Raw genomic sequence first — 72089 nt, 5'->3', positions numbered from 1 at the left:
CCAAATACTTTTTTGACAGAGGATATACATTTGTGCCGTTAGCCTTCTGCAAATAATTTGCCTTCCTCACTAAAGCGAGAAGTTCATCCCTATGCTTGAGTTGAACTTGAGAAAGTGAGGAGCCCATACTTACGATGTGCGAGCCTATTCCAGGTGCGTAGTACAGGAGTGAAGGAAGCGCATTCCTAGACAAGAATCACGCTTTGTCGGGAACGTATCGTTGAGACGATCACGTCGGGGTCACCAGTTGATGCGTTGCGGGTCCCACTGCCGGGATGAATTAGTCAGCTGACGACCTGCACCCAGGCAGACTGTCCGGGCGGGCTCCTCTTAGTGGCAAAGATGACAGCGACACAAAGGTTTCTTTTGGTGAGAGGAAGCACAGATAGTACTACGCACCTCTCTTTTATTGTGCAGCAAGCGGGGGGGGGGTTTATGTTACACATGAGGAAGTTAGACAGGAATAGGGAATATTGCCATATATGGCTACACCTTATGCTATAGCCAACTCAGGTTTTACACGTTGCTGTTCCAATAGTGTTGCCCTATATGTTTATTGTATGTGTATTGGGTTTTCTGTGTACATGACTTCCTACTGATGTGTCATGATATTGCAACACCGGAGTGGCTTCGTGATGGTTTTCTGCTGCCTGCTCCTTTCTACCGAAGTCGTCTCCAGGTAAGTAGTTGTGGTTTCTTACTGGGGGTGTGGGTGATGTTGGTTGGCGGTTTATTGTTGGAGTTTGTTGTGTTGTTTCTTGTGTTAGTGGAGGGTCTCCCCCTCCCCTTTTATTTGTGTTGGAGGGGTCTCCCCCCTCTCTGGTTTGGTTTTTATTATTTAATGTTTGGTGAGGTTCTGGTGTGTGTGTGTGTTCTTCTCCTTCGCCCCTGGTTTTATTAGCATTTCTTTCGAGTGTTCGTGATCTCAGCTGATCTATGTGTCTCCTCCAGCTTCTTCTCTCCTCTGTTTCTAGTCTATATGATCGGGGGCCTGTTACCTGTGTTATTTTAGCGGGTATCCACAGTGGTTCTCCCGTGAGATTTTTTGCGTAGACTAGGTCCCCCGTGTTGAATGTGTGGTGTTTGCTGGAGGAGTCTGTTGGTTTTTCAGGGCTGTACGTGGGGTGTAGTCTATCAAGGTGTGATCTTAATTTCCTGCCCATTAACAGTTCGGCAGGGCTTTTATTTGTGGTGGTGTTGGATGTCCCCTGTGTCTAGTTTCTCCAGAGTCTCTTTCATGTACTGAACCATGCGTTCTGCCTGCCTGTTCGTCACCGGCCGACCCAGCGCTGTCAGGGCATGTCTTATGCCCTGTTCGGCTAGGAATTTTTCGAATGTCAATGCCATGAATTGTGGCCCGTTGTCTGAAACCAGTAACTCCGGCAACCCATGTGTTGCAAACAACTTCCTCAGTTGTCTGATGATGGCTTCTGTGGTTATGGTGTTCATGGTGCTTACCTCTAACCAATTTGAGTAAGTGTCTACTGTTATTAAAAATATGTGTCCCATTGCGAAATCAATATGTGGATTCTTGACCAGGGTCCCCTTGGTGTTTCCCAGTCGAGTACTGCTGCGGCAGGGGGTGTAGGCCTGGATTTCTGGCATTGGTTGCATGTTCCCACCCATGTCTTTATATCCTTGTCCATCCCTGTCCACCATACATAACTCCTGACCAGGGATTTCATCCTTACTATACCCAGGTGTCCGTCATGCAACATGTCCAGCACTTTTTCCTGTAGTTTTTCCGGTATGATAACCCAATCCCCCCATAGGACACATCCCTTCAAAATCGAGAGCTCAACTTGCCGGTTACGGAATGGTTTAAATGTCTCGCCATTATCCATTTCTGGCCACCCTTTTCCTACTCAGTTTAAAACCCGTGCCAGCTGTCTGTCTCTTGTGGTTTCTTTCGCAATGTCCGATGCGATGATGGGTAGGTTTGGTAGAATCTCAATTTGTAGTGTGGACGTGATTGGTGCCGGGTCATCTTCCAGTTCAGGTAGGGGGGAACAGCTCAGGGTGTCAGCGTGTGATATGCTCTTCCCTGGCCAGTGGATTAATTGGTAATTGTAAGCGGCAAGGAACTCGGACCACCTTGTCATCCATGGTGACAATATGTTTGGGGTGGCCTTGTTCCCTGCGAGTATCACCAAGAGTGGTTTGTGGTCAGTAATAAGTGTGAAAGTCCTACCGTAGAGATATTCATGGAATCATTTTATTCCGGTGATCGTTGCTAATGCCTCTCGGTCCAGCTGGCTGTAGTTCCTTTCTGCCTTGGACAGCGTCTTGGAGTAGAACGCGATCGGCGCTTCTCTCCCATCTGGTAGTGTGTGGCTGAGTATGGCCCCGACGCCGAATGGTGATGCGTCGCAGGTCACGGTCAGTGGTAGGGTTTCACTGAATTGGATGAGTACCGATTTGGATGTCAGCAAATCTTTTATTCCTTGGAACGTGGCTTCTTCCCGTCAGCTCCAGGTCCAGGTAGCTGTCTTATCTAGTAATCTGTGCAGTGGTTCCGCCGTTGTTGCCTTCTGTGGCAAAAAGACATTATAAAAGTTAATGAGTCCCAGAAATGCTTGTAGGTCTGTTTTGTTTTGTGGTCTGGGGGCTTCTTTAATAGCTTTTATTTTCTTTTCAGTGGGTGGATTCCTTCTTTGTCAATTAGGTACCCCAGGAATTCAACTTTCTCGGTGGCTAGCTGGCATTTTTCTTTTTTTACTTTGAGTTCCGCCTCCTGAAATCTTTGTAGGACTTTCCTGAGGCGGCTTTCCACTTGGTTCTTGTCCTTAGCGGATACCAGCACATCATCGGAGTAGGGCACCACCCCTTTAATTCCCTGTAATAGGCGCTCCATCAAGCTTTGGAACACCCCTGGGGCCACGCTGACTCCAAATTGCAATCTTTTGCATTTAAATGCCCCCTGTGAGTCACAATGGTTTGTGTCTCTGCTGTTTCAGCATCAACAGGCAATTGCTGGTATGCTTGAGCTAGGTCGAGCTTCACAAAGACTTTTCCTCCCCCCAACTAATGTAACAGATGTTGCACCACTGGAACGGGGTATACGCTTTGTTGCAGCGCGTGGTTGAGGGTGACCTTATAGTCTCTGCAGATGTGCATGGACCCATCTGGCTTAATCAGAGTCACAATTGGGGTTTCCCACCGTGCATGGTCTATATGTTCCAATACCCCTTGTGTGATGAGCTTATCCAATTGCTCATCGATCTTCGGTTTGAGTGCGAAGGGAACACGCCTTGCCTTTAACCAGATTGGGGCTATCTTTGGGTTCAAATTAAACGAAATAGGGGACCCTTGGTACTTGCCTAGCTTCCCGTCGAACACGTCTTGGAAGTCCCTCATCAGGCTCTCCTCCCAGTCTGTCTTGGTGATGCTGTTTATGCCAGTCACTCTGATCCCCAGAGGCACAAACCATTCTAGCCCCAGCAGGCTTGGGTGATCCTTGTCCACTATTGTCAATGGAAGGATTTCTGAGTGTTTTTTTAATGTTATTTGAAAATGTCCGACTCCAACTACGGGGATCCTGTTCCCCTGGTAGTCCTTCAAGGTCAGTCTTTGGCTCTCTAGTTCTCTTCTCCGTATGCTGGGTATTAGGCGCTTTATAGTGTCCCAGGATACCATAGACAGGTATGATCCACAGTCCACCTCCATGTTGCACTGTTGGCCTTCGATGTCGACCTGCACATGTACCTTTCAGGCATCGGTCACGCTCGAATGCCCAATGGTTATCGTTTGGTGGGTTTCTTCCTTCCGGTAGGGTTCGCTGAGCCGCTTACTTCTGCTTTCGTGGCGCCAACAGCTCCCTGTCTGTCTGTCAGTCTGTGCTCCATTCAAAATCCAAGAAAGAAATACTCAGACCCCAATGATTAGAGCAAAGTTTTTCCTTTACTGAAATTCAAAGTGGAAGCTACAGGTAAAATTCTGAATCTAAAGAATTTGGTGCGCAGATCACATATACAAAGGGATGGAATTGTTCCCACCCCCCAAGATCCAAAAGACTCTTCCAATTAAAAGTTCTGAATATGATCATGTGGGCATCTTCAGGTGGTGATGCGGCCTCTGTCTGTTGACCTTGACATATTTTGATAAAACTTCGCAACTGCGCAAAGGAAAGGAAAAGCTAGGCAAGGAAATAGAAACTTAAGAACAGGAGTTCATACTCCCCCTCCTCCTTCTCATTTACAGCACAGGAATGTAACACTTCCAGCTTTCTTCCCCTCCAATTCCCCCCTCCCCCTGTTACTAATGACAGCTGAAAGATGGAGAGCAGTAAGAAAGATGCAAAGCAGTAAAGATGTAGAAGAGATCATCTTGAAGGCTGACATTGTCTGTCTCTGGTCCTGGGAGGGATGCTGTCTTGTTGCCTAGGGCTGTAGCTCTTTTTATTTTGGCAGACCCTAATGATGTGTCCCCATTTCTCGCAGTGCCGGCAAACAGCGTCTAGGAAATGGCACTCGGAACGGGGGTGGTCTCCTCCATACCCGGCGTATCGGAACCCTGACTTACATTCTCTCCTCTCTCATCTGTACCGTTCCAACTGGAGTCTGTGTATTTCTTCCTCCTCCTCATCGGTCTCGGATAAGGACTCGATGTCCTCATGGTGTGCGGTAGTGGTGGCGGCCTTTTGGGTGCCCTCTGGCTTCTTCTCCTGAGGTTGGCTTGTTTCTGTCGGTGTTTGCTGGGTCGCTGCATTCATTTGTCGCATGGTGACTGCTGACTTTTTCGCGGCCTCGGCAGCGGTGGCCTCAGTGATGGCTTCGGTCACCCTGATGTCTGGTCGGGTCAACAGTTGGCTCTGCAAAGTGAGATCTCTCAGTCTGAGAACCACGCGGTCTCTCATGGCTTCGTCCATGTTAGAAAACCCACACGCACCTCTGATGTTCCTTAGAGTTGCTACGAAATCCCTGACGCTCTCACCTTCTTTCTGGTCTCGTTTATAAAATTCGTGTCTCTGGATAAGATTGGAGACGGCCGGTGCACAATGGGCTCTCAGTAGCCAGTTCAGATCTGGCCATGCCATCTGCTTAACGTCCTGAGGCTTGGCCAATGCCTTGGCCATTTTGAAAACTGTGGGCCCGCAGTGTGTCAGGAATACGGCTCTCTTCCTCTGATCGGTTATCTCCTGTAGATCATTGCTTTTGAGGAACATGAGGAATCAGTTGATGTACGATTCCCAGTCCTCTGCAGTTGGGTCGAACTGTGTGGGTGGCGAGTTGCTGCCGGCCATCTCGTTGGTTGGTCAGTCCTCATTGCCACATGCTTGACTGGTCTCCTTTGTCTCAGGATCCCACCTTCGTCACCAGTGTTAGATTGCGGGAAAAGAGACTCGAGACCAGTGTGACTTTCAGCTCTTTATTTAGTTCTTAAAATCTGATCTAACCGCGGAGTCGCGGCAGCCTCTTTTATGATGGCTGCTCATGGCTAGCGGCCAATGATGGCTCCTTGAATCTCCCGCCATCCAGAGGGACCAATTGTGAGGTAGTACCTATGGTCCAATCAGAATAGGGTAAACGGGCCAATCAGCAGGCTGTATTGGTGGACCAATCAGATTGCAGGATTACATGTATGTTAATATAGAACACCATGCTTCAAAACACTGCATTTTATCAGTTACAATGATGTTGGTGTCATCAACGTATGTATTTAAACAACATAGATGTTTGATCTTAGAAATCTATTTTTACAATATGAATTCCAGCTTGTTAAAAATATTTGCATTATGTTTTTGTTATTAAAAACCTCCATGTGCATTCACTATTGCAACTAAGAACTTCAAAAAATAGAAGTTTCCTTGAAAGTAAATATTTTTAACTGCAGTAGTTTGTGCAAACATTTGACAAGTAGATTAAGTCTTTAAAGTCATAACTATGTAAAGACATAACTTGATGACATGAATATGTCAGCCATGAAAGAGTCAATTACATCCAGGCATTTCTATGTAACTAACATTATAATAGGTATATATTTCAGTGTATATTTATCTCTTTTTTTGTTGTTTTAAAAAGCTGTTTTGGGGTCTATTAACTTACACTTTACAAATTAATGTGATTTCCCATTGCAATTTTGTTAATGTAATGCAAAAAAAGAAAGGGCACATATTTCATATTTCAAAATGACCTATTCTTATGCAATAAACAGGCATTAAGTATTTCAGAATAGGAACATTATCTTTTTTATTATTAAAGGAATGATCTTACCAGTCAATGAAATAATATGCACAATTTATGAGATACATGTCTATATATGTCTATTCTTACATTTGTTGACAGAAAAAAAGAGGGAGCCCTGGTGGCACAGTGGTTAGAATGTACTATTACAGGCAAACTCTACCCACAGCCTGGACTTCAATCCTGACAGAGCTCAAAGTTAATTCAGCCTTCCATCCTTCCAAGGTTGGTAAAATGAGGACCCAGATGAGGGCCAATATGCAAATAACGTTGCTGCATTGTAAACTGCTCAGAGAATGTTGTAAAGTGTTATGAAGTGATCTCTATGCCTACATGCTAAACGCTATTGCTAAAATTGATTTTCTTAAATTTATTTGGTTGCCATAAAAATTTCTAGCATTCAGAATTGCAATCTATATCACATTTGGAATTTGACAATAGGGAGGACATTAATGCTCATCATATTAAAAAGTTATAAATAAAAAATAAATAAAAAAGCACTCTGAGCCAAACTTTTAAGTTAAATATAATAAGTTACCTTATTTCCTGGCAAGTTAGTTTCTTAGCTTTGTTTTCTATTTTTAGTTTTTCTGTGTGGCTAATAGGCCCTTAAGCAGGGGTGGGATTCTACTGGTTCTGACCAGTTCTATAGAACCCCTTTCTAAGCAGTTCTGTGAACAGATAGTTAGAAGCAATCTCCTTTTGTTTTTTTCCACCCTTATTACATTCTTGCCAGTACGCCTAGACTTCCTGTCTCCGGAGCTTCTGGGGCTTGACTTTCTTAAAGGGGAAGGGTTTTAAGATTTTTACACTGCTGTTGGGAGGAAATAATTCCCTGTACAATCAGCACTTTGGAGAAATAATTGAATAATGAAACAGAGCTGTCAGAAAGAAGCTTTTAATAACAGGGAACCAAGATGAGTGACATTCAGCAAGGCTTCTTGGCTAGCTAGAAAGATTGGCATTCAAATGTGAGTTTACATACTCTTTCTGAGTTTTGGTCTAAAACTGTGTTTTTAATCCTGTGTTTATTGATGGGATAATTTTCCCTATTCAACTTCAACAAGCAACAGCTTCTGTTGTGATTTAACTATTTGTATTGTGTTTGAATTTTTTCCTGCCTCATGGTTTCTTTTTCTATCTGGGGAGGGGGTCTTCCTTCACTGCTTTAGTGGTATCTGGAACTGTCTTTTTGGGGTATACTTCCAAGAGGCAGGATGCAAGCCTGGCACTGATTTTTTAATTGCCTTTCTGGAGGGCATGTGGCTTTTCCTTAAATCTGGATGATTTCCTTAGGATATCTTGTGAGGTAAGTGAAACCAGCTGGTATATTTAAGTGGTGCAAATAGATCTAAGGATTGCTTTCCTGGGTGTGCTTTTTCTGGAGAGCTTAAATGACCTCTCTGCTAGAGGGTTTCACCTTGTGAGCAAGAGTTGGCTGCTGATAGTTATCTCTGCATTTTAACTATTTTAATTCCTCAAGGTGCTCTGGCATCCTGTCTGATTCGTACCTCCATCTTGCAGGTATTTTTAATCTAATGATTGGTATTTAGGACAGCTTTTTGCAAGCAAAGAAGCTTTTTATATTTTTGTACAGGTAATCCTTGACTTACAACAGTTCATTTAGTGACCATTCAAAGTTACCATGGCACTGAAAAAAGTGACATGACCATTTTTCACACTTATGACCATTGCAGCATCCCCACTGTCATGAGAGGCCAGGTGAGGAGAAGCGCCCCTTGACATGAGTGATGTTGAGTTGGCCATGCCCACAAGTCACATGGCCACCAAGCCACACCCACCAACTAAGCCATGCCCACAAAACCGGTTGTTTAAAAAATTGAATCCCCATCCCTGCCCTTAAGGTAGGATCTAGCTAAACCTAAAAGGGTGTGAAGTATGGATTTCCTCTTTCAACAAGTCACAACATCTGCATGCCATCTTCCTGAACTCTTGTGTCTGCTGGGCATCTAAAAATATCAAAGCCATTTGCTTTTCAGGATGCGCCTCATAATATTCCAAAGTATCCAGAATTACTCTCATGTTGTCTCTAATTTGTCGCTTTGGCAAAAACCCATTTTGGTCTGGATGAATAAAATTATTCAAATATTTTTTAAGTCTTTCTGCTAGTATTGAAGCAAAGATTTTATAATCTGCATTTAATAAAGAAATCGGTCTGTAATTCTTAATTTGAAGTGGATCCGCCTCCTCTTTTGGAATAAGTGTAATATAGGCCTCTGACCATGTTTTAGGTATCATCTTTTTTAACATAACTTCATTCATAACTTCTAACAATGGAATACACAGTGATTCTTGAAAGGTTTTATAAAATTCTACAGGAAGCCCGTCTGGACCTGGTGCTTTTCCGTTATTTTGTTTCTTAAGTGCTTGGCTTAACTCTATCATTGTTATATTACTTTCTAGCATTTCTTCAATCTCTTTAGGTATCTTAGGTAAATTTGCATTCTGCAGGTACTGTTTAACTTTCTCCTCATCAATGTCTTCTTTCTTATATAAATGTTTGTAAAAATCATGAATAATTTCTTTTTTCTCTTTGCTGCCATGACAAATTTGACCTTGGTCATCTATTAACTGCAATATTTTCCTCGACTCTTTCTCCTTTCTCAACTTATATGCTAGCCATCTACCTGGCTTATTTGCATCTTCAAAATAATTCTGTTTAGCATTCCTAATTTTCTGTGCCAGTTCTTCTTTCTCTATTAAGTCCATTTTATGTTTAGTTTAACGTCTTTTTTCTGTGGCATTTTCTGCAGTTCTTTTTCGAGTCTTTTATATTCATCCTCCAAGGCTTTGAAAGCTTGCCTTTTCCTAATATTCTTTTTTCTTGTATAGTCTATTATCAAGCCTCTGGTATAAGCCTTCATTGTATCCCAAACATTCTGTATTGAAGTGTCTTCTTTTCTATTTTCTTTAAAGAAAAAGGCCAGTTCTTTCTCCATCCATTGTGTAAATTCTTTCTCCTTTAAAATAGTATTATTTAACGTCCATCTCAATCTTTTTTTTTGTCCCTTCCATTTAATTGTCAATGGGTTATGATCAGCCCAAGTACTTGTTTCAATATTTACTTCTTGAACGCTAGATATTAAGTCTGTTGACATCCAAATCATATCAAGTCTGGACCATGATAAATGTCTATTTGAATAGAAAGTATATTGCTTAAGTTTAACATTTCTTTCTCTCCATAAGTCTTTTAGGGTTAATTCATCTATCATTTTAAAAAAAGATTTAGGAAGAGTTTTTCTATTATACTTTGCTGTTGTTGCAATATAATCAAGTTTATTGTCCACGATTCCATTGAAGTCTCCCATCATAATTATATTAACATAGTCCAGTCCAGCCATCTTGGTATGTAATTTTTTATAAAATTCTTCCTGTTTATCATTCGGGGCATAAATTGCAGTCAAAAGTATCTTTCTATTATTGTCCATTATTTCCACCATTAATATTCTCCCATCTTCATCTGCATAAATCAGTTTTGCTGGAATAGCCTCTTTGATATATAAAACCACCCCTCTTTTCTTACATTGAGTCAAAGAGGTAAACAATTTCCCTAATTTTGGTTGTACTAACAATTGTTCATGTTGCTTTTTAATGTGTACTTCTTGTAAACAAATTATATCAAACTTTAATTTCCCTAATTTATGAAAAATCTTCCTTCTCTTAGCAGCTGAATTCAGTCCATTATATTCATTGTAATCAGTTTTTTCTCTTCCATGGTTATATTTTATATTTAGATTTAACCACTCTCGTAGGTCTTGATTCTCGCTGATCTTTAATATCCACCTGTCCCCCTACTGCACCTTCTTCTTTTCCAATCTCCATTTGTTCCTCTTGAGGTTCAATTAATAAAACCTCCTTTTCTGCCTCTCCTTCTCTCCCTCCAAAAAATTCTGCGTAGAACAGTTCTGCTTTCTCAGTTGAATCAATTCTATGTCTCTGTTCCTGCCACGTGAACATCAGTCCTTCTGGGATCAGCCATCTGTAAGTCACCTCCTTTTTCAATAACATTTTGGTCAAGAATCGATATTCTCTTCTCATCTCTGTCACTCTTCTAGGTATTTGTTTTAAGACCAAAATTTCTTTACCTTTATATTTCAATGTCTTCTCTCTTGCCACTTGTAAAATTTGTGTCTTCATGGATTTTTTGGTAAATCTAATATGGACTTCTCTGGGCAGATTATTTCTCATCGCATATCTTGTAAAGACTCGATATATCTCATCTACTCCATCCATCATCTTCTCTTCTGTTATTTCCAAGGCATCCGCCAAAATTCCTATCATTATCGCAGCCAAATCTTGTCCTTTTTCTTCTTCTATATTTTGAAATCTAAGGTAAAATTCTGACCTATCCATCTCCCACTTCAACATCCCACTTTTTTCTTGTTCAATCACTGTTAGTCTATTGTCAATATTTCCAATCTTCTCCTCTCTTCGTTTACCCCCTTCTTCGACTTTTTGAAGTCTCTCCTCATACTTTGCCATCATCTGTTGAATATTTTCCACTTTTTCCTCCGTCCTCCCTGTTCTTTGTTCAATGGTATCTGTTTTTATCTTAAGATCTTGAATTCCTTGCATAATCATCTGTAAGGTTACTCTTTCTTGTTCTTTTTCTTTATCTTGCTTTAACATTGCCTGGATTGAACGCTGTCCAGATGGTGGGGAGGCAGAGGTAGACACAGAGGCACCCGAAGGTATAAGTTTCTTACTCATTTTAGATGATTCCAGCTCTTCAAGTTCTTTCAAATTTTAATCCAATTAAAAAAAAGAGTAGCCAATTATAATCCAAAGTGAAAAAAGCCAATAATAAAAAACCCAATAATAAGGGAAAAAGAAGAAAAAAGAGAAAGAAAAAAAAGATGAAATAAAAAAATTCTTCAAGTTCTTCCTGACCTTAATCCAATTAAAAAGTAATCCACAAGAAAAAATAAAAATAAAAATAAAAACCCAGTAATAATAATAATAAACAAGACTAAGGCCAAAAAGAAGAAAAAGAAAAAAGAACAAAAGGAATAAGTTTCTTCAAATTCCACACCTTAATCCAACCAAAAAGATCTCAATTGAGAAAAGAAAAAAGATAATCCACTGATATACATTAAGAAGAAAAGCAAAAGTCCCAATGGAAAAGGAAAAAAAAGAAAAATCAAAATAAAATAAAAATAAAAAATTCAAAGGCTTCTCCTTGCAAATAAATAAGGGTTAAGAATAGAAACCTTACTAAAATAAAAATATCGGGTAATGCTGGTGGAGGGGGTGGTGGAACCAAAAAAAAAAATTAGAAAAAGAAAGTAGGAAACAATACACTGCCCTCTGCTTAGTTATCCAAGGCTCTAATTATGACTCCCTTCTCTTTCCCACAAGCTTCAAAGCTAAACCATAGATATTTAATTATAGACAAGAATCCAGAAAGGCACCTGTAATAATATTCTACAGGGCTCTTTCCTCTATCTTATCAGGAAATGTCCTTGAGAAGGAGGCTTTCACATCTCTCTCCAGTTCAAGTAAAATATCTCCAAGCCTCTAGTTGGCAGTGTTACAAAGTTTCTTAGTTCTCACTTTCCCCCCTCCTCTCAGGACAGCATAAATAAAATAAAAAAAAAACCCGCAGGAAATATATAAGCATATATAAAAGGCAAAAAAAAAGAAAAAGTAACCAAAGGGAGCCTCTAGCCTTAAAAAAAAAAATTAAAATATGAAAAATCCAAAGGGAGAATAAAATATATAAATGTAAAAAGAAACAGTCCAGTTATCCAGTAAGTAACAATGAAGTCCGGTAGCAAAGAAAAAAAAAAAGTAAATAAAGCCTCGCTTTGACGTCTCCCTTGGAAAAAACGCCGCTTAGTCAGTTTTGTCAAAAAAAATCACACAGGTTTCTTCTAGTAGTCAGAGTAAACTTTCAAAACTCAAAAAATTAGATAAAAAAAGGTTTCTCACCCAACCGACAGACTCTCTTTCAGACCCGTTCTTTCTGGAGCTGCCCCGACTTCAGCAGCATGGGGGCTGCCTCTCCGCTGCCAGCAAAAAGAGCTTCTCCCGGGTCATCCAGGGATTTTGCGATGTCCCCGGAGTCCACAGGATACGCTCTTCACAATAGCTGTCCCTACGGAACAACTTAGGTCCGTTTGGACCAGCCGGAAACGAAGATATCGGCTGCAATCGAGGAGCTCGATTGCAAGGCGTATCGTCATGGCGCCAGCTCCTCCCAACTCCCCCATATTGCTTTTTTTATTTTAAAAAAAAGAGCAACTTTTACCCAAAATCAGGCAAAGCAGGCAGTCACAGATCTATCTTTCTGCAATCTGCTGCCTGAGTCTGCACTGAAAAATAGAAGCTTCAGTCCTAAGGAAGGTTCAGCTCTGCTCTCAGGTCACTTCTCCACCCCACCCCACAACCCCTGAATACCACCCCTGACTGGGTCTCAGGGAAGCCTCCTGGGCAAAGGCAAAGCAGTACAAAGCAATTTAGATTAGCTAGAAATCAAGAAATCTGACAATGTTCTGCTTTCTCGCTAATCTAAATCATGTGGCACAGCTGATAGTCAGAACAGCTGATTGTCATAAAAAAGAAAGGAAAAATAGCAACTCACCAAAAATTAGGTGAAGGCACAACACAGGCAAGTTGGATGGCATGCATGTGAGATAAGAAGTGACTGGACAGGGAGGGGCAGGTGGGGAGGGAAGGGGCCCACCAGTGGCATGATTTTCCAGTTCTTTGAACTGCACAGAATTGTAACAACTGGTTCTATATGAAGAAGAACAAGTGGGAAGAGAAGAAATAAAAGAATAGCTATAAAAAGTAGAACTATCCAAACTACCAGAAGAAATTAAAACAATGCTAGAGGAAAGAATTACAATGGTAGAACTAACAGAAGTGATTAAAAGACAAAATAACAGGAAAGCACCAGGACCAGATGGTCTACCAGCGGAACTATACAAAAACCCTACAGGATTCTTTAAGTAATACACTATTAGAAGTAGTAAATGAAATATTGACAGAGGCAACAAATATCTAATTCATGGATGGAAGCTTACATCAAAATAGTACTGAAATATGGCAAGGGAAGAAAGCAAGAATTAATGTAAAAGTTTTACAGGATGCAAGAACTAGAGGAGGATTTGGGCTACTTAATTGGGAAATATATTATCAGGCTATGATATTAACCTGGATGAAAGAATGGATTACATTGAGAAATAGAAGGTTGTTGACATTAGAGGGGTATGATTTGCAATTGGGGTGGCATGCATTTCTATGGTACAGGAGAAGTAAAATACATGGGTATTTCCAATATATGGAAACATGACATATGGTCAGGAACGCATTGTTATTAGCATGGGAAAAAAACAGAGAACAACATTATATGAAGATCCCAGTCTGGCTGTCAACAATGGAATCACTTATACATCCAAATGTTTGTAAAATGGGAATTATTGCTAGATACAAAGATATTTTAAATGAAAAGGGTGAGCTCAAAACAAAACAAGAACTGAATGAAAAAGGGTTGGAAATGCATTGGTATTCATATATGCAAATACAATCAAGATATGAAAAAGATATTAAAGCTGACGGGTTTTATAAGGGTTTGACAGAATTGGATAACTAACGGGAACAGAAGATAAGTTAAACAAAAATTGTACTGCTATTTATTAGGTGTTAAATTAAAAAAAGAACAAGTTAAGGAATCAATGATAGCATGGGCAAAAAACTTTTGATATGCTATAGAATTAGATAAGTGGCAGAAGTTATGGAACAGGAATTATAAATTAACAATATCGACAGCATATAAAGAAAACTTGTACAAGATGTTTTATAGATGGCACTTTGCACCGGCAAAATTAGCTAAGATGTTCAAAGATAAATCAGCCAAATGCTGGAAGTGCCACCAGACACCTGGAACATATTACCATATGTGGTGGATTTGTACAGAGGTTAAAGGATACTGGACAAAAATACACACATGGTTGGAAAAAATGATAAAACAACACATAGATTTGAAACCTGAAATATTTTTATTAGGAATAGTACCTGAAGGCTACAATAAAGAAAAAACATATTTAATTATACATGTATTAACAGCAGCTAGAATTGTATTTGCTCAGAATTGGAAAAGCGATAAGATACCAATAGAGGGAAAAGTAATTGAGAAAATATTTCAATGTGCAGAGATTACTAGGTTAATATTGGTAATCATAGAAAAAGAAGAAACGGAATATTACATAGTATGGGATTTATTTTATCAATGGTTGGAAAATAGAACAAATTAAAATGGATTAGATAAATATATAGAGAAATAAGTTAAGATTATTAAATAATAATGGATATATCAAATAATAGCTATAAGAAAATGTGATCATTGTTATATTGGTAAGAAAAGTATTTATTATAATTGTAAGCACAAGATATATGTAGCCAGTTGACACACAGTTTGAAATGAAAGATGGAATTATTGTAAATACAAAATAAAAAACTTTTTTTTTAAAAAAAAGGACTGGTCCTAACTGGTAGAATCACATCCCTGTAGGCAGTGCTTGAAATAATAACTAATGAAACTGTTATTGCTTTCAATTTAATAGCTAAACAGCAGGATTGGAGTCCAGTGTTGTTAACCTTTGGGGGTCTCCGTCTCCTCCCCTGTTTCATCCCTTTAATCCAGTGCATTGTGTCTGCTACCCCTCCCAATACGCTGGCAAGTATCATGGTCCTCCAGACTGTCCCCATTAAATATACTGCCCTAGTCCACCATTGACAGGACACATCCTGTCCTAAAAGAAAAGGGAGGAATGAAGGGACATAATAGTAGAATAGGTAGAATTAGTGGGACATAAGAATAACTTGCTATTTTGCTTCTGTAAGAATAGATTTGTTTCTGTAAGAATTAGAACTGCCTCTGCCATTTGCTTCTACCAGTGATCTAATTCCTGCTAATTCTTGGTTGTTGTTGTTGTTGTTGTTTTGGGGGGGGGGGGTTGGTATAACTTGGTACCTGGAAAGGAATGCATTCTAGCTTGACAGGGTTACACTGGGCAAATACCTGTGTTGCTAAGCATCCAGCACCCCCCTTTCCTTGCTGCATGGCCAATGCAGAGCTACAAGGAAGGCATGGGTCAGGGGGGCAGAACTGAATACTAAGCTATAAAAGGACACCATACCTTCTCCAAGGTGTGGCCTTCCTTACATGTCTCTTTTGTATATGTTTGGAAAGGTTTACCCAACTCTTTGCTTTGATGAAATTAAACACTGATTTTTTTTCTCAAGCCTTCACTTAAGTCCTTCTTTGGCTTATTGTTGACTTAAGCGCATTGCCGAACCTTACACTTTTCTCTTTCCAAACTCTTAGAAACAGTTTGAAGGCAACCCATATTGTCTTCACCTCTGCTAATCTGAATGCTGAAAGAAGTAGGAAAACAATTACCCTGCAAAGAAATGCTGCAAATCAATCAGCAACAAAAATTTCATTTCCTTACTGCAGTTTTTTTCAAATTTAGCAACTTTAAGATGTGTGGACTTTCACTCTGAGGAGTCGCCAGCCAGCAGGCTGAGAGTTGAAGTCTCTACACATCTTAAAATTGGCAAGTTTGAAAAACATTGCCCTTTGGGAAAGGAATAGAGAAAATTCATTTGTCATGGAGAAAATCTAACTATGTGGTCAGAGGAATCAAAAACAACTTGATAGCACATAATCAATTCTAGGAAAGAAAGAAAATAAAGTTGGCTGGCATTTTCTTCAGCATTCCTCCTGTCACAAAACCACTGCCCTTATATCACCTGAAGCTCTAGAATGGTTTCATCTTCATCTCAGTGTAGCTGACACTAAGGGGCCCAGCTCATCAACATAGTCAAAATCTAGAGCTGCTTTCAATTCAAGAGAAAGTGACTAATCACATTCATTGTTGTTAATACATATTTTTCAAAAGCATTTCACTTTTCCCTATCTTTCCTGCACTAGCATGAAAGGAGGTAATCCTTAATATAGAACAGGGAAATTATTTTGAGGAGACCAAAAATATTTTATTGCTTAAAGTGAAAGATACATCTCATCCAAACACTCGCTGGCCACACAGTGCTGGCAATAGGAGAGGATACTCTGTGAATTTGATTGCCTTGGGCAGAAGCCAATTTACAGGAAGCAGGATATGTGTCAGTGTGGCACACACAATTCTGTCCTTCAACAATTAGGAATGGATGAGGGCATTGGGGAGAATAATTGAGGAACTACTGAATCGGCTACTCATCACCGCCTGTTCAATTTCTGCTTTCTGAGTTGGCCAACTCATCTGCCCAAAAGAGAACTTGCACCAGTGCCAAAGCCACTCCCCTTTCAATTTCTAGTTTGACAGAAGAAAACAATTACTAAATGCAGGGAGAGCAATCATTTATTAAAGCACTTCAATAACGTTTAAATCAATACCAAAGTTATGTTCTTAATGATTCTGCCCACTTCTTTAACCTGCTTGCTGCCTTCCTCTTCAAGTCCCAAAGGCAACTGGACTTTGTTTTTCCTTGAAGATGTTTTGCTTCTCATCCAAGAAGAACTAAAGAAGCTTCTTGAATGAAAAGTGAAATGCCTTCAATGAAAAAAAAACAAAGCCTGTTGCCTTTCGAAAAAGCACCTTTGGGACAACCATGACCTGGATGACTGAGAATCTCTATAGACATTCCTCTTCAAGTGCAATTCTAACACCTTTTTTAAAACACCAAGTGTATTTATTGATCTTCCCCAAATTGGACATCTTCAATGACAGAGCAGCACCTGGTAAAGTTTATTTATTTATTCATATTTCCTATCTCTAAACTGCCCATCTTACTTTCAGTAGCCAAAGAACATTTGCTATACTTTTATTTTATTTTTAACTTATTATAAATTAACCTAATAACAATTACTTCACAATAAAGTAAAATGTAAAGTAATTAAAATGAAGAAATTTAGTGAAATGCTACATATGGTTCAGGCATTGGAAGGCACCACATTCTTTTACCAGTGCTAGAAGATTCTAACTTCCTCTCTTTTTCTTTTTTTCTTTTTGTTAAAAAAAGTACTGATAAGTAAAAAAAAAGGGGGGCACTATATAAGAACAGTTGCAGTTCTTTTCTACAACTGTGATGTTTCCCCATGTTCACTTGGAGCAATGCTACTATTTTTCTTACCCTGTGAGAAGTAGTCAAAATATATCTTGGGGGAGTTGGATTAGAACTTCACTGCTTCCTTATCCATGAATTTAAGTTTAATAGCTGTGCATATTCTTCTTTCTCAGTTTCGGTGGTTGCCTAAAAGCAAAACCTTAAGTAGTCCAACCTATCCAGAGCAAGGTCTAAACATTTTGCCACCTTAGGCAAAATTGTACCTTATTGTTTGGCTCATCTTCCATTTTTGTTAGGAATTTAAAAAAGAAACTCTCTTTGGTCTTTGGGCTTTTGAGTTTTATACTTAACATTTTCAGCCCTGGAACAATATTTTTTATTTTCTTTGATATTTTCATCCTATTTACACATTAAGTATTTTTAATTATATCAGCACATATTATTGTCATTTGGCAACCATTCTGCAAACTTATATTTAATCAAATGTGTTGGCTCACAGACTGCCTGTTACTGCTTTTCACTTTTTTATTGGCTTTTGGGGAAGACTTTTCAATTTTGGCACTCCTAAAATTTGGCATCTCTAGATCCATGTCTATTCAGCCTTAGTCTAGAGCCAGACCTGAGCCTACTTTATGAAAAAGAGCTCTATGGACAGATCATATGTAAAACATCAAATATTTTAAATATGTGCTTAGAAATAAGAGAGTTTCTGATTTGAATTTGCATGTAGAATGAAAAGGTATTTTTGCCAAAAATCAAGCCAGTGAGATTTCAATATTAAATGTACCATTTAATCCCTATTTCTAATAATAAACCATAACATTAAGGTTCTACATTAATTGTGGATGTAATCCAATTCTTATTGACTGTTAAGTTGTGGGAAAGATGACTCGAGACCAGTTACTCTTTAGTTCCTTTAATTTTCTTCTCGGTAACTGAACTACAACAGAGCCACAGCAGCCTCTTTTATAGCGGCTGCTCACGGCTCTTGGCCAATGACAGCTATTCAATTTTCCCGCCGCCGGCCAAACCAATCAGAACGGAACATTCAAACATTCAAATATATAACACCCCTCCCTATGTGGTACAGTCCCACCAATCAGGCCACCCCTATGTTACGTAGTCACGTAAATAGGTTGGGCTTTTATGGTTCCAACTGGACCTGCGCAATTCAGTTGTGGTGTTGTCTTCGGACTGCTCGGAAGGGTTCACTGTTCCTCCCGTCCTCTTCTGTGGAACCTCCTGGAAGGTGGAGCCAGCCATGCCGCTCCCGCCTGGCCTTTCCAGGCTGGTTGAGTCAGCTTGGCTGCTCCTGCCAGGAGCGGCTTTGTGATGGTTTTCCGATGCCTGCTCCAGTCTTCCAAAGTTTTCTTCTTCTCCAGGTACATGATTTTGATTTCCCCTCTAAAGGGCTAATGGTGCTGTTAGTTGTTGTGTTGTTGTTAGGGTTTGTTTTGTTATTTCTTGTGTTTGTGGAGGGTCTCCCCCTCCCGTCTCATTTATATTTGAGGGGTCTCCCCCCTCTCTGGTTTGGTTATTATTTTGGTTTAAAGTTTTATTTGGTTCTTGTGTTTGTGTGGGCTCTTCCCCTTCTTCCCTTTGGTTGTTGGTGTTTCTTAATATGGCCCTTGATCTGAGTTGATCTATATGTCTCCTCCAGCTCTTTCCGTCGTCTGTGACCGGGGTCCTGTTACTTGGATTATTTTAGCTGGTATCCACAGTGGCTCCCCCGTTAGGTTTTTTGCATAGACCAGGTCCCCTGTTTTAAATGTACGCCACTTACTAGAGGAGTCTGTTGGTTTTTCTGTGCTATATGTGGGGTGTAGTCTATCTAAACTAGATCTTCCCATTTCTTCCCATCAATAGTTCTGCTGGGCTTTTGTTAGTCGTGGCATTTGACGTGGTGTGCTGTATCGTTAGCAATTTATATATTTTTTCCTGGATATCTCCAGGTTCTAGCCTGTGTAATGTTTCTTTGGTAAAACGGACCATGCGTTCTGCCTGTCCGTTTGTAGCCGGCCCAGTGCTGTTAAAGCATGTCTTATACCTAGTTCGGCTAGGAACCTCTCAAATGTTAGTGCAGTGAATTGTGGTCCATTGTCAGATACAACTAAATCCAGCAATCCATGCATTGCAAAAAGCTTTCTTAGTTGTCTAATAACAGCTTCTGTTGTGGTTGAATGCATGACGCTTACCTCTAGCCAATTTGAGTAAGCGTCTACTACTATTAAGAATGTATGCTCTTTTGTTCGTCCAGCAAAATCAATGGGGGGACCATGGGCCCCTAGGTTTTTCCCAGTCAAGTACAGGTGCAGAAGGGGATGCAGGTCTAGATTCCTGGCATCATTTGCACGTTGCTACCCATTTCCCTATATCCAAATCCATCCCTGGCCACCATACATAACTCCTAGCCGGGGATTTCATTCGGACAATACCTGGGTGACCTTCATGTAATAGTTTAAGTATTTGTTCCCTCAATCTGTCTGGTATGATCACTCTATCCCCCCACAGTACACATCCTTTTAAAATTGACAGCTCAGTTTGTCTGTGCCGAAATGGTTTAACGGTCTCGTCGCTTTCGGTCTCTGGCCACCCTTTACCTACCCAATTTAAAATCCGTGCCAGGATTCTGTCTCTCGCAATGTCTGTTGCTGTTATGGGTAGGTTTGCCAGCGTCTCGATGTGCAGTGTTTTTTTTTTATTAAACAAATTTTATTAATTTTCAAAGACAATACACAAACAAAACATAAAACGTAAGAACCTAAAATATCTTTTCTAAAAACTGCTTAACAAAACAAATAAGACATCTCATTTAAGTACAACATAGTTCTAAATTATCACGTTTCCACACACAATTTAATATGCAGCTTATGTATTCAACTTCATATCTTATTACTCTTTTTCCAACTTCTCACTGTTTCTTCCTTTACTTCTGTTCAATTTTATTCATTAGACTTATACTTTCATATATTTCATATTACTATATTTCATATTATTACTATTTCATATGTTCTTATCCAACATCATTACTCCTCAATAGACAAACATAGACTAACAAAACACATAACATAAAAACATAAAACTTCTTTTTAGAAAGCGGCTTAACCCCGGGTTACAACTTTTTGTACAGACATAAATCAAATTAATGCTCACCTTATATACTATTTCATATCTTACTTAGCATTCTATATTTTCCATATGTCTTCTCCCTTCTTTTCACTCTCTTAATTCTATTTTATTTATTTAATCTCAATTTAAATCATTATACTTGTATCTTTTGTCCGTTCTTTTTCAATTATCTATTTATCTTTTCTCTTTAATACAAACTTTTTCCTGTAATCACTGGTTGAAGTATGACACCTTTCTATATTTCCCCCAAATTTAACACTTAAAATAATACATAATTTCCATTCTGATTCTGCTTAGTACATTCTACATAACATTTTAAAATAAAAAACATAATGAGCTTATAGTATGGTAAGAACAATGTTCCATAACAAATTAATTAATTAAACTCTATTGGTTAAATCTTAAACATTTTACACATTCCCTACAATTCCCTATTAACACATATGTTGTTCCAATTTTCTAACTCTATTTCAAATACAAATACTACAATACAATCTTATGTACTTTTGCAGAATCTCTTTTTAGATTATATTTTACCCTTTGTCTCTGAAAAAAACCTGTTTTTTAACATCTTGTTTTAAGCCTTTATAACTTCTCTTCACTTTTTCCCTTCCTTCCTTGTCAAATCTAGCCTTTCTACCCCGCCTCTCAATCTCCAGCCTTTTAGTCTCTCCTCTGTTGTGTTCCTCTTTTCTGTTGCTTTCTGACATTATATCGATTTTTCACCTTATTTTTCCCTTTCTTGGTTGTTTTTTTAGGACTTAAATTCTCCATTTTTTTTCTTTTTACCCTTTTCTTCCTCAATTAAAATTATATGTCCATTAAAGATGGCCTCTTCTTCTTCATCCCAAACTTCTTGTTGTTGCATTTCCTGATAAGTAGAAATCGCGATTTCTAAGAAGCGAAAAATAGATCCAAAAGAGTCCTTGCCTTTTTCTTCCTCTTCTTTTAACTTTTCAAATTCCATTTTCAATTCTTCAACAGATACCATTGTGGAAAAAATTTTTTAAACAATCCAAATGTTTTTTTAGTCTTTCAAAATATAGTTTACAAAAGTCCCAAAGTCATCAAGCAATCAAAATCAGCACAAACTGATTCATTTAGCACTTTCTTCTTTTAATACTTTCTCTTCCTGGGGTAGAATTCAATTACACAATTCCAAGGTAATTTTTGGAAGTTTTATTGCAATTTAATTTCTAATCTTATAAAACTCCAAGCAGTCTCCTTCAACAAATCTTGGTATAAATCATTTGCCTCTCTTCCTTCCCACTTTTGGCAAAAAGATTTTAATTTTTAAATGCCAGTGTTTAGAAATCTAATGTCCCCTTGGCTTTAATTTTCAAAATTAGTACCTTCTGCTGCCAAAGCAGGTATTTCCGATTTCCATCTGCTGTCTCCGTGGGAAGGAGAGTGAGGAGAAGAAAAAAAACTTTCCCTTTACTTTCCACCGCAGCTTAACAATCTTCTGGGAAACAATATATCACTTAAAGAGCCAAAGTTCCAGGGTATTCAGATGTTAATTGTCGTCCCGGTTCAGCCAAAAGCCTTCTCTTTCTTCACTTCCTCCTGCACACAACTTGTCTGGCTGAGGGGTTCTTTGTGGCGGCCATTGCTGACCGCCGCTCCACCACCTTTGGAAAGGGAATTAAGCTGGCTGGGGAAGGGGGTTGCGATGCCCCCAGACCCCTGCCCGGATCTCCCCTCTCTTCAGTTATCCCTACAGGATAACTATAGCCTCCCAATCTGACTGGATCGAAGGCACTCCGGCAGCGAGCGCAGCTGGGATTGTGCACAAACGCGAATTCCTGCCGCCTCCGAAGCCTGACAAACCGGAACTCCCCTCAATGTGCAGTGTTGATGTGGTTGGTGCAGGATCATCCTCTAACTCAGGTAGGGGAGAATGGCTCAGGGCGTCAGCATGTGTTATGTTCTTTCCTGGCTGGTAGATTAATTCGTAGTTGTATGCAGCAAGGAATTTGGACCACCTCGTCATTCGTGGTGACAATATGTTGGGTGTGGGTTTGTTTCCTGCGAGTATTCCTAAAAGAGGTTTATGATCGGTGACCAGTGAAAATCTCCTGCCATAGATGTACTCGTGGAACTTTTTAACTCCTGTTATTGCGGCCAGCGCTTCTCTATCCAATTGGCTGTAGTTACGCTCTGCTTTTGATAGAGTTTTTGAATGGAATGCGATCGGTGCTTCTCTTCCATTGGGTAATATGTGGCTAAGTATGGCCCTGACGCTAAAGGGTGACGCATCGCAGGTTAACGTTAGCGGCAGTGTTTCGCTACATTGGATTAGTCTGATGTAATTAAGTCTTTGATTTCCTGGAATGAGGTTTCTTCTCGTTGTCCCCAGGTCCAGGTAGCTTTCTTATCCAGCAACCTGTGTAGCAGTTCTGCGATCATTGCCTTCTGCAGCAAAAATACATTGTAAAAATTAATAAGTCCCAAGAAGGCCTGTAAATCTGTTTTATTTTCGGGTCTGGGAGCTCCCTTGATTGCTCTGATTTTCTTTTCAGTGGGATGGATCCCTTCTTTATCTGTAAGGTATCCCACGAATTCAACCTTATCGGTGGCTAATTGGCATTTCTCTCTTTTAACTTTAAGTCCCGCTTCTTTAAATTTTTGTAAGACCTCCCTCAAACAGTCTTCGAGTTGTTTTTCGTCCTTGTCTGATACCAGCACGTCATCAAAATATGGCACTACCCCTTTAATTCCTTGAAGTAGGCACTCCATTTGACTCTGAAATACCCCTGGGGCCAAGGTAACTCCAAATTGTAGTCTTTTGCATTTGAATGCCCCTCTATGAGTCACTATTGTTTGTGCTTCCGCAGTTTCTGAGTCAACTGGCAACTGTTGATAAGCTTGTGCAAGGTCTAATTTCGCAAAAATTCTACCTCCCCACCAAAGAGTGTAACAGGTGTTGTACCACCAGAACTGGGTATGCGCTTTGTTGTAACGCATAGTTGAGGGTGGCCTTGTAGTCTCCGCAGATGCATATGGACCCATCTGATTTGATAGGAGTCATAATTGGGGTTTCCCACCTTGCGTGGTCTATTGGTTCTAATACACCTTGTGCAATAAGTTTATCTAATTGTTCATCAATTTTTGGTTTTAACGCAAAAGGGACTCGTCTCACCTTTAACCTTATTGGGGCTATCTTAGGATCCAAATTAAATGAGATAGGGGACCCTCGGTACTTGCCCAGTTCTCCATTGAAGACATCCTGGAATTCTCTCATCAGGTTCTCTTCCCAGTCTGTCTCAGTGATGTTGTTTATTCTGGTCACTCCGGTTCCTAGTGGTTCGAACCATTCAAGTCCCAGTAAGCTGGGCTGATCACAGTCGACTATGGTCAATGGAAGGACTTTTGTGTATTTTTTAAATTTGATCTGGAAGTGTCCGGTTCCAACTACGGGAATTCTGTTTCCCTGGTAGTCTTTAAGTGTGAGTTTTTGTTTTTCTAGTTCCTTTCTTTTCATGTCGGGTATCAGGCTTTTGAGATGTTCCATGATACCATTGACAGATATGAACCGGAATCCACCTCCATCTCACATGGTTGGTCTTCTATGGTGACTTGTACCAGTACCTTCTTCGCATTGACTGTGCTCGAGTGTTCAATAGTTATTGTCTGGTGTGTTTCTTCTTTTCTATTGGCTTCTTTCCACCGCTTGTTTCTGCTGTTTTGGCTCCAATGGCCCTCTGTCTGTCTTTCTCTTGTTCTGGGGGTGGGGGTATTTCCTCTTTGTCTAGGGCTATAATTATTTCTGTTTCGGCATGCCCTAGCTATGTGTCCCCGCCGTTCACAATGCCTGCAAATAGCATCGAAGAAATGACATTCGGAATGTGGGTGGTCCCCTCCACACCCAGCACAACGACACCCTGACTTTCTTTCCCTGCGCTACCATCTGCCTTTCTCCGACCGAAGTTGATTTACTTCTTTTTCTTCCCCATCAGTTTCAGATAGGGATTCAATGTCCTCATGGTGTGTCCTGGTGGTGATTTTTTGAGTCTCCTCTTGCTTCTTGTTTTGAGCTTGGTTAGTGTCTTTCGGGGTTTCCTGTGTTACTTTATTCATCTGTCGCATGATGGCTGCTGATCTTTGTGCTGCTTCTGCTGCGGTGGCTTCTTCTAGTGCCTCAGTCAATGTTATTTTGGGTCTGGTCAGTAGTCGGCTCTGTAGTGTAAGGTCTCTTAATCCAAGAACCACGTGGTCCCTCATAGCCTCGTCCATGTTTAGGAATTCGCACGCTCCTCCAATGTCTCTTAGGGCTGCGACAAAATCTCCGATGCTTTTGTCTTCCTTTTGGTCACGCTTGTAAAATTCGTGTCGCTTGATAAGGCATGGGACGGTTGGTGTATAATGGGCTCGTAGTAACTTGTCTAAATCTGGCCACGCCATTTTCTTTACATCGTGGGGTGACGCTAATGCCTTTGCCATTTTGAAGACTGTGGGTCCGCAGTGGGTGAGGAAAACAGCTCTCTTCCTATTGTCAGAGATTCCTTGGAGCTCGTTCCCTTCTAGGAACATGAGGAATTGGTCAAAGTACGATTCCCAGTCTTCCGTTGCTGGGTTGAACGGTGCGGGTGGCGAGTTGTTGCCGGTCATCTCATCTAGCTCGGTTCTCATTGCCACATGCTCAACTGGTCTCCTTGTCTCAGTATCCCACCTTCGTCGCCAGTGTTAAGTTGTGGGAAAGATGACTCGAGACCAGTTACTCTTTAGTTGCTTTTAATTTTCTTCTCAGTAACTGAATTACAACGGAACCGCGGCAGCCTCTTTTATAGCAGCTGCTCATGGCTCTTGGCCAATGACGGCTATTCAATTTTCCTGCCGTCAGCTGAACCAATCAGAACGGAACATTCAAATATATAACATTGACATTTATGAATGCTTTTCACTGATGCGAAACAAACTAGAATGCATTTCCTATTTTCAAGCTATAGCAAAGAAATGTTTTTTAAAAATTTTTTTACAACAAACATAAACAAACATAAACAACAAAACAACAAATAAAACCTTCTTTCAATTATACAGTGTGTCCGTTGGTACATATTTCTTGTGTATAATATCAATAGTCTTTTCCTCTTAGGTTTAGATTAAAATCCATATTGTAAAAATCCTATCCATATCATTTTATCTTGTTAAATCATCATTAGACTTTAATTACAAATTTACTTCATTCTTTTCAAGCAAATTTTAATTCTTTCCATAATAATAAATTATAATATGATTTCATTGTATTATCTTTACTTATATTTATATTATAATGTGTTCATTTCTTTATTTTCCTATCTAACCATTGATAAATTAAATCCCATATTTTATAATATTTTTATTCTTCTTGTTCTCTAATTGCCAATGTCAATCTACTCATTTCTGCACATATTATTTTCTTTATCATCTCCTCTTCTATCAGAATTTTTTCACTTTTCCAGTTTTTAGTAAATACAATTCTAGCTGCTATTAAAATATTCATAATCAAATATATCAATTCTCTACTGTATCCTTAAGGCAAGATACCAAATAAAAATATTTCTGTTTTCAAGTCTATATATTCTTTTGTCATTTTTTCCAACCATATATGAATTTTAGTCCAGTATCCTTTGGCTTCCACACATGTCCACCACATATGGTAGTATGATTCAGGTATCTGACGACATTTCCAACATTTTGCCGATTTGTCCTTGAACATCCTTGCTACTTTTGCTGGAGGTAAATGCCACCTGTAAAATATCTTATACAAATTCTCTTTGTATGCTGTTGATGAGGCAGGACATAAAGAAGAAACATATTAAATATTGACATGATTCTGCTAGATAGTGAAATGTGTGTATTAGTAAGAGGAAAGAACAGGAAAATGGAAAGTGTCAGACCACAGGTTTATCTGCTCGGTCACTCATATGTGTCAAGCAGGAAGTTTCAATATAGGTAACCGCATATGTCTCGCTTGCAACAAAACCATGAACGTACTGCCAGAAACTAGATGCTGTGGCAAGACACCTTTGACATAGATTAGTGAGAGAGGAAGGTATTTCGTTACCTTAGCCTAGCAACAGTGGGGCTGTAATTCAAAGTAACCAATGAATGATTGACAAATTATATTTCTATGGTTTGCTGCTTCTGAAGTGAGTGAGTGTCAATCCATAGGAAGTTGTTCAGATGTTGCTTTGGATATATTGCTCTGAACCTTTGTGCAAATAAAAGCAACTTTTGATTCCAAGGTCTGAGTCTTGTCATTTTCTGCAACATTGACATGGTTATTTTATAGTTTCAAGACCATAATTTCTGCCATTGTTCTAAATTGTCACTTTAAATTTAATAACCTAGAGAGCGAAAGAATGTGTGAGTGTGTACATGCATGCAACAGCTCCTCTGGCAACAGCTGGATCCTACTCCATGTTCTCTCTAGCCACCCCCCACCCCCCCAGCCTGCTGCTAGCTTTACCAAGCCTTGATTGGCAGGACCCAGGAAATCAAGGCAGGGGGACTGGAGCATGGGACCTTCTGCAAAAAAAAGAGAGGAAGCTGAGTGCGTAGAAAAAGGTAATAGCGTGAAAGGAAAAGGAATTCCTGGTTAAACTGCCATTAGCTAGACTCCATTTCAGGAGGTGCCCTTGCTCTGCAAAGGGGAAAGCAGAGTCCTCCCAGACCGAAGAGTCTGAAAACTGTAGGCCAAGAGAGGAGGTGTCCTTACTTTGCCAGGAAGGCAAAGTCCCCCTGGGATGGATTTGCCCAAAAATTGGTAGGTCAAGGCAGCAGCTGCTGCAGCAGGTAGAGCCCAGCTAGGTCAAAATGAGCTCCATATCAGAGAGGGTCATGGGAAACTGTAGCTTCAGTGACAAACCTGAATCCCCACTAGGTAATATGTTCATGGCATGGGACGAGAGGCTAGTGCCTGTCCTTGCCAGCATGAAAAACAATAAAGCAAAGGTAATTGGCAAGGAATGGGCTCAGATTAAGGACAGGACAGGGAGGCAAGTTTGGCCAAAAGATGGTACTTTTGATTTTGAAACACTGAAAGAAATCAGATTATATATCAATAGGAATATTGGGGGAGGGGTGTTTGGTTTGTTTGCCTCTTTCTCTGTCTTCTATCTAGGCAACCATGTGGTATGTTTGTTAAGATCAGTGCCTTCCCTAATTTAACTGATTTGTGGTGGGAATGACCAGGGTGTGTAAATTTGAGAGTTCTGTTTTTTCCTCTTACTTTCTCCTTGTCCTTGTATATATGTGTGTCTAAGTCATTGTGCACCCTCAAGGTAACTGTAACTGTAACTGTAAAATGTCTCCAATCCAAAAAGACAAGAATTTTAAATTGTTCAAAGAAAGAAAAAAGTAAACTGGAAAAAATTGCTTTCACTCCATTTTGTTAGGCCTACAAAACTGAGTGAAGAGGAAAGAGATAGAGAAGGAAAAAACCTCTGTTAAAATTCATCCTTCTCTGTACCTTAAAGTAACAAGCCAAGGTTATGAGGGGATGTTTTAAGTTCATTTACAGAAAAAAAATTTGGTCTTGCACTTACTGTATTTGTTTAAATGGTTTTACCTGTTCATCTCTTTCCTGAAGCATGTGAATCCAGCTCCCTTTTCTCATCTGTGATATTGCCATATTGTTATCAGTTTATCTGTTTAGTAACTGCAATACTGATGTTGTTATGATATGTACAGAATAACCCTTGAGTAACAAGGATATGCACATAGAAACGTTTATGAGATTAGTTATGAATAATTATTTAGCCACACACAGATACACTAAATTGAGTTAAAGTTTACTTTAAGAAATAGCACAGTCCAATAAACGGTCCAGGTCGTATATGTTTAACAGTCCAAAGAATTTCCAATTACAAAATCTTCTTACTGGTTGCCTTTGTCATTTACAGTAAACAAAAATATCAAAGTATAAGCACAGCATAAATACAACAGAGAACCTTAGACAGCAACAGAATGACAGAGAGACAGAATGTCAGAGAGAGCAAGCTATGATCTCTAGCTCCCTCTTATGGTAATTTGCAATATAATCAACCAATCGGAATATAGTATTAAATCAATACAGTGATTTTTTCTTAAAGCTACAAACATATATTTTTGGTTTATATATTGCCAACCCAACTAATTGGTGGACAGATTCCTAACATTCTCCCCTTTGGGTAGGTCAATATATAATACATTACATCTTTAAACCATAATTCTCACAACACTCTTTATGCTTAATTGCACCTTGAGCGTTCGTGAAATAATCTGCAATATTATGTTCAGTCATGCAGTATTCTAACTGAATTAATTTATTTTGAACACACTGTTAACGTTCAAATATCTCAAATCAGTATGTTTAGCTAAATTAGTAGCCATACTAATTGCAGATTGATTGTCTTCATACACAATAATCGGATCACGTACAGTAATTCCAATATCCTTCAACAATTGTTTATAATACATCCATTCTGTACACATTAATGATAAACATAAGAATTCCACTTCCATAGTGGATAAACTAGTATGTTGTTGCCTAATAGACTTCCATCCTATTAAAGCATTACCCAACATTACCACTATACCTGATGTTGACTTACGAGTCATTATATCAGTAGCAAAACTTGCATCAGCATATGCAGATTACACTAATTCATTACTTGGTTCTAAATATAATGAATAATGGATTGTGTGTTTTAAAAAACTAATTATTCACTTAGCTGCTTGCCAATGCCTTTCATTTGGTTCAGTGTTATATCTAGCCAATTGGTTTACACTGTAAGATATATCTGGTCTAGACCAATTACTCAGATATGATAGACTACCGATTAAGGATTGATATATTTCCTTATCAAACATAGGACTTTTAATATCACTATGTGTAAATTCCTTACTCGTTAGTGTCTTAGCAGATTTACAATGCTCCTTGTTATAACATTTTAATAATTGGCTAATCTTCTTGGCTTGCGAAATTTTAAAACCTTTATTCGTCTTCACTATATCAAGACTTAAATAATGCTTAATTTCCCCTAAATTTCTAATCCTGAGCTTTTTCTGTAATCTATAAACAATAACATTTGCTTCTTGTTCAGTTTTAGTGATAATTGCTATGTCATCTGTAAATAACAGTAATAGAGAAATTAAACCATTTTTTTCTCTTCAGAATAAACAAGGATCAGCTATACCAGCTTCAAAACCTATTGAAACTAATTCCTTTACAATACATTTATTCCATTCATAACTGGATTGCTTTAGACCATAAAGACTTTTCTTTAATTTCCAATAATCATTTTTTTCATCATCTTTTAAACCTAATGGCCTTTTCATATAGTATGTTGTAAAGGTGCATGTAGATATGCAGTTTCAATATCTACATGGTTTATTTTACATTTATTCTTAGCTTCCCAAACTAACACTGCTCTCAATGTATTTGCTCTGACTAGGTGCAAACACTTCATCATAGTCCTTATCTGACTGAGCAAATCCTTGAGCAACTAATCTTGCTTTATGGGTAATAGTCCCATCCACACCAGCCTTTATCTTATACACCTATTTGCAACCTATTGCACGCTCACCTGGTGGTAACTTTACATCCTCATACACCTCTAAATCCTTTAATTATTTTAACTGCCTATTCATAGCTTCCTGCCAAGCTACCTGATCCTTTGTAGGATACAGTTTTATTTCATTGAAGTTAGAAAGTTCTGTATTAACCTGACATACAACGCTTGCTTGAAATCTATCAGGTGGATGCCTCTCCCTAGTTGACCGCCTAGGCAACTCAGTACATGTTGTTGGCATGTCCTCTTCCTTTACCTCCCCTATCAAATCCTCGTCTTCTACAGTCATAGAATCATCATTCTATTGATGATTCCTCCATTGAGGATTCCTCCACTAGCTTATCATCAATATTATCATAAGAATTATTGGTAAACAATGGAGTCTCAACAATAACACTATCCTGTACCTTATTATATTCATGTTCAAGCTTTCTCCAGCCAACATGCTCCAGAAATTTAGCACTTGCACTGCAATATACACTAGTAGTACCTGGCTCCCAAAATCTAAATGATCTATGATAAGCTTCATAACCTACAAAATATAATTGTCTCGCTCTATGTTGTCCCTTTCGCCTTACTTGTGTGGGAATATGAACCCATGCTGGGGGTCCAAATGTATGTAAATAACTGAGATCTGGCTTTTTTCCATTCCAACAAGTAAATGGTAAATCACCAGTCGTTGAATTCACTACGTTATTCAAAACATGGTTAGCACACATTATTGCTTCACCCCAAAGTTTCTCTGATAAACCAGAATCCGAAATCATAGTCCTAGCCATAGCCTGTAATGTTTGTCCTCTACGTTCAACATATGAGTTATGTTGTGGTCTATAAGGAGCAGAACACTTATGTTCAATGACAGCTTTCTGTAACATGGCTTCAAATTTTCTATTGGTAAATTCAGTACCATTATCTGTTACTAAGCTAATAACTTTGTTTCTTTTTCCTTTCAGCAAATTTTAGCCAGTTTACAAAATGCTGGTATGTTTCTGTCTTTGTTTTCATTCAATAACAGAAACCATATCTGGAAAAATGATCAATTATACTTAATATGTAACAGGCTCCACCTAAACTAGGTTTCTTAGGTCCAATAATATCAGCAAAAACAACCTCTAATGGTTCACTGGTTTTGAATCCATTTACCCTATTTGCAGGAGTTACCTTGCTTTTTTCTTGATTGCAAACATTGCAGTTTAAATACTTTTTACAAGGTTTTAATTTGATACCATTAGATAACTCAACAGTTTTCTTTAGCATTTTAAAATTTATATGTCCCATACATCTATGGAGCAGATTCATCATGAGGCTTTTTATTCTCATAGACTGAGTTAGCATTAATTAATGGATTATCATGTATAATAAACCATTATCCAATCTTGCAGTAATGCTTTTACCCTGTTTTTCAATTAAACATTTATCTCCCTGAAAGGTTACAACAAATCCTGCTTTTACCATTGCTCTTACAGATAGCAAGTTAAATATCAGTCTAGGTACATATAACACCGGGAAATGTTCATTAATACATGAACAATATGCAGTACCTTCTCCAGATGCTCTCAATTTCCATTAGCTAATGATACATGCTATTTACTCTTTGTAATATTAACAAACCTCTCTTTACTTTTAATTATATACTGCGATGCTCCACTGTCAACTACCCATATATCATGGTTTACAGTTGTAGTTGTACTTGATATGGCTAAACTAATATCTTTATAAGCTCTCTGTATATTAATAGCATTCTGTTTCTTACCCTTTTTACAGTATCTGGCTATATGACCTTTAGCCCCACAAGAAAAACATTTCCTAACAATTTAGGCAGTTGAAGACAGTTTTTCTTCCTGTGGTTGTCTTTCTCTCAGTTGATTTCTATCTTGCCTTCTTCTTGACTCTTCTAAAAGTCTTCCAGTTATGCCAGTCAATGTAAGTTCATCTCTGTTTAAAACTTCCAGGGAAGACACATAATCATCATAAGTTTCATCCAAACAAGAAAGAATTATGTAAACTTGATGCAACTCTGAGAAAATCAGCTCCTTTTCTTGTAGCTCTTGTAAAGTCCTTTTCATAAACTCCAAACGAGCTAACATTATCGCCACCTTTTATAAGACGGGCTCTAAACAGTTTACATGTAAGGTGTATGTGTGCACCCACACTATCTCGAACATAAATCCTCTTCAAAATGTCTCAACACCTAGCAGCAGATTCTTCACCACGAATATGGACTAACTGCTGATCACTCAGTGTCAGTCCAATTATACTAAGAGCCTTTTCATTATCCTGGTTAAAGTCAGCTATTTTCTTTTTATTTTCTTTTTATCTTCATCATTCAATGGGTCCCAAGCTGTTACATCCGGTGGACTATTAACTACAGTCCATAATCCATCTTTACACAGAAGTAGGCTGCACTTCATAGACCAGGAAACATAGTTTGTTCCATCCAACTGGGTTATCTGGGATATACTGGTTGACTGTTCTTGTGCAGATTCTTCACCACGAATATGGACTAACTGCTGATCACTCAGTGTCAGTCCAATTATACTAAGAGCCTTTTAACAATACACCGCAATCAGCTGTCTGAAGATGAAATTGTATATTCACACTGATTCTCAATATCTCTCTGGGCCCATAACCAATGTTATGATATGTACAGAATAATCCTTGAGTAACAAGGATATGCACATGGAAACATTTATGAGAATAGTTATGAATAATTATCCAGCCACACACAGATACACTAAATTGAGTTAAAGTTTACTTCAAGAAATAGCACAGTCCAATAAACGGTCCAGGTCATATACGTTTTACAGTCCAAAGAATATCCAATTACAAAGTCTTCTTACCGGTTGCCTTTGTCATTTACAGTAAACAAAAATATCTAAGTATAAGCACAGCATAAATACAACCGAGAACCTTAGATAGCAACAGAATGTCAGAGAGATAGAATGTCAAAGAGAGCAAGCTATGATCTCTAGCTTTCTCTTATGGTAATTTGCAATATAATCAACCAATCGGAATATAGTATAAATCAATACAGTGATTTTGTCTTAAAGCTACAAACATACATTATTGCCAACCCAACTAATTGGTGGACAGATTCCTAACAGATGTGTTGTTGGGGTTTTTTTCTCAACCTTGCCTGCAAGCTATCTACTCCTCTCACTCCACCCCCATCTCTTATTTTCCTACAATGCCTTTCCTCACCCACAAAAGGGAGGATGGGACCAGTGATGGGATTCAAAAATTTTTACTACTGGTTCTGTGGGTTTGGCTTGGTGAGCATGGCTTTTATTTTGCTTTTTTGCAGCCACTCCCCACCTGTTTTGGGGCCTTCTGGGCCTCAGATGAGCCTCTGGGGGGGCAGTTTTGCTCCCATAAGGCTCCTCTTTAGCTCAGAAAGAAATAGAGCATGGGAGGGGCATGCAGCACCCCTCCATGCTCTATTTTGGGAGCTTCCTGGCCTCAGAAGAGCCTCTGGGGGAGCATTTTTGCTCCCATAAGGCTCCTCTGAGGCTCAGGAAAGCAAAAAATGGAAGGGGGGCTCAATCATTTTTTGCCTTCCTGTACCTCAGCAAGGGGAATCCTGGCACAGCCGATCATATGTATAGTTGATTGTCGGGGTGAGCGAGCATTGGGCAGGAGGGTGACTGGGTTGAGGGCATGGCCAGCCAGAACTTACTACCAATTCGGTGACCCATGCTAAATCCTTGCTACCGGTTTTCCCGATCCGGTGCGAACTGGCTGAATACCACCACTGGAGGGGACCTTGTTCTTATGTCTTTCTTTTTTTTTTTTTTTAATAAACTTTATTAGTTTAACTTTTTAAAAAACAACAACAACACAGCTACAAAGTATATACAACAAAAAGACGAACAGGTCTTGGCATGGGCCAAGAGGGAAAGAGAGGAAAGCTTGAGAGAGGAAAGAGGGAAAGGGAAGGGAAGGGTGGTGGGGGGGAAAGTGGGGATAACAGAAGTAGAGAAAACAATTATAATAAAATCATATTTTTGTGACTGTCTGTAAGGTCTTTTCTTCTTCCAGACTATCGTCGGCAGTGCTTTTCTTTATCTCTGCCTCGGAGGCCTCGGCCTTAATTTTCTTAGAGGTGATCTATCTTTGATTAAGCCAAATGTACAAAGGATTCCAATTGCTATAATAGGTTGAAGATTCTTTATTTTTTAATGCTTGGGTTAGTTTGTCCATTTCGGCGCATTGTAAGATTTTCTGAATAACCATAAGATCAGTGGGGATAGAGGGTAGTTTCCAGCACTGGGCAAATCCCAGTCTGGCCGCGGTTAAGATGTGGATTGTAATATACTTTGACTTTTTGGATATTTGTTTATCAAAAATTCCTAGAAGGAAGGACTCTGGTTTGTACTCAATTTGTTCCATGGTTATTTCCTCTAGCCAGTGCCTAATTTTTTGCCAGTACTTCTGGGTTTCCTTGCATGACCACCACATGTGAAAGAAGGTACCTTCTATGTATTGACATTTCCAACACTTGGGGCTCGTGTTGGGGTGCATCTTCGCCAATCTCGAAGGGGGCAGGTGCCATCTATAAAACATTTTATATGAGTTTTCTTTATAAGCTGCTGATTTCGTGATCTTAATGTTCCTGTTCCAGATCTTTTCCCATTCTGCTAGGGTAATGCTCCGACCCACATTTCTGCTCCACGCAATCATATTTCCCTTGACAATTTCTTGTTCTAGTTCTGTTTCTAATAAATATTTGTAAAATTTAGATATATTTTTTTACTTGGTCCTAGTAGAATTTTGTCTAGGGTCTGTAATTTATTGTAGATTCGAATTCCTTAATGTCTTGTTTGTATTTACTATGAATTTGAAGGTACACCCACTGATCAATTATAAATCCTCGCTCTTGCAGTTCTTGTCGTGTTTTCAATTTTCCTTGTGGGTCTAATAAATTTTCGTACTTAATCATTTTGGTTATATCCAGATTATTAGGGTGTACTATCGCTTCCATTGGGGATAGCCAAATCGGTATTTTTAAATAAAGCTTTTTACGTACTTTTTTCCAATTAGTTAATAAAGAGTCCCTGATAAGATGCCTATGGAAATATGATTGCCTGGGTTTCCCAGATTCCCACAGAAAGGCATGCCATCCTTTCTGCATATCGTGGCCTTCTAATACTAGTGTTCTTTTGTTGGTTAGGTTCACCCAATCCTTTATCCATAGTAGGGTGGCTGCCGTATGATATATTTCCCAGTTTGGCAAGGCTAACCCTCCTCTGCTTTTCAAATCTTGTAGGGCTTTTACGTTAATCCTAGCTTTTTTCCCCTGCCAAATAAAATTCAATGTTATCTTGTTTAGTTCCGTAAAAAAAAATTTATTTAGTTTAATTGGTATTGTCTGGAATAAATATAGAAATTTTGGCAGAATATTCATCTTAATCAAAGCAATCCTGCCCAATAAGGAAAGTTGTAAATTGCTCCAAAAATCTAAGTCTTTCTTAGTTTGTTGGAGAAGTTTATCATAATTGTTTTAACGATTTGCTTTGTGGAGTTAGCCAAATTCCTAAGTATTTAATTTTTTTTGTCACTTGTATTCCCATTGTTGTCTCTAGCTCTTTATTCTGGTCTCCTGTTAAATTTTTAGTCATTAATTTCGTTTTTCCCCTGTTTATTTTAAATCCCGCGACTTCTCCAAATCGTTCTAGTTCTTCTAATAAGTTGTGTCCTTTTTCTATGGGCTCCTCCAGAAAAAAAACCAAATCATCTGCGAAAGCCTGTACTTTATATTCTTCTGATTTGATCCTCAAACCTCTAATTCTCAAATTTTGCCTAATGTACGTCAGAAGAGATTCTACAGCGAATATGAAAAGCAGAGGGGAGAGAGGGCAACCCTGTCTTACCCCTTTTTCTATTTTTATCGGGCCAGTTTGTTCCCCATTTATTAGAATGTTTGCCTGTTGAGTGTGGTAAATTGTAGTGATGACATTTTCAAATCTGGTGCCAAGATTCATATTATATATTTTTTGAATTAAGAAATGCCAATTTAAATTGTCGAATGCTTTTTCAGCATCCAAGAACATAAATGCAAATTGTTTTTCGGTGGGCTTCATAGTATTCTGAAATGTCTATCACTGTTCTTAAATTATTCTTAATTTGTCGAAATGGGAGAAATCCATTTTGATCTTCATGGATATAAGTGTTTAAAACCTGTTTTAATCTATTGGCTATTATAGAAGAGAATAATTTATAATCTGCATTCAGAAGCGAAATTGGTCTATAATTATTAATAAGTCTGTGGTCAAGGTCCTCCTTCGGGATCAGCGAAATTAAGGCTCCTCCACGAGTCCGGCATCTTGGCTGCTAACAGTACCTCATTAAATACATCCAGCATCAGTGGTCCAATTTGTTCTATGATAATTTTGTAAAGTTCTACCGGTATCCCGTCTGGTCCTGGTGCTTTATTGTTACTTTGCTTCTCTATTGCTGACTTCAGTTCGACCATGTTATATTTTGGTTTAATAATTCTATCTCTTCCTCTCCAATTGCTTTGTCATTCGCTTCCTCCAGGTATTTCATTATTTTATCCTCAGAGACTTCTTCTTTTTGTATGATTTCCCAAAGTAATTAGAAGTGATCTCTTTTTTCTTCTCTATCTCCTCTTGCATATTGCCCCCTCATCCATTAATTGGTGTATCAATCTTTTTTCTTTCGTTTTCTTAAGTTTGTGAGCTAACCATCTCCCTGGCTTGTTTGCATGCTCAAAGTAGATTTGTTTAGTCATTTTCAGACTAATCTCCAATTTTTCTTGTTCCAGTAAATTTAGTTTGTGTTTAGTTGTTATTAACTGGTTCTGTATTCTTTGGTTTTTGGGGTTCTTTTGTAATTGGGTTTCTAAATCCTTAATTTCTTGTTGTAAGTTACTTTGTTGGGCATACTTTCTTTTATTTCTCATAGCATTGTAAGAGATTGTTATTCCTCTTATAAATGCCTTTAATGTGTCCCATATATTTTGTTTCGAAGTTAAATCATTATTATTTTCCTTTAAGAAGAAGTTCAGTTCTTCTTTCAATTTATTAGTATATTCTTCTTCTTTTATTAAATGAGTGTTAAGAGTCCATCTTTTCTTTGGTTTTCTTCTACCTCTCCAGGTTATTTGAATTGGGTTGTGGTCAGCCCAGTCATTTGGTAAGATTTCGCTATCTTTGATTTCATTAAATAATTCACCGTTTATCCAAGCCATATCTATTCTTGTCCAAATTTTGTGTGGGTTAGAATAATAAGTAAACTGTTCTTTTTGGGGATTTAATTTTCTCCAGATATCTACCAGATTCATTTCATTCAACATATCCTTACATGGCTTAGAGAATTCTCTATTTCCTTTTTTGTTCTTACTCCTATTACTATGATCCTTCCGATAGTCAGCAATAGAGTTAAAATCGCCAATCAGAATAATATTACCATTTTCAAATTCTGTTATTTTTTGATGGAGATGTTTAAAAAATTTACCTTGATCATCATTTGGGGCATAGATTACTACCAGTAAGAGTGTAATGCCATTAATCGAGATTTGTACCACCAGAGTTCTTCCTTCAGGGTCCGCCCAGATTAACTCCACTTTTAAGTCATCTCTCACATAGATTGCAATACCTTTCTTTTTGTGTTTATCAGCTGGTGCTGTAAATAATTTTCCCAGTTTCGGACAATCTAGGAATTTCTCCTCACTTTTCCTAATGTGTGTTTCTTGTATGCAAATTATATCAACATTTTGTTTTATTAGTTTGGTTAGAATCCTTTTCCTTTTAGCTCTTGAATTTAGGCCGTTTATATTAATGGAAAGAATTTTCCTTCCTTCGTCCATTTACTTAAGTCTGCCTCGCTTTTTGTCTCGTAACTCTACAGCTCTCTTCTTGTGATTGATATGGAGTTGTTTCTTCTCTTTCTCGTTGTAAGTTGTCTTTCCCTTGAATTTGGACAGATCTTTCTTCTTTGTTCCTGTGGCGGTTACGATCTTCCTGCATATTCCTTTGGATTTTCTCCCTAGTGAGTTGATCCTCCGTGGTTGTTAGCTGTTCTAGGAAGTTTTGTGCTTGTTCTATTGAATCTATTTTAATTTTTCTTCCCTTCCATGATATTAGCATCCCTTCTGGGATTAGCCATTTAAATGAGATTTCATTTTTATTTAAGTAATTGGCTAAAAATTTATATTCTTGCCTTATGGCCCTCACTTTTCTTGGAAACTGCTTGAGAATTATGATCTCTTTGCCCTTATATAATATTCTCTCATCTCTGGCCTTTCTATGTATTAGGTCTCTCATGCATCTTCTTGAAAAGCGGATATGGATCTCCCTTGGGCAATTGTGACGCCTTGCATAACTGGTGTTCACCCTATAGATTTCATCAAATTCCTTGAGTAAGTCATCTTTCTCTTTTTCAACTAGTTCAGCCAACAAACCTGCCATTAATTGTTTTAATTCTTCATTTTTGGATTCCTCCACGTTTTGGAACCTTAAGTATGCAGCTGCTCTGTCCATCTCAAGTTGGACCAAGGAATCTTCCATTTCTCTATTTACATTTTTAAAATCTTCCTCAGTCCTTTCTAGGTTTCTCTCCGCTTGTTCCGTCCTCTTCTCTATTTCTTTTATTTTTAATTCAGTTCTTTCCATGGCCAATTGCATTGTCCCAACCCTATCTTCAACTCTCTGTATATCTACTCTCATCTCCTCTTTTAATTTACTCATTTCTTCTTTCAGTTCACTAATATCTGCTCTGGTCTCATTATGATTCCTAATCATAATCTCCTGCATTCTAGACATTGATTCTTGCATTGATTCTTGCAGGGATAATAATGTCGCTTGTAGGTTGGCATTAGTAACAGTCGGTTGTTTTTCTCCTACCAAGGTCTCTTCTATAGTTTTCTGCGTTGTTGGGGAGGCAGTTGCCAGAGTTGTCATCAAGGTCTGGTTGTTCTTCCTTCCTGTTTTCAGGGCCGTGGTTGTTGTGGAAGTCATCTCTGATAAGATTTGTTTTTGCAATTGGACTATGTTAAGAATATTATCCCAAATCACCATTCGATGTATTATGTATTATTCTCTATATTAAATTCAAATACCGGAGTTAATTGTATTTTACCCCTAATAAATCATACTTGTTTAAAGCATACAACCAACTCTAGAATATCTCACTCTATAAATACTTTTGTCCTATAGTGTATATTAATATTTAAGATTCCATTTTATCTGAGACAACCCTATTAACAGTCCTTAAAATTTTTATATATCCAAGAGAGTCTAATCTGTAAACCTTAATAACTGTAACAAGCAGTTTGCCTTTATACTTAACTATTATAGAAAAAAAGGAAAGAACAAAGAGAAAGGGAGAGAGAGAAAGAATGCAGGAAGAAAGGGGTCTTTTCAATTTTAGGGAATCACAAAGCACGTATCTGTAGGATTAGTTCCATAGAAAAACAAGTCTGAGTTGGGGTTGGCGTTTTAGTCTTATCGTCTCTCCTCCTGGGCGCACCAAGGAAGCAGGGGGAGGAAGTGCTGACTAATTGCTGTCAGCAATCAGCGATCAGTCTTGGCCAGGCTTCCGTCTGTCTCTTCCTTCTTCTTCTTCCCTCCTGCCAGCAATTGTCAATCCACAGTCACTTTGGGCATCTGCCTCAGATCGATCACTTTAAAAATCAGTTTTGTAGGCAGTAATGCTAAAAGGAAAAGATCTTGCATATAAAAGTCAGTACGCCGTTTTCTGGCTCTCTACCTCTCGCTCTGCCCTCCTTCGCAGCTAAAATCCTCTCCTAGTCTTCTAGCCTTCTCACGCGCTGATCCGAGATGGCAATCCACTCCTGAGCTTCTTGAATTCCCACCGCCTTTTTCTCTCCTCGGCAACGCTCCAATCCACACTTTCACTCTAAGTGTCGAGCCACTCTATCCCCCTTTCACTTTTCAAACTGCTTTTCTGGCCGCTTGTCTCCAGCTTCCCCCACTGTTACTCACAATGAAACAGGGAGAATCAGACCGATCTCTCTCATGGCTTTGTAGTCCTTCTGCGCTTTTCCGCTCAGACCCTTCAGGCAGTCACTTTTTGCTTCATCAGTTCAGTGGCAGACCGGACTTTGGAGCCGCCATTAGCTGGCAGCTGGCTCAATCGCGCTGGTCTCAGAGGCTCTTCCTTCGTTGCTGGGGAGTTGCCTACCCCCAAACAGCAACCCGGGGGTCCTCTATTCTGACACGAAGCTCTACGGGTTTCGTGTATCCACTGGGGATCCCTCCAAATGCGAGAAGAGGTGTTCGAAAGCCCCAGCTGGGCTTCTCCACCTCTGGACGTCCCTGTCCTGCTAAATCCTTGCTACCGGTTTTCCCGATCCGGTGCGAACTGGCTGAATACCACCACTGGAGGGGACCTTGTTCTTATGTCTTTCAGCCCTGCACAGATGACTCTACAACATGAAGCAAACCTTGCCAAGCTGGCTGACCAGCCACACCATCAGGCCAAGCCTAATGCCACCTAGAGACATGAAGGAGAGGATACTGAGATGGACCAGTGAAGACTTTTTCAATCCCCAGAAGACAGCTAGAAAGACTATGGGGGAGGGTGGAAATTCATTGTAATGTTTTCTTTCTTGTCTCATTTATATTGTAATCAGTTTAATGTATTCATGTAAGGATTGTATTTGAGAGTGGTTGCCACAGCATGTTCTGAACACCTTGGACTTCTGTCTGGTGGGAGGGAAATTTGTCCAGCATGTTTATCTTGTCTGTATTGTGAAAGTAGCTGCATACACATGCATGCACACAGAGAGACACACCATTTAGAATTAGACAGCGGACTAATTCAACTACTTCCACACAAAGCTGCTCCTAGTTTCCTTTTTGTGTGTGTTTTTTGTTTTGCTCTGTGGCACTAAGGCCCAAGCAGTCATATCTCCCTGCTAATCCCATGGGAGAGGAGGCATCCTCCTTATACAATTCTCTCACTTGAAGATAGACCAGAAAAGAGATCTCCAAAGCCTAAGCCCTGACTGTGACTCACAAATGATGCTGCCCAGTTGCCCAGTGAAGCAGTATATGTTCACTAGTGGTCTCCTGAATCCCAAGGCTCATTGTGTGTAATTTTAAAAATAGCCTGGAGTGCACAATGGCTAACCTTAATTTGACCTTACAAAACTAAGAGCTAGGACATGTTTAGTAACCATCCCTTGGAAATGGGCAGCCTGTAATTTAAAGGAAAACCATGGCTGTGAAGAATTTTGGACTTGTGCTTGCTTGAAACCTGACTGTAAGCTCACAGAAAGTGCATCAAACATCTGAAAATAATTGGCATAGAAAATGGGATACTGTAAATTTCTTTCCAGAACTCCCCCCCCCCCACACTGCTAGACCTTCATGGTTGAAAGCTTTTGGGAGTGAGCCACTGAAGGAATCCTTTTTTGTTGCCTCTTATCAATGTCTTCACCTTTGCATCAGAAAAACTAAAAAGCACCCATCAAATCTCCCTGATCAGATCAATTTTTAATTTTTTGCCAGAAAAATGTTTTGGTAAAAAGAGGGGGAATTGTTGAAAGTTAAAACCCACCTCTCTCCTAGAAAAATGAAATATTTTAAGATATATTAAAAAGGCGGAATATTTCCCCTAGAAGTAAAAACTCAGAGAGGCAGAAACTCAGCCCCCTCCTTTGTTAATAGACCATTAAGGCCTGGGCCGGTCTATTCTACATAACAAAGTTCTACCTCCTTCAGGCAGAGCCATTTGATTGCCCTTCATTGAATCACCCAGTATGTTTCAGCCAAGCTTAGCACACAGACAACCTAAAATATTACCCCTGCATAGGCCCATGGGAGTCTGACAACCAATCAGGATACATTTCTTGCCACAAGAACAGGAAAGTTCAAAGCCCAACAGAGGGTATAAATAACATTCACTCTCCACTCCGTGTGGTCAGCTACCCAGAATCACATGTGCTTGGTGATTCTGCTACACCATTAAACCATCTTTCCAATCAGCCTCTGTGTCTCCAGTGTCTTTCTTCCCACTTAGAACTGAACCCAGGTGGACATTTCTTCCAACATGCTAATCTTAGCTAGTGTAGCTAGTTTAAACTATTTTTGTTTGCTTGTTTGCTAGGTAAACCGAGCCCATTTGGCTGTTACAATATACTGAATTGTAGAAATTCAGAAAAGGGAGTGAATAAGCAGCTTAAGATATTGCTGGAGTGCAACCAATGGGATTTTGATGGCATTTCTCTACTGCAATAACACTTGGCAGAACTGCAAATTCACATGTTCCATCCTGCAAGTACCAACTGTTGTTCACAGAACTGCCCCTATGGCTTCTCCTATTAAGTATGACTGGTTTCCTCATTCCAGGCGTGCATAAACTGACAAAAGTGAGGTACCAGGCCAACTTGCTCAGCCTCGTGATTCTCCCTCGTATGCAAAGAGCTTTCTTGACGATCTCCCTGTTTCTAACCTGATGCCAAGCACTAGCCCAAATTGACTCTTACTTGTATTTATTTGCATGTTTGGCAAAGGCTGGTTAAGAAATCCTCTTTCATATGCGTTATCGCTTCGTGCAAATGTGTCAACTATCAGCTGTCTCTGTCACTCGACCTCCCTTCATTCCCCTCCAGCCCTACAGTCAATCAGAACGCTGTAGCGGCTTGTCCAGATTGTTGGCTAGTTTCTTTGTCGATTTGACCCAAAGATATTCCGGCTATCTCAGCCTGTCTTCCGCAAAAATTTACGTCTGGGAGACTGCCCGATGCCTCGTCACTAGATTGCACGGGTCCCGCTTTGCCTTCCTGCTCCCAGATGCTTGCAGTATTTCCTGTCGATGTACACGAACTTCATGATCCGACAGGGTCCTATGATTCTCTTTTCCTTTAGAATTTATTGAGCTTTTCTGAAAGACCCCTTCTTTGTCGTGAATGGCCAAGCCGTCAATCACTCGAGCTAAATTTCCTCCCTCATTCGCATGACAGCGTGAAGTCGCCGCGATGGTAGGATTTTCACCAGCACTTATAGTGCCAACACTCGCTTGCTGTTCAGAAAGTGACCACATCCTTTTTCAGCCGCCTTCATGATATAAGATTTCTGAGTGGTTGATAATGAGGTCAATTACGACGAAAGGCGGGACATCCGCTTCTGGACGCCGGATGCTTTTTCTTGGCCCTGACTGGAACGGCGGTTGGGGCAGACGTGAAGGTGATGGCGTCCCGGAGGGGAGTGTTGTGGGTCGCTTCAGTGCTTCTGGCAGGTAAGGTTCCAGGGTTGTTTTCAGCGGAACTGGCGAAGCTCAGCCCGCTCTAGTCGCCCTTCGGGCAAAGACGAAAGCTGAAAGGCGGAAAGGTCAGCCATTCCGGGGGCGACTGAGCGTGGTCCGGAGAGCTTCCTGTCAGTCACGGGAACCGGTGAGAAGGCGAGGCCGGGCTGTAGCAGTTCGAAGCGTCCCAGAATATTTAAGAGGAGGCCCGCAGGATAGTGAAAACTCGGAGGCCGATAGCCGAAGGAGACCGTTTTTCTGAGTTGTCATCTTTAGAATTGATGGCAGGGGTTGATGGAAATTGTGGCTCCTGCTGGAAGGCCTGGCTGAGGAAGGCGGCTGTTATGGCGGCGACGGATGTTATAGTGGGATTACTTTGCTGTTTTAAATTAAGCAATTGTTGAGCAGATTTGGCATTGGATTTAATTATTGTCAATAAACTGATCTGTATGTCATGGTGACTTGTTTTGTTAAGATGAAACTAGATGCTGTTGGTTTGTCCTTAACTGCTGCTTCATCTTTGAAACCACATAGACTTATCTATTTCCCAGCTTCTGTTTTTACTACGCTAGAGGACAGTTTTTTAAGTTAACAGAATAAATGTGGATAATATGTGATTACTTTTTCTGAACGCTTAAAATAGTTCAGCAAGCTTCTTTTAAGAGTGTAAAATGGGACTGGAACTCATAGTCTCCTGGTTTCTAGCCACCATAGTACCTTAATCATTATAGCAAACTATCTAATTTTTTGTGGACACTCTGAAATGGATCCTTTGTCCTACATTACAAATTCAAATGACATACTAGTTAGCCAATATTTACTGATACTGTACTGTTGGTGTAAATTAGTATTATAGAATCCTGTGTGTTTATTGTCAATACATATTCTGTTTAATACAGCCTTGGATGTAGTTTTGACCTCCCTCCAAGGTTAACATGGTCAAAATTACAAGAACTAAATTATACTAACTGCAGGTTTGTGTGTGGGATTCTAAAGGAGGATCTATTTCCTTCACAGCAGGTTAACAGGAATAAGAAAACTGAGATTTGGGCCAAATCTTGCCCATTAAAGTATAAATTAGCCTTTAAATTGCCAACACAGAATTAAAATTCTTGAACAAATATTAGAAGATTCTCTATATTTTGTCTATCCTAATCTTTTGCAGAGGATTAAAACGGTTGTGGCCAATGATATTTTCTAATGAACTTAATGGAAATGCTTTAGAGTAAATCTGAAATTATTTTTAAAAATTATATAATAAATTATATACTCAGCCATGGATCCTTTCTTGAAGTGCCTGATGTAGAAACCACTTGATAGCTGGTCATTCAGTATGTTTACAAATATGGGTGCATTCTGCTACTTTAGCACAGGTTTCAGGAACATCTTGTCCATAGATTATTTAAAATCATAACATATTTACTGTAATCCGAGATCTTGTCTTTTCCTGTATCAGAATGCTGTAGTAGCATTTTGGAATCTGGGTGGGAATAGCAATTGTCATTGTTCTCTCAAATAGTTTAAATGTACGCAGATATAAAATAAATAAAAAATTTCCTATAGGTAGTATTCTTTTACTGGCACTGTATTCAAGTGCTATCAACCCCCATAGCCTGAGTTGAATGAACTGAGTTGAATTAATCCTTAATTTATGACCACAATTGAGCCCAAAATTTCTGTTACTAAACAAGACAAGTGAGTTTTGCTTCATTTTACGACTTTTATTGCCACAGTTATTAAATAAATCACTGTAGTTAAGTTAGTAACACAGTTCTAAAGTTATCTGGCTTCCCCATTGATTTTGTTTGTCAGAAGTTTGCAAAAGCTGATCAGATGACCTCAGGACACTGCAACATAATAAATATGAACCAGTTGCCAAGAATCCGAATTTTGATCACATGACCATGACCAGTCTTAAATCACTTTTTTCAGTGCTGTTACAATTTCAGATGGTCACTAAATAAATGGCTGTAAGTTGAGGACTACCTGTTCTGCCTTATATGTTTGTGGAAATGATTTTATCATATTGCATTCTTATTTCAGTTGTTTCTGCCAATGAATTCAGTGTATTAAGAACTCCTGAATCTGTTATATTTCAAGAAGGAAATTGGCCAATTCCTGGAGAACGGATCCCAGATGTGGCAGCCTTATCCATGGGCTTCTCTATTGAGGAAGTATGTGACTCGTTACTGTATATCTCTTCAGCCACAGTATTCCTTACATTTTTTAAAACTGTTGCAGGTCTGTGTTCCGGCACTATCTAGAGGAATTCAAAATCGGGGTATAGATTTATTTATAATTATGTCCAACATGTTTACCAAAATAGTGAATTATTAGTATTGCATTTGTTCTTTTCATTTAAATAGTATAATGAATTCATTGATACAGTTTCTAATGCCACATATTAAGTTATACATAAAGTCACATAAAATAAAATGTTTTATAAAAGAAAAATTGCATTGTTACAGGATCTCTCTTGGCCTGGGTTAGCAGTAGGTGATCTCTTTCGGCGTCCGCGAGCTACTGTTCTTGTTACTATAATGGGGATAGACAAGCTAACAATGCCTAAGAATGGAATATCTTACCCGATTGAAAATGTAAGTACATTATAGATTCCAGTGTATTAGTAGCGAAACTTCTATATACGGAGAATGGGAAAGTATGGCTTTGAGTCTGCATGCTTTTGTTATGAGTCGGTGTACAGATACAGAATGTAAATTTTGGTAGTCATATAGAAGATACTGACATTTTTTTTCTTGGAACATTTAGAATATTTGTATTTCAGTAAATTTATACAGCAGTTCTTTCTAGAATCTCTGTATGAAAATGATACAGATGTTTCCATCTGTGCTGGAGAAAATACAGAACCTTTTCCTTTCTCTTTATATCATCAGCTGTAGTGGAAAGTAATTTTTTTCTTAATGATTAACATATTTTTGCTTTTTCTCCCCCCATGAATAAACTATTCATGTACTGGGAGGAATATAGGAAATGTATGCCATTTATATACTGAAGTAAAAAATCAACCTGGCACATGGAAATATAATAAATTGAGGTGAGACAACCTAGGGCCCTCCAGATGTTTTGCAGTTTCCAGGAACCCCAGCAAACTTACTTAGTGGGAGGGAAGGATAAAAACTGTAGTTCAGAACATTTGGAAAGTTCTCTACTGATTAACACTGCAATAAATGAAAGAAAAAACATCAGACAGGAGATATATACAAGCTAAGGCCAATTTAAATAATACATTTTTATTTGAGTATAGTTTCACTTTCTTCCTTTAAAACAGGTATTTTTAGATTATCTAATAATTACCTCATATGGAAAGATCTATATACAGTTAGAAAGTAAAGCTTCATAAAAACAGTGGCTTATATAATTTGGGCATGATTTTTCTATAATTTGTATCCATTTTAATATAAATGCTAATGCTATACACCTTAATTTGGATTACCTTATTTGAATATGCATTATTTCTCATTGTTACGTGTTCTTCAGTTTCTTCAAAATAAATTGCTTGAAGATTCTGAAATCTTCATTATTTCCCATGAAAGAAATGTTTGGCTAATCTTAAAAGATCCTAAGATAGCCCTAATGAAAATATAACTAATGTTTACTCTCCTTACTTCAGATAATTACAAGTTTATGCATTCTAGTAACCCATTACTTTTTAGAACTACATGCTTATTTTGGGGAAAGCTAGTAACATGCAATTAAAAGTCTTCATAAATATATTTCATGTCATTTTTTGTTTTCCTTGGGACACTACAGGTAGTCCTTGACTTAGAACAGTTCATTTAATGACTATTCAAAGATACAAGGCACTGAAAAAGTGACTTAGGAGTCAGGACCATTTTTCACACTTTTTCACATCATTGCAGTATTCCCATGGTCACGGGGTTTACATTCAGATGCTTGACAGTTGACTCACATTTAAGATGATCACAGTGTCCTGGAGTCATATGATCCCCTTTTGTGACAAGCAGAGTCAATGAGGAAACTACCGTGTTTCTCACAAAATAAGACTGGGCCTTATTTTTTTTTGACCCCCGAAAAAACGGCAAGGCCATCTTTTGGGGGGTCACTTAATTCCCCCCTTGCATCCTCGGGTGGGCAGGTGGCGACAGATGGATGTTGACCTCAGCATTGGTGGGGCACTTCGTATCGGGAGACCTTCCACCACCATTGCTTTCCCTTCTCCCCATGCTGCCACGCTGTTTAGAGCAACACCACGGCATTTGGTGCAGCCACGTGCAGCCAGCCAGGGCTCCTCCCTACAACTGGAGCCTGGCAGAGACACTTGGCTTCAGGCGCTCCTGTCACTGCCTTCCCTTCACCTTCAAAGGCAAAGCCAATTCTTTTAAAAACGACGCCCTACTACTGGTACGACAAAGTCTCCCCTGCCCAAGAGGGCAGCCCAACCCCATGTGGGGAGGTGAATCTCCCGGGGCCGCAGCGCAGGATCGGCCCACCCCGGGAGAAGTGCCTAGCCACCATCCCTGCCTGGCGCCGGGCAGAGCACGAAGAGCTTCACCTGGGGCGCCCAGCGCAGCTGACAGGCCCAGCAGCAGAGCTCTCGCCAAAGCAGCAAGCATCTCCCCGCCGGGCCCTCGGCTCATCCTGCCAGGGCCACGCCAGAGCCGTGTGGGCTGGGCAGAGCCGGGAAAGTGAGCCTTGGTGCGTGCCCGCCTGTCAAGCAAAAGAGCCAGGCCTTCGTCTTGCAGGAACTGACACACTCCAGCCACATGAGGTCTAGCATTGTCATGCATTAGGAGGAACCCAGGGCCAACCACACCAGCATATGGTCTCACAAGGGGTCTGAGGATCTCATCTCGGTACCTAATGGCAGTCAGGTTACCTCTGGCAAGCACATGGAAGGCTGTGCAGCCCCCTAAAGAAATGCCACCCCACACCATTACTGACCCACTGCCAAACTGGTCATGCTGGAGGATGTTGCAGGTCTCCAGACCCTGTCACGCCTGTCAAATGTGCTCAGTGTGAACCTGCTTTCATCTGAAGAGCACAGGGCGCCAGTGGCAAATGTGCCAATCTTGGTGTTCTCTGGCAAATGCCAAACGTCCTGCATGATGTTGGGCTGTAAGCACAACCCCCACCTATGGACGTCGGGCCCTTATACCACCCTCATGGAGTCTGTTTCTGACCGTTTGAACAGCCACATGCACATTTGTGGCCTGCTGGAGGTCATTTTGCAGGGCTCTGGCACTGCTCCTCCTGTCCCTCCTTGCACAAGGGCGGAGGTAGCAGTCCTGATGCTGGGTTGTTGCCCTCCTATGGCCTCCACATCTCCTGATGTACTGACCTGTCTCCTGGTAGCGCCTCCATGCTCTGGACACTACGTTGACAGACACAGCAAAACTTCTTGCCAAAGCTCTCATTGATGTGCCATCCTGGATGAGCTGCACTACCTGAGCCACTTGTGTGGGTTGTAGACTCCGTCTCATGCTACCATTAGAGTGAAAGCACCACCAGCATTCAAAAGTGACCAAACCATCAGCCAGAAAGCATAGGAACTGAGAAGTGGTCTCTGGTCACCACTTGCAGAACCACACATTGGGGATGTCTTGCTAACTGCCTATGCTATCCACCTGTTGTCTATTCCATTTGCACAACAGCATGTGAAATTGATTGTCAATCAGTGTTGCTACCTAGTGGACAGTTTGATTTCACAGAAGTGTGATTGACTTGGAGTTACATTGTGTTGTTTAAGTGTTCCCTTTATTTTTTTGAGCAGTGTATATGCTGAAAGTTATTTTCCTGTTTTCTACAGATTTCAATTTACTATCATTTCTTTTATTTTAGGCAGTTCCCTTCAGCCTGGATGGGGTTGCAAATTCAATACATACTTTATTTTCTGAGGAAACGCCAGTAGTTGTTCAATTAGCTCCTAGTGAAGAAGTAAGTTTTTTTTAAAAAGCATCAAAAATTAAATTATGACCTTTAAATGCTTTTCAGTAGAGATTTTTCTTTGAATTTTCAATATTAGGAAAGAGTTACTTGAAGACTCTTATCACAGTGCAAGATTATAACGCATAATGATGGTTCTTTCAGAGAGTTTATATGGTGGGAAAAGCAAATTCTGTATTCGAAGATCTTTCTGTCACACTACGGCAGCTTCGGAATAGACTTTTCCAGGATAACTCCATTCTTGCTTTCCTTCCCCTCAACTCCTTAAGCAGAAACAATGAGGTAAGGTAAAACTCATTCAAATTGTCTTTTTTGGCAACTATTTTAAATTGATGTCATGTATGTTATAGAGTCCCATTTTGTCAAATCTATATTCTAGATAAGATCTGTTTCAGGGCATGGAGTATTTATTACTTTATTTCAATTTTAATTAAGTGATTCATTTGTTAAGATAATGTATGGTTAAGTCCTGCATATGCTATGCATGCTAAATTAATATCAGAATTGATTCTGAATATTTTTATTATAAATTGAAATGATTTTTCAATTCATCTTTTTGTATGTGTGCTTGTTTTTATGTCTACATGTTTATTTCATAGGTTGATCTCCTCTACCTGTCAGAACTGCAAGTTTTGCATGACATCACAAGCTTGGTAAGCAAATTCTGCAAACAAAATTCTACTATGTGGTTGACTGGGTATTTTCTGACTGTGTAATTCTTCAGCTGGTTTAAAACATTTTAAATTAGAAAGAACAGAGAATGTGTAGTTCTCCTCCATGCTGCTGTGAGAGCCCAGGATGGGTTAGACGACTCCTGATGACATCATCAAGTTGAGTCTGTCTTGTATTAAAAGGAGCAGCCTGTGGGTGTGTCCCCAGCTTTGACTCAGCTTCTTTCGATGACAATTGAGCTGGTGTCTTTGAAAGCAGTTTTAGTCAGCAGCAAAAGTCAAACAGCGATCTTAAATCATTGGCACAGCTCCCAGGGACCCGGTGCAGCTAGGCCTTCAACAGCTCTCCTGCAACGCCAAGGATTCAACGTTTTCAATCCAAGGGAGACTATAAGTAAGGGAAAAGCCCTTGGCCCTCCCCTACAGCTCTCTGTGATTTCGGCTGCCGCAATTGTAAAGATCGTATTGGCGATAACCGTGCCTCACAGCTGATTGAAAAAGCTGTGGTTTTCCCTTTCTAGCTGATTTCGCTGCTCGGGGCTGTTTTCAACCTAGGGAGCGACTAACAGCCATTGTAGCCTGCAATTCATGCGAGAGGCCATTTTGAAAGCTACCTCTTCCAACGCACATGGTGAGCGGCCATTTTAGGTGGATTCATCTACCAACGGCCTGCTCCTGTCCCCAAAAAGGGCCCTAATTTAGGTTACTGCATAGGCAACACATAGCAAGGATTGCTTCCAGCACCTCTTGTGTTTCCTTATGCAAACTATGGATCAAGACAAGATCCACGCAGAGCTTTCGGGCCTGGACACCCAAGGCCTCCAGACTGCCAAAAGAAAAAGGAGACAATTCTCTCAATCTGTTCAAAGGGAGGTAGCGGCCAAGATCAGAGGCAAAGACTTGGGCCCCAAGAAAACATCCCAGGCCAAACTAAAAGCAGAGAAATGAAGACATGCGGCCTTGGAGAGGCCGTTCAATAAGACTATTGAGCAAATGAGGGGACAACTGCAGCAAGCTTCCCAGCCAGCCAATCCTCTGGTGGTTCAGGCAGGTACTTCCAGGGGGGTGGGGGAAACTCCAGCCCCTCTTAGCCACCTCCAGTCCTGGTCCCCAGAGAGGCTTGAGGACCAATTCGGCCTCAAGACTTGAGCAGATCGGGCCCCAACTTCATACAGGCTCCTTGGGACCTCTCTTCTTCTCTGCCATCTATAGCCCAAAGTAGCTCTCGACCTAGAGCAGAGGCTACTTTTACCCCAATAGTGGCAGTCCCCAGATCCTCCATCGAGTGGCAGACCCTCTGACATCCACGATGTAGTCTCCATAGCCTTCAGACAGGGCCTTGCAGAAGGACTTCAGCACATCTTTAGGCCTTCAGACAGATCCCAGCCCACTTTTCCGGCCTACTCTCAGGCCCAGATCCCCAAAAGGGGACTACCTCACCTTGTGGAGCACAGGGCCCCTCCTACCCACGCAGAATGGGATTATTTCGAACAGAGAGACTATGCAGAACCATCTGAGCATAGCCCCTCCCCTGCATCTGAAGAGGAAGACGGAGAAATCTGGAACCCCAACCTCTCAGAGGAAGGAGAGGATCTGAGACCCAATCAATCTCCCTCAGCCGCAGTATTCAAACCTGCCTTATTTAAACCCCTCCTCCACAAGGCACTGGTCACAGCCCAGTTGTCCTCGGAGGAAGCTGCCCTCAAACCTCAAGTGGTGCAATTGGGGCATGGGGATTCCCTCTTCTCCAAACCCGTTGTTCACTCGGAGGTCCTTCCATCCCCCATCATTTTTCTGGACTTAGTCAAGGAGCAATTTGCCTCCCCAACTGCAGGCCCCTGCCCATCGTCCCATGATAGGCAGTTTTACAACGTGGGCCCTTCCCTAGCTACTGCTCTTTCAGTTCCCTTGGTAGATGCCCCAGTCGTGGCTTCCTTCTCCTCGGGCACAGACTCTGCATTCTATTCTAGAGACCGTTCGTGAGGGCAATCTTCTCTCTTCCATTGATCTCACAAAGGCTTACCTCCACATTCCTATCTGGCCTCATCATTGCCAGTTTCTCCATTTCTGATACCAGAATTCTCACTACCAGTATCGAGCCCTTCCCTTTGAGCTCTCATCGGCTCCAAGAGTCTTCACAAAGATACTGGCGGCATTGATGGCTTTGCTCCTGTCTGTTCCAGTAAGGATTCAATGTTACTTGGATGACATTTTGATACTGTCGTCCTCCACCCTATCCGCCCATCGAGATCTACAAATCACACTCTATTGTCTTCAGTACCATGACTTTTCCATCAACTCCAGGAAGAGCCATCTCTTCCCCACAACCAGATTGCTCCACCTGGGAGCTGTCATCGAAACAACTCTGTGCCAAATTTTTCTGTCTCCAGATTGAGGGAAGAACCGTACCGAGATCATTCGACAGGTTCAGCATCAACACACTATCTCCCTGTCGCTGTTGTCCAAACTATTAGGGAAAGTGATCTCATGCATCGGCATCATTCTGTGGGCACAGCTACACTCCTGAGCTCTACAATGGTTCCTGCTCCTCTTTCAATGAGCAGGAACCAGCCACACATCTGCCAGGGTCCACAGACCCGTTGCTCCGCAGACCTGTCGCTCCTTCAAGTGGTGGCTCTCCCCGGCCCTTTGGAAGAGACTCCTGTTCAAAGAACCGGACAGACTGCTCATCACCACCGATGCAAGTCTCGTGGGTTGGGGGGCCCACATGGAAGGGCACATAGCTCAAGAGATTTGGTCCTGGATGGACAGGACCGGCCCTATAGACTGGCTTGAGCTCAGAGCCATATATCTAGCACTGAAACATTTCAGGGACAAGGTAGCTGGATACCATGTGCTAGTGTTGACGGACATTATGGTCACAAAGGCGCACGTCAACAGGCAAGGGGGAACAAGATCCAGGGCCCTTATGAAGGAAGCCGAACAGTTGGGGTAGTGGGCAGAGACACCTGATGTCTATCACAGCAGACCACATCTCAGAAATCGACAACTCCCAAGCTGAGTGGCTGAGCAGGAGCCTAGTCGACCATGCAGAATGGTCTCTTCCCCAGTCCTTATTCAGGGATCTCCCTCAGGTTTGGGACCCTGAAGGTAGACCTCTTCGCCTCTCCCCCAAATGCTCAAGTAAACAGGTTCTTCATCAGGTTTTCTTGTCAGGGAGCGGAGGGGACCAATGTACTTTGGAGCAGATGGCCCACTGGTCTCCTCTATGCCTTTCCCCCTCTTCCCATCATTCTGGCGAACATTTGGAAGATGTTGGAGGAATGGGCAGAACTGATTCTCCTGGGCCCCATTGGCCCAGGAGACCCTGGTTTGCAGACCTGGGGAACCTGTTAATAGCCACTCCCTGGAGGATCCCAGACCACAAGATTTCCCTTCATCAGGGAGCCCTGCACCCGGATCCCCCATGGTTCAAACTGACCGTGTGGTGATTGAGCAGCAACTGTTAAGAGGCTAATCTCCCAGAAAGGGTCATCCTTACTATCCAGGTGTCTCGTAAACCATCTACAGTGCACATCTACGATGCCACCTAGAAGTTTTTTTGTCATTGGTGTCAAAAAGAGGGTCTCACTCCAACATTAGCTGAGGTAGCAGATGTCCTCCATTTCCTTCAAGACGGCCTAGAGAAGGGTCTCGCACCTAACACCTTACGCCATCAGGTAGCGGCTCTTTCCTCAGTCCTCTCCTGGGACACATTTCCTTCCTTGTCTCACCACCCTTCAGTACAGAGATTTCTAAAAGGGGCTTCCAACCTCTGCCCTCCTGTGGTACACAGGTTTCCATCCTGGGACCTTCTCAAGGTACTCCAGGCTCTAACAGAACCTCCGTTCGAACCCCTCAGAAAGGTTTCCCTTCAATTCTTAACCCTGAAGGTGGTTTTCTTCATTTTCTTCATCAGCTAGAAGGGTGTCAGAGTTGGCTGCTCTCTGAATAAGGCAGGACCTCTGCACCTTTCACAACAATAGAGTTGTTCTCCGCCTAGACCCTACCTTTGTACCTGAGATTAATACCATGTTCCATAGATCCCAGGACATAGTGTTACCTGATTTCTGTCCCATTCCGCACCACGACCTAGAGCACAAGTGGCACACCCTCGCACAGGCCTACAAAGCCAGAGCCCTCATGGTGCCCCAGGGCCTAACAGCACACTCTACTAGAAGTGCTGCCACTTCGGCTGCCTGGGCCACCCAGGCACCCCTAGAAGAGATTTGCAGAGCGGCTATGTGGGCATCCAGACACTACCGTCTGGTCTCCTATGCCTCAAAGAGTGCGGCCTTCGGCAGACAGGTACTTCAGCGAGTGGTTCCAATTTCAGAGTGATTAATCGGACAAAGACCCTCCCAAGGACATGCAGGCTTTGGTATGTCCCATCCTGGGCTTTCACAGCAGCTTGGAGGAGAATGGGCGTTGGTAAATTTACCTGAGAATGCCCTTTCTATCTATGCTGCTAGAGAGCCCAGCCCCTCCCTTGTTTCGTCCGGACTATGGTAAGATATGTTATTGTTCAAGATTCTGTTTGGCTTTCAGAGACACTCAAGTCTGTCAAGTACCTTCTCCAAAGCTGGGGACACTCCCACAGGCTGCTCCTTTTATACAAGACAGACTCAGCTTGATGATGTCATCAGGAGGAGTCTAACCCATCCTGGGCTCTCTAAAAGCATAGATAGAAAGGCCGTTCTCAGGTAAATTTACCAACGCCCATTTACTGGCTAAACTGAACTACTTTTTCCTCCTTTTTGCGTGTGGTGTGGCATCAACATCAATACATGAACAGTGTAACATCTGGGTATCATTCATTTTGGGACAAGGGGCAATAAAAATATTAATAGTATTTGTTACATTAATCAAACTTATGTAATCCTAGTATTAATATACATGTTTGTTTTAAAGTAGTTATTCAGTGGTGCAATTTAACCAGTGTAACAATCTGTTCGGTGACAGCATGCTTTGCACTGGTGCTCTATATTTAAAAAACCCAATTTTCAACTCAATTACCCTCTGCTGCGTCCCCTGTTAGTAAAACAGCTGATGTGTGGCAAACCACTCAGCCACACGAATCAACTGTGCTAAAAAAAAAACAGGAAATAAAGTACAGGAAACAGCAGGGGGCAGGTGGGTGGGGCAAAATGCTCAAACTGGTCTGAACCAGTAGAATCCCACCCTTGTAGTTATTCATTATTTCAATGTTCCATTTTAATGCCAATCACAATGATATTTGAGCTTACATAGTAACGCCATCTTTCAACCTCTAATCTTTCCCTCTATTACTTTTATTCTATTATGTAAGAATATGTGTGCTAATATTCCCCTTATTTCTTATTTCTACCTCTATTCTGGTTTCTAGTCAGGCCACCATGACTAATCCTAGTGTTAATACACATGTTTATATTAAGATGTAATGCTTCATTATTTAATTATTCAATTTTTCAATGTGCCATTCTCATTCCAATCACCATATTGTTTAAACATACTTAATAATACCATCTTTCAATCTCTATTTTTTCCATCTAGCTATTACTTGATATAAGAATGTGTATTCTTATTTCTGCCTCTATTCTAGTTTTTAATCAAGCCATCCTTATAGCAATAGCAGGGAAAACATTATTCCCCCAGAGATTAGAATGGCCTTCACTTTAATACTCTTCCAGAAGGTGCTAAAGACCTGGTTCTGCCAGCGAGCCTGGGGAACTGAGAGCGGGATGAAGCCCATTAAATGGCTCATGTGATCTGCTGTCATCAGGGTAGGGAGTGGGAGTTGGGGGGGTGATTGTGTTATATTGTACTTTATTAATTTATTTGATTCTTTTTGTTGGTTTTTATTGTTTAAATATGGTTTTATATTCTGTAAGCTGCCTCGAGTCTCCATGGGCAAATAGGCAGCAATATAAATAAAATTAAATAAATAAATAAATAGCACTTAGACTTATATACTGCTTTACAGCCCTCTCTAAGTGGTTTACATAGTTACCATATTGCCCCCAATAATTTTGGGTCCTCATTTTACCCACCTCCGAAGGATGAGAGACTGAGTCAACCTTGAGCCTGGTAAGATTTGAACTGCCAAATTGTAGACAGCAGAAGTAGCCTGCAGTACTGCACTCTAACCACTGCGTCACCAAGGCTCATATATTAGAAAAAAAATTAAAAATTTCTATCCATTTTAATACTTCAATTCTTATTCATTTTTTAGCTTCCTCCCATACTCCTCTCTTGGATCCTATCTACATCTGTGTCTTCACTGTTCAGTCTAAACATTTCTCCCATCTCTATCCTCCTATGCTGCCAGGCCTCTAGAGCAGGGATCACCAACCTTTTGGACCTCAGGGACCACCAAACTCATAATTTCAAATCCCGCAGACCATTATTACTAATTTTGACTGACAATGGCTTGCTGACTTTGGTGGGAAAGTCAGTCCCATATTCCAGAGCTGCATTAGTTACAGGACTCGCCTGGACACCGGCCTGCCATGGATGAGTTGCTCTGGGATGACCAAAGGGCCAGTCTTGTGACTACTGCAGTTCTGGAATATGAGACCAGCCTGTGTTGGGGTTGGAAATCTCCCCCATAGGGGGTGGCACCTGTAATGTGCAAATTTGCGGGTGGAACAATATGCAAAAAGCAGTGCAGCCCTCCCCAGCCAGGTGCTGTTGCAGCAAGAGGGGATTGGTGGCACAGGCGGGTTGAAGCGGCAATGGAGATGGCTGGAAGGTGCAGGAGCACCATGCTACTTGCATTTGTGTGGCACTCCCGCACCTTCCAGCTCGTCTCTCTTGGCCTGGACTTTTCCTCAATGGCCGCGGGCTGTAGGTCCGGAATGGGGCATCGGCGTCAGTGTCAGTTTTTTCATCCCTCTCGGTGCTTTGCTGCCCCCCACCCCCACATGGCCCCAGCCATCGCTGCCTGGGGAAGGCACAGGAAAAGTGAGCAGAAACATAGTTCTCGCTGAGGTGAAAGAGCTGAGATCGAGGAAGGCACAGGCAACAGAAGACGCAAGCTGACGCCTTTGAAAAGTGTCGCTTTCTGTTGCCTGTGCCTTCCCCAATCTCCGCTCTTTCGCCCCAGCGAGAGCTAATGTTCCTGCTCGCTTTCTTTTCCTGTGCCTTTTCTGGGGAGCGATGGCTAGGGCCATGGGGGGGACAGCAGAGACGTCAGGGCTGCTCCCCCTACTTAGCAAGCTGGGCCTGGAAGAGCACAGAGAGTTGCAGGCAAGTGCTGGAGGGTCAGAAGTCACACTCTGACGTCTCTTGGGGAATCCTCTTGTGTGGAGGCTGTAGGGAAGGGTGTCGAGCCCAGAAAAGCTCAAGCTCTCTCCCACACAAACAGGCTGGTTATTAGGATCCTGTCTTCCTCAGCGTTCTTTTGGTCTGGGCAATCTGACCTTCGCTGCTGGCTTGTTACGGGACCGATGGGAACTCTGGATTGGGTTGAGCTGAGTGCTTTAGAAGCCCCATAGTTTGCCTCATCGCTGTTTGTGCAGGCAAGAGCTCAAGTTTTTCTGGGTAAAGTACCCCCCTCCTTCAGCCTCCACACAAGAGGACTCCCCGAGAGATGTCTGAGTGTGTCTTCTGACCCTCCGGTGCTCACCCGTAACTCTCCGTGCTCCTCCATTCATCAGTAGGTGGGGCCCTCAACTTAGGTTTCAGCATTGTTTCAAATGTAACAAGTTATTTAATCCAATTTTAATTCAATTTATAGAAGCAAAGTAAATAATTCAAGTAGATAGTTCCAGTGTTTAAAATGCCTTTCCAAAACAACGCCTACCCAGTTTGAAAGTCCAATTTTCTGTGTTTTAAAAAGTCTTTAGCTTTTCTCCCCTTAGTTTCTTTCTTTGGGGTCTAGAATTTTTCTCTGTATAATTGCTTGCTGCTTTAGCAAACAGTTCTAAGAGTCTCTTTTTCTGGATTTTCTCCACCCCCCCCTTTTTTAAGTTAGGGTCTAAATAAAAAAGGAATCTTCCCACCCAGCTCCAGTCACTATCCATCTACACCACTCCTGCACTTTCTTTGTTGCCTCAGCTGTCCCAGGTTCATGGCAGCCATGATGGCTCCCTCTTCTCATCATGGATGAGAGGGAAGAAGCCCTGAGTTGAGCGGAAGAGTTGCAGCTCTCCATGACCTACAGACACCCCTTTTTGCTTCACCACCCCCACAGGGTGACTTTAGCTCCTTTCGGAGCCCTCCAACTCGGCGTGGGAGCACAGAGACCCCGCTCCTCACGTCCAATCTTGCCACGACGTCAGCCAGAAGAATCGCTAAACTGGACTTCTTGATAAATTCCTGGAGAAGCAGAATATGGGATAAAAAATGTATCAATATGTTCCAGCACTTTCACTAAAATGGAATGTCATGCTGCCATGATTCTAGCTCTGCACTTTTTGTATATAAAGGTATCTTTGACTTATGACCATCCCTAATGGTCTGAATTAATGACCACTTGAGAAAGGGTGTCCTGTAGAGCATTTATGATCACATGCAAAATGTCAAATCTACCTTCCCCCACCACGGTATTGTGACCAACAGGTTTAGCAACCTGTTTTGTGCTTATGATTGGTTGCCAAGCACCCTGTGAACATGTGATTCCATTTGCATTTATCTTTGCTATCTTTCCCAGACAGTCAGTGGGGAAGCCAACAGAGAATGTGGCACGCTGCTTCCACTAGCTAAGAGGTCTCTGTCTTTTCTCTGGGGGCTGTCCAAAAAGAATCATGTCTTATGTTGCACCAGTGCACCTGTCATTAAAATCAACCATTAACGTTAACTTCCACCCCCATGTATATGCATCTTTAGGATACAGGTTCTAGAAAACAATTACTTAAAATAGTTAAAATATTGCTTTCTAAAATTGAAATGCCTACTTTTTACTTTGATATCCTGGTAATTATTTTTATCTATCACTTCCCAAGCTTTCTAGACACAAACATCTGGCCAAAGATCATTCACCAGATCTATATTCTCTAGAACTTTCTGGGTTGGAAGAAATAGGTAAAAGGTATGGGGAAGATTCACAGCAGTTCAAGGATGCTACTCAGATTCTTGCAGACTCTCTGCAAAAGGTTAGTAGAGCAAAAATGCTGGTAAATAATGTAACTTTTTCTTAATTTAGAATATAGAAACAGGTATGAATAGATTATGCAATGCTTTATTGCTGATACCTGTTTGGTTTCTTTTTTTTTTAAATAAAGTTTTCTTCAGCTTATAGTTGTTGGCCAAATAAAGATATAGCATTAATTCATTCTTCAGTCATAAGTACAGGTACAACAGGCCACATAAACATTTGAAATTATGACAGACCCCCCCCCCCCAAAGCTACATCTGACCCTATTTCAAAGTTATTGCAGCAGACATGCAGTTGTTTTCCCTTTTGATATACCAAAAGGTTGCTGCAGTGTCCTTCCCCCATCCCACCTTTCTGGAACCCTGCAGCATTGCCTACTCTCCACATACCCATCATGTCCCACACTTAGATTCGGAAGCTATCTGGAGTTCATGTTGTGGAAGGAGAGCAGGCCATTTGTCCCTGGGTTGTGTGGCAGGAATCCAAATATAATCATTTTGTCCTGCCCATTTGTGGGCAGGACAAAATGTAGGCCACTAGAGAAATTCTTCATCCTGCTGCTTTAGAGAGGTCTGCATAGGGCTACAGAAGCTTCTCAATGCTACAGAAAGTTTCTGCAGCAATGTGCAGACTTTGGTAAGGCAGCAGTTTGTCCTGAACCTGGGTAGTGGTGGTGGCTCTACTGTTGCCACCATTTTGTCCTGTTCATTTGTGGAGGGGAGAACCCACCTAGAATTAAAGAGAAATCTCCTGACAGAACAATCAATCAGTGAAGTTGTAGGTGCTCTATCACTACAGCTTTTAAAGAAGAGATTGGATAGCCATTTGTCTAAAATGGTATAGGGCATGGATGTCAAACTCGATCGTATCACAGGCTGGATTGTGATGTATCCAATATTTTTTGCCTTTACAGAACTGGGTTGGGCATGGCCTGCGTGTAACGTATCCGGCCCGCAGGTCACCACTTGGACAGTCCTGGTATAGGGTTTCCTGTTTGAGCAGGAGGTTGGACTAGAAGACCTCCAAGGTCCCTTCCAACTCTATTCAATTGTAATATTTGAGTTGTGTGCCTTTTCTCATTTATATCTAATTTCAACTGGCAAATTCTGAATTTTGGGCTTTTTCAGTTTGCAGATGAGATGTACAACATCTACAGTGGGAATGCAGTTGTAGAAGTGGTCACTGTGAAGAGTTTTGATACTCCCTTTGTGAGAAAATCCAGATCTATTCTACAATCCACAGAGGTAATACAAACTTTTGCAAATTTTTTGGTAGTTGGATAATAAATCTTTATTTGAAATTTTCATGCATTTCAGTGGAGTAACTAAACAGAAAAATGCAGAGTATTAATGATAACCTGTTTACCCTGGGCTTTATTCTTTATTTTTTAGCCATAAGTCTTGGAATAAAAAACATAGTTGTAAATGCACTTGAGTATAGCCACTTTGAGTCTCAGAGTAATATAATGCAAAAGTTGAATTCAATTTGTCTATCATTTTTATTTTTGTAACTTAATTATTTGACAATAATTATAGCATTTTTCTTTGAACCTCAGAAATTAGGAAAACACTTGATTTACTGAAATTCTTTGTCACTAGATTTCCAAATTACTTCTGTGAAGTTTAAAGCAAATTTAAAAATAATCTAAAATCACAGATTACTGATGAACCTATAAAATATAGAAACATATCTGTTATTTTCCAAACTTTTTGTTGAAATTTTTCATTAGGTGAAACATGCCCTTAATTCCATGAATTTCACTGGCTTGTAAAGGTTGTTTGGTTTTTTATGTTGAAAATACTTCAATAGGCCTGAACACTGGGCTAAATCCGACAGATTGGTGTTCGGCAGTGGTAAATACTGTATAAAGCTGAATCTGAGTAGGAAAAAAATCAGATGCATTGGAACTTCATTACTTAGCAGTGCATGTGAGAAAGCTGTAGGAATCCTGGTGGTCTACCAGTTGAGTGTGAGTAAGCAATATGCTGCAATTGCTTAGAAGACCAATACAGTCTTGGGCTGCATTTATAGAAACATTGCATCCAGATCACAGAAGGAAATAACTGTGCTGTTTAGACCGGACATCGTTCTTTGTCTAATGAGGGGCAGCTTGTTTTTAAAAGGGCCTGAAAAAATTGGAGAAGGGTTAAGGGGATATTGGGGGGGGGTCTGGAAATTAGCCCAGATGAGGAACTGGATGTATTATACTTTCAAAAGGTAAGATTATATGGAGATTTTACTGTGCAGACTGTTCTCTGTTAAAGTGGCAGGACAACGACCAAAAGGTTGATTTTGAAAGAAATTAAGGCTGAACATTAGAATGAATTCCGTAAGGGTAAAAGCTACTAACTAGTGGAACAATCTACCTAAGCAGTTGTAAATTTCCTCCTTGAAAATTTTCATATAGGTGCTAGACTGGTCAGGGATTATTTAGTAGATTCCTAATTTGGATTAAGATGAAGATTCTTCCAACTGATACTTAATAACTTACTAGGAACAAACTTATACTGAATAAATTGCACATTGTTTTACAATTAATCTTCTAGACTAGTCCTTGTGTTTCTTTATGGTTTATTGTATATACTTACTCATTTCTTTGTTCTTGTTATAGAGCAAGCCAGAAAATCCATATAACCTAGGATATGCATACAACTTTAACTATGCTGTTATCTTCAATATAATTTTGTGGATCATGCTTGGATTAGTGATAGCTGTGATTGTTATCTCCTACAATCTGTGGAATATGGATCCAGGTTATGACAGCATCATTTATAGAATGACCAACCAGAAAATTAGAATGGATTAACCTTCAAATGCAAATCTAAGAGGAGAAATGCTTCTTCAGTATTCTGGCAAAATTCAATATGGACTCTTCATAGTGTGAATATTTTTATGAAGTATACATTTGTTTTGTGAGGATATATTAAAGGGTAATAGTGGGTGTAGCCAATGTGCAGAGTTGAAAATTAGTACTACACAACCACGAGCTAATTCCAATTGAAATATATATTTATTCTACCCTGTGTCTGCAATGTGCATTTTGCTGTAGGGGTGCTTGTTTATATTGCTTATGTCTAATATTCTATCAGTGTTCTTATGCTGAAACTTTAGAATGTTTTCTTGAATTATGTTATAGATGAATAAAGTAATTCATGATGTAAATATTTCAAATTTTAGGATTTTAATCCTATTAAGCTTGATTATCCAATGTAAAAGTTTCTTTAAGCAAAGGTACCTTTTTAAAATACAACCTTGCTGTACATTCACCCTAAATGTTTATTCAAAGTTTCTTAAAATAATGAAATTATCTGAAAGAAGAGAAATACATAGTGGTGCAACATCTGTATTAATAATTGTAGGAATGTAGGATCTTGTGGTATTTATGAATAGTGAATTCTGATGAAAAAGTCAGTTATATTCCATGTTCTTTTGTCATGTGATCAGTTAACAAATGGTACATAGTGGCCTGTGTTCTGTACTTGACATGATGCATTTCAGTTCCTGACATACGCTGAAAAAAACCAAAAAGGCTGATATTTGAGTGGAATGTTTTATTGGGCATCAAATGCTAGGTATAACCATAGCACTGAAGATGGTATGGGCCTTGACATCAAATAGAATCTGCTTGCAGTGCAGAATTAACATTAAACAAATGTAATGGCTTGAGATGCTTGAAAGGTTGTTGTAGGGTGGATTTCATTTAAATCAAGTCGATTTTAAATCGTGATTTATATCGTGTTTTAAATCACTAGTAAAAAGGCTTGATTTAAATCAGCAACTGTCATCTCTGTCCCACAGCGGCTTCTCCTCTGACCTACTGTTGATTCACCAATAGTCCCATTCACTTTAATGGGATGGCTAGTGATACGGCAATGACACAATAAGGTGAGGGATATGGCAGGCAGCAGGTGAGTGGATGCCCACTAACAGGCGCTGCCATGATGGATCTGAAAAGACAGGCGCTCTTTAATTTATAATCTACTTAGAAGGTTTCACTTTCATTTTTACCACTTGCCTTTCCTCCTCACACTTAAGAGCCTGGTGGTACAGATGCAATTCTCTTCAAACAACCATACAGTTTGTAGTGTACATAGATTTTCAAAACAACAGGATAAAGGAATATTCCTGAACTTTGCTTTAAGTTTTATCTCATGGTTACTGTGAAATTGTGTGAATGTATCCATGCAATGTAATCTTAGCTTGCAGAGCTTGGATTCATTGAGTTTACCAAAAATGTAAATATTGCTGAATATACAGCCTCATGCTACATAACTAATAATTTCATGCTGAATAAATTAAATTATTAATTTATCCTAAATAGAAAACTACCTTTAGGTAGATTTTTACTCCAAAACCATTTTATTAAAATAAATTTGATAAAAATTAAAAAAAAAACAATTTAAATTTTAAAAATTCCATTTTTTTATTTAAAAAAAATCATTGATTTTTATCCACCCTCGAATGTTGTTATGGTAACACTGCACAGATTCATTTACTGTGAGGAACTGAACAGTTGTTCTACTACAGGGAAGATATTTATCATAGTCAACAAGCATTCCATTTGTAACTCTATTTAATTAAATGTTATACTAGAGTATACATTAATACTGTTTAAGAGGTTTAGTGCATTGGTACATTGATATTCAACTACTATAATAGGGATACCCAACTTTCTTCTAGATCTTGTAGCTGGCACTATGAATATGCTAGGTCTTGGTTATTTAGTTAAACTATACAGGTGTATTTTTAGTGAATGTAAACACATAGAGGTAAAACAAAATTCACAACAATACACACAACTGGAAATAATTGAATTCTAGTTCCAGCAGGGACAATCTTTCCCGTTGTAAAAACAGATTTTTTTGTTTCATTTTGCTTTATATGTTCAGAATGGTGAGTTACAATTTCTTCCTGATGAATCTGACCTCCTTAAAAAGAACAATTTTTTTCACAGTATTTATTGGAAAAATGAGGGAGCTGGTCTGCAGATCTGAAATTAATCTGAAGCTTGAGAACATAAAAATATTTAATCTTTAACTGATGTATTTAAACAAATTCCAATTGGAAAACTGGCTAGTAATGGATTGATGTAATAGTACTACCATTACATCAGTAACATCATATAGTATTAAAAATAATACTGTAGGCCACTAGCAATAATAGCATGATAGGGTCAAGAATTAGCCACTGGTTTCCCTGTAGTAGTGTCAGTTTATAAATTGTGCAATACTGATATGAATAAAAAGACTTGTTAGAGGGAACTTCTGGTGGCATTCTTGTCGACGGATCAGAGACTGCAATTGTGCGCGGCTTTGATCCATGCTTACCCTGTTGGAAGGGTCCTTAAAGAACCAGATCCATCTGGCCCACCTTGTAGGGGTGGGGGAAGAGGGGGAGACCACCAGCTGGGTTGTGGGGAGCTGCATCTCCCCTCCCTGGTTTGATAAACTCTCCTAGAAGACAGGAAGAAGCGGCAGTCTTTAATGTCTGCCCTGAAAACAGGAAGCTGCCGGGACACAAGTTTTGTGCTGGAGAGTGAAAGTGGTGAGCGGCGTGTAACTGGATAAAAGACTTTGAACATTCTTTTTGAAAACCCCGAAAAAGTGGAAAGGAGCCCTCGTTTGGAAGAGTGGTAGTGGCGAACGAGAAATAAGAGGAAAACATAAGGTAAAGAAAAAAACGGAAATAAAAGAATTATACAGCATTAGAGACTAAATTTGGAACAACATACAGAATTGGACATTAATCAGGCATTAGATAAAATGCTGGACTTGGAACTGATACGATTTAATATTAATACTACGGAAAAGTGATTTAAAATAAAAGAATTCTAAGAAGAAAGTGATAGAGAGCACCACCTAAAGGTTAAAGATTTCCTTTTATGTTTCTATGGAAAATTATTGGTTGTATAAACAAGATCCCTGGAAGCTTATAAAAGAAGGGATTACAATAAAATATAAAATAATGCAATACTTTGGGATTGTTGGAGGTTGATTGTGACAAGAAAACAGAAGAAAGAAAGTGAGATAAACTGAGAATTTTGACAAGGACTATAACAGAAAAACTTGACCTTTAATAAAATAAAAATAACTTAATAGACCAAAGAAATGGAAGAAATAAAAGAATTTAAGTTGGATCTCCAATCTGTGAGGGAGATGTTTAAAGAAAAAGTGAGACTGGTGGAGATAATGCTGACTAAAATAATGGTGTCACAGCTCGCAAAAGAACAAAGGAAGCTCAGAGAGGACGAATTAAAAGAGGAAAATAACAGCCTTGATGAATATGAAGAACAAGGACCATTGTCAGAAGACATAAAAGGACTTAGAACAGAGACAGCAAATAAAAGATAAGACACCCAAGATCAAGAAGAAGAAGAGGAGGAGGAGGAGAAAAAGGAAGAAGAAGAAAAAGAAACAACAACAACTCCAAAAAAGAGAACTGGAAAAGGGGGGGGGGAACATGGCTGACAGGCAGAGGGAAATAAAAATAAAACCAGAAGGAAAAAATAAGAAAGATTGGGGAAATTTAGAAAAGGGAAACCTAGCCAAAATTAAAAGGAATGATAAAGTTATGAGATTTAGAGATAAGGGTTAGGTTAGGGGTTGTACAAGGGGGATACCACATGGAAATGTATATTGGCATTTAGTTTAAAACTTGATGGAAATTATTTTAGGATTATATAACTATATAATAATAGCATAATTCATATAGTATATATATATATATATATGGATCTTTGGTTGTTCGGGTTTTCTCCCGCGTAAGATTCAAAGTGTCTAGGCAACGTTTCGATGAAGTCTCATTCATCATCATCAGGCCTCTGACTTTGGCTCTTGCTTTTCAGAGTGATGTGAGGTTGCAGCTGCTTTTTCTTTCTCTGGGCTGCAACCTCACATCACTCTGAAAAGCAAGAGCCAAAGTCAGAGGCCTGATGATGATGAATGAGACTTCATCAAACGTTGCCTAGACACTTTGAATCTTACGCGTGAGAAAACCCAACAACCAAAGATCCACATACAAATACCCGCGAGAACCTCAGAAAACAAATATATATATATATATATATATATATATACTATATGAATTATGCTATTATGAACCCTTATACTGGAGGATCAAAACCGGAATGGAAATGTATTAAAATATATAGATAAATTTTGGATAAGTGGTAAGGAAGAAAAAATATTAATGATTATAAGAAAAGTGAAATGTATTAAAATATATAAATTTTGGCTAAGTAGAAAGAAAAAATATTATTAATGATTAAAAGAAAAGTGAAGATGAAATGAGATATATTAGGAAGTCATTCTAGCGATTTGGGGATACCTTAAAATATATATGTTTTAAAATATACAGTTGATTATTTAATGTTAATATGTCTAAAGTTGGGGAATGAATTATTAAATTAGATAGATTGAGGGGATATACCATGTGGATCCTAAATGTATTGGTTTTGTTTTATTTTTGCTTTTTTTAGATTGTTTATTATATAATTGGCTTAGGGAAAATTAAGGATAAGAATGATGTGTAATGTTAAATAAAATAGGAGGTAAGCTAAAAATGGAAATAATAGGGGATAAAGAACTGGGAATCTATATCTGGATGAAATGATATTGATATTGAATTAATGAATTGAGATATGAAATTTATTTAAAGTTAAGTGAAATGGATAATGATATGAGACAATATTATATAAGATTGGTGGAAATGAAAGTATGATTATGCACAAGTGTTATAATTTGGAAACACGTTGCCCACATAGAGAGATGTGTAAAAATTGAAAATAACTTTTTGGAAAAAAAAGATTTGTTAGAGGCGATGTCTATAGGTTCTAAGAATTCATCTAGAACACGGGTGTCAAACTGCCATCATGTGATGTATTGTGACTTTTTTCCTTTCACAGAACTGGGGTGGGTGTGGCCCATGGGCTGCAGTTTGACACCCTTGATCTAGAGTGACAATGTAAGATTTGAGTGAGATTTGAATTAAAAGAAATATATATTTAAGCCACATGTGAAATAAATAATTTCATTACTAATAGAATTGATCAATAAGTTAATATTAACCTTGGATATGATAAAACTTCTGCTTTAAACTCTAAGCATAAAATACTATTTAGCTGTATTATTGCAACAACTGAGAGAAGATCAGTTTGCCCTAATACTGTTGGCATATCTGACACCAAAATATTATCACCTTGGGCTAAATTACTGTATAAAGGAACGTTTGAAAGAACAAAATGTACTCATTCATATTCAAGAATTTAGTTTTACAGTTGAAATTTGAAGAGCTTAATCAAATATTGCTCCTCTAAATATTAATCCTATACTGTAATAGAATCTTTTGAAATGTCTGCTTCTGCTTGCGACTTTTAAATAATCATGCATGCATTATGGGGTATTTAATTTTTAAATTTCTGAATCGTGATCTTTTATAGCATTTCTGTTGGTAGCATAAAGAATTTTTTTTTAATTAACACGCTCTTCTATATTCAGACTCAGGCAATCTTAAAGTAAAAGGATGCCATTTATTTTCTGCATAATTATCCAATACTGAAATAGTTTTTCTCAATCTTTTGGGAAAAAATACTACTTAGTTCAAGAGGGTTTGTTCCTATATAATTATGGAGAAAACTACAGCCCTTTACCTGCTAGATACTACTTTTAGTTTCAATCAATCATTTGGAAAACAAAGAGAAATATATGCAATTACTGAGCCTATTGTTAAACTGCAATGGACCCTTGGTTTCTTTGGGTTCAGAATATTTCAATCGCTAAATAAAAAAGGCATTTTCTCTATACCAGGGGTGGGCAAACTACGGCCCGGGGGCCACATCTGGCCCGTTGGTCTTTTTAATCCGGCCCGCTGAAGATTGGTACAGAATTAAGGTTTGATGTGAATGATTGAATGATTGCATTCATTTGATTTTGACTTGTAATGACAGGCATTTTGACACCAGGTGGCGGCCCGTCTGTCAAATTTTAAAAGTCAATGAGGCCCCCGAGCCAAAAAGTTTGCCCACCCCTGCTCTATACAAACAGACTGTAGTCCTTTAAGTGCTGGAAAGCAGCCCATTTAAACTTTGAGGCCTCCAAGATGTAATACTAGGAGAGTAATATATCTTTCATTTGTTCCATAATGCAAACTATAAAATGTATCCAAAATGAGTTTTTTTGAAATGTCTAGAACTTTTCCCCTTTATAATCAAATTATAAAGTATTCCATGTTGCTATAGTTCAATCAAAAACAGAAAAAAATGGCTATTATGGTTCTCCAAGATTTATTTATTTAGTCAAGCATGCATTTGATAATATATAACTATAAACATTATTATTAATCCATGAAATAGATACAAATAAACATTAAGACAGGGATGGTTAGGCACGTTGGTACGCTTATACACGCCCTTACAGACCTCTTAGGAATGGGGTGAGGTCAACAGTAGACAGTCTGAGGTTAAAGTGTTTGGGGTTAGTGGAAGAATCCAAACACTTCAAGATGGATGCTAAGCAGTGGGGGAGATTTGTTCCTCCTACTGATGAATAGCTGATTTTGCTGTCAAAGCAGGTTCTTTGGTAGCCAGCTGCCTAGATTGAATGGGAGCAGCTAGGATTGACCCAAGGCAATTTTCAGATGACTGGACACTCCTAGGAAGAGGAATCCTGGAGGTTGCAATTCTTGACAGGAGCGGTGGGAGAGTCTTGTCTCCATCTTTCAACTGTTTTTTTTTTTTTAAGGATGCCTTGGCTTTTAACTGCAAGTTTTAAAGTTTTTTTCTCTTATTTAGATTCCTAATTTTGAAAGTTAACTGATTGGTTGAAGGCTGATTTGCTATAAACCCAGGGGTGTCAAACCCGATCGCATCACGTGCCAGTATCGTGATGTATCAAGAATGTTTTTTGTACGTCTAATACTATTCTTAGATTATTCTTTATTTGCCTAGCTGGGAGGAATCCGTTTTGATCTTCATGTATATACAAATTTAGCAGTCTTTTTAATCTGTTTGCTATAATAGAAGTAAAAATTTTATAATCAGTATTTAGAAGTGAAATCGGCCTATAATTGTTTATATATCTAGGATCTGTATCCTCCTTCAAGATCAACGAAATCAACGCCCCCCTCCATGAGTCCGGCATCCTGGCTGCTAGTAAAACGTCATTAAAAACTTCCAACATAAATGGTCCAATTTGTTCTACTATATCCTTATAGAGCTCCCCTGGGATTCCATCTGGGCCTGGAGTTTTGTTATTTTTCTGGTTATCTATTGCTGATTTCAATTCCGATTCAGTAATGTCTTTATTTAATAGTTCTGCCATTTCTTCCCCAATTACCTTATCTTTAACTTCATCTAAATAATTCCTTATTCTATCTTCACTAACCTCTTCTTTTTTGTATAAATCTTCAAAGTATTTATGAATGATTTCTTTTTTCTGTTCTATTTCCTGGTATATATCTCCCTTGCTATCTATTAACTGATATATCATTCTCTTTTCTTTCTTTCTTTTTAATTTATAAGATAGCCATCTTCCTGGCTTATTGGCATGTTCAAAATAGGTTTGTCTGGTCAAATTCAAATTTGTAATCATTTTCTCTTGTTCGATTAAATTCAATTTATGTTTAGCTATATTTATCTGATTTTGCAGTTTTGTATCTTTTGGAGTATTCTGTAGTAGAGTTTCTAGCTCCTTAATTCTTTGTTGTAGATTATTTTGCTGGGAATATTTTTCTTTATTTCTCTTGGCATTATAAGAGATTGTTATACCTCTTATTACTGCCTTCATTGTATCCCATATATTTTGTTTTGTAGTTTCTCCATTATCGTTTTCTTTTATAAAAAAAATTAATTCCTCCTTTAATTTATTGATGTATTCTTTCTCTTTTATTAATTGAGTGTTTAATGTCCACCTTTTCTTTGGTTTTGCCCTACCCTTCCATATTATCTGTATTGGGTTATGGTCTGCCCATTCATTGGGCAAAATTTCCACTTCTTTTATTTCATTTGCTATTTCCCCATTCATCCATGCCATATCTATCCATGTCCATGTTTGGTGGGGTTTTGAATAGAATGTAAACTGTTTTTCCTCAAGATGTAGTCTTCTCCATATATCTGTCAAATTAAACTCTTTCATCATTTCCCTGCAAATCTTAGGGAGCTCTCTTTTCCCCTTTTTATTTTTCCGCCGTTGCTGTGGTCTTTTTGATATTCAACAATAGAATTGAAGTCCCCTATAATAAGGATGTTTTTTTGTTGCAATTCAACCATTTTTCCATATAGGTGTTTAAAAAACTCTTTTTGGTCCCCATTCGGGGCATAAATTACTACTAAAAGAATTGGGATGTCATTGATCCAGATCTGCAAAACCAGAGTCCTTCCTTCCGAATCCGACCATATTGACTCTGCTTTTAAATCCTCTTTTACATATACTGCAATTCCTTTCTTTTTACACTCGTCTGCTGGTGTGGTAAATAACTTTCCTAATTTCGGGCATTCTAAATATTTTTCATCTTTCTTCATTATGTGCGTTTCTTGTAGGCATATTATATCAGCCTTTTGTTTGATTAATTTAGTTAATATCCTTTTTCTTTTAATCGTTGAATTTAAACCGTTTATATTTATTGATAGTAATTTTTTTTCTTCTCCCATTTATTTAGTTCTGTTTCGCTCTTTGGTGAGTAACAGCCCCTGTTTCTCTTTGTGTTTGTGCTTTTGTGGTTCCTTCTGTCGTTTGTTGCGAATGAGTGTCCTCTTGGTTCCCTACAGATCCGGTTCTATTTTTGTGTCCACCGTATTCTTCTTGAGAATTTGTCTCCAATTCCTCCCTACTACCTTGCTCCTGCGGGCCCACCATCCGTTCATAAAAGTCCCGAGCTTTTTCCATGGCGTCTATTTTAATTTTCCTCTCTTTCCATGACACTAGCATCCCTTCTGGTATAAGCCATTTGAATGTAATTCTTTTTTGGTTTAAATAAGCTGCCAGAAATTTGTAATTGCGCCTTTGTTCCCTTACTCTTCTCGGAATCTGTTTAAGAATTATAATTTCTTTTTCTTTATAAGATATTGTTTTATCTCTAGAAATTTTATATATCATATCACAGATACATCTTCTGGTGAATCGTATGTGAACTTCCCTAGGGCATTTATGTCGCCTTGCGTAGTTTGTATTGACCCGGTAAACTTCATCAAACTCTTTTTGGATATCATTTCTGTCCTTTTCCAAAAGACCGGACAGTATTTCTGCCATCAAGTATTCCAGGTCCTCCTCTTTTGATTCCGCCACATTTTGAAATCTTAAGTACATTGCCGCCTTGTCCATCTCTAGGAGGACCAATGAGTCGTCCATTTCTTTACTCATGTTTTTAAAATCTTCATCCACTCTTTCTAATTCCTTTTCCGTTCGGTCAGTTCTTTTTTCTACCTCTTTTATTCTAACTTCATTTTTCTCCAAGGCCTGTTGCAGTACTCCCACTTTATCCTCTACTTTAAAGATGTCTGCCTTCATTTCTGCCTTTAATTTTCCCATCTCTTCCTTCAGTTCATTAATATCTGCTCTTGTTTCCCTGTGGTTTTTAGTCATTGTTTCTTGCAGTTTTGTCAGTGAATCCTATAAAGTTAGAAACATTGCATGAATGCTGGCATTCGAGATGCTAGTTTGCTTCTCTATTGGTAGTGTTTCCTCTATTGTTTTTTGCGCCATGGGTGATGTTGTTGCTAAAGTAGTTGTTATTGTGGGGTTGACCTTCCTGCCAGTTTTCAATGCTGTAGTAGTTGTAGAAGTCATTTCCTGTAAAATTTGTTTTTGTTGTTGTACAATGCTAAGTATATTGTTCCAAATTGGCATTCAGTGTTCTTAAATCTATTAGTAGAAATAATCAAGGTCTATCAATCTACTAAATAACTGAATTCTTAACTAATTAATAAGATAAATCTGTATTTCACTGATTTAACTTAAATGTAAAGTAAGCTTAGTTACAGAAAATGTTGCATTCCTAAATATTCCTAGATATGTTCACACAATGCAATATATTAGACTACAGAACTCTAAAATTGTTAATTAATCAATACCCAATATTCTTGATATCTCCCCTATATTCCCACACAAAATATAGCAATCTTTGTTATTAATAACTTAACTAAATTAATTAATCCAATATTTAACAATCTGATATAATGTGATCTATCAAGAGAAAATCAAAGAAAAAGCATAAATCAACATAACATATCAACTAATAAGAAAGAAGGAAGAAT

At 39.4% G+C, this 72089-nt stretch overlaps 1 protein-coding gene and 1 long non-coding RNA gene across 2 annotated transcripts; both read left to right on the top strand.

Annotated features, from left to right (window-relative positions):
- The first annotated feature begins 43040 nt into the window (after positions 1–43040).
- Positions 43041–62377, top strand: ATP6AP2 (ATPase H+ transporting accessory protein 2). The gene is made up of 9 exons (XM_026713614.2): positions 43041–43165; positions 45215–45345; positions 45640–45768; positions 48992–49087; positions 49241–49378; positions 49696–49749; positions 58692–58841; positions 59971–60087; positions 61455–62377. The coding sequence occupies exons 1-9, from the start codon at positions 43117–43119 to the stop codon at positions 61647–61649; spliced, it is 1059 nt and encodes a 352-aa protein (XP_026569399.1). The 5' UTR covers positions 43041–43116; the 3' UTR covers positions 61650–62377.
- Positions 62378–66029: 3652 nt separating this feature from the next.
- LOC148125353 (uncharacterized) lies at positions 66030–66630 on the top strand. The gene is made up of 2 exons (XR_015744379.1): positions 66030–66392; positions 66500–66630. It is a non-coding gene; the product is annotated as an uncharacterized LOC148125353 (long non-coding RNA).
- Positions 66631–72089: the final 5459 nt, after the last annotated feature.

The sequence above is a fragment of the Pseudonaja textilis genome, chromosome 7, assembly GCF_049901715.1.
Source record: "Pseudonaja textilis isolate UNSWEBS1 chromosome 7, rPseTex1.2, whole genome shotgun sequence".
NCBI lineage: Eukaryota > Metazoa > Chordata > Lepidosauria > Squamata > Elapidae > Pseudonaja > Pseudonaja textilis.
Note: the sequence above shows the minus strand (reverse complement) of the source record. Positions and strands in the feature narration are given on the sequence as shown.

Excerpts from the sequence above, each read along its gene's own strand:
- ATP6AP2 (XM_026713614.2), top strand. The coding sequence starts at position 43,117 with ATGGCGTCCCGGAGGGGAGTGTTGTGGGTCGCTTCAGTGCTTCTGGCA. Across the intron at positions 45,346-45,639 it reads TGGGCTTCTCTATTGAGGAA|GATCTCTCTTGGCCTGGGTT; the intron begins GTATGTGACTCG and ends GCATTGTTACAG. Across the intron at positions 58,842-59,970 it reads TTGCAGACTCTCTGCAAAAG|TTTGCAGATGAGATGTACAA; the intron begins GTTAGTAGAGCA and ends GGGCTTTTTCAG.